This window comes from Rhinoraja longicauda, chromosome 6 (assembly GCF_053455715.1).
Source record: "Rhinoraja longicauda isolate Sanriku21f chromosome 6, sRhiLon1.1, whole genome shotgun sequence".
Classification (NCBI taxonomy): Eukaryota; Metazoa; Chordata; class Chondrichthyes; order Rajiformes; family Arhynchobatidae; genus Rhinoraja; species Rhinoraja longicauda.
This window is the reverse complement of record NC_135958.1, coordinates 35,192,228-35,264,316: the sequence shown is the minus strand read 5'-3', so window position 1 is coordinate 35,264,316 and position 72,089 is coordinate 35,192,228. Positions and strand designations below refer to the sequence as shown.

The 72,089-nt window shown below is 44.5% G+C and overlaps 1 long non-coding RNA gene across 3 annotated transcripts; it reads left to right on the top strand.

Moving 5' to 3' along the window:
• Positions 1-23,355: 23,355 nt before the first annotated feature.
• LOC144594372 (uncharacterized) lies at positions 23,356-57,653 on the top strand. 3 transcript variants are annotated; one of them, XR_013547383.1, is made up of 4 exons: positions 23,521-23,576; positions 26,341-26,492; positions 30,208-31,870; positions 57,299-57,653. It is a non-coding gene; the product is annotated as an uncharacterized LOC144594372 (long non-coding RNA). The 3 variants fall into 3 exon arrangements; XR_013547382.1 differs by lacking the exon at positions 57,299-57,653 and having other exon boundaries at positions 23,356-23,571; positions 30,208-35,633; XR_013547381.1 differs by lacking the exon at positions 57,299-57,653 and having other exon boundaries at positions 30,208-35,633.
• The last annotated feature ends 14,436 nt before the right edge of the window (positions 57,654-72,089 follow it).

Sequence of the window (72,089 nt, the reverse complement as noted above, 5' to 3'; positions counted from 1 at the left end):
TCCTGAGTCAGATTTAGTCCGAGCTGGTGCCCTGAAGCTGATGGTGAATTTCATTATGGGTGCCAGCCTTCACAGGGCGGTCAGTGGCTCCTGATCAATGGGAAGTGATTTGTATTTATCCAGAATCTCGCCACAGACGTTTACTGATTTGAACACTTCAGAATTATTCATGTGAAATAACCTACTCCAGTAGAGTCAGCTGAGGGGGAAGCAAAGACATTGTGTCTGGAGATCCAACTGCATAACACTGTTATGTTCGTTGTTAGGTCTCCCTGCCCACCCATCTCCCTGAATGCCACAACCAATGTGACTTTGAATTGAGAATCAAGCAACACATTGTTAATCCTGGTCACTGGGGCTGACTGATACCCCCATCCAACACACACCTTACACACTTATGCCCTTTAAAGCCAATGAAGCACTTTTGAAATGCCATCCTTCTTATAACATCTGACAAGATCTCCTTCTGTGCCATATATTTCATCCTTTATCGATGCCTAAACATGTGCTGCATAAAACGCCAGTGCCCAATTTACACCTCACGCTGCCTCGGCAAGGCCTCCAGCATAATCGAGGAACAGTCTCACCTCGGCCACTCCCTCTTCTCCCCTCTCCCATCAGCCAAGATACAGAAGTGTGAAAACGCACACCTCATGGACAGGCTCACGGATAGTTTCTTCCCAGCTGATATCAGGCACTGAATCATCCTGTCAACAGATAGAGAGCAGAACTACCTCACTGGAGACCCCCGGACTATCAAAAATCAATCTTTGCTGGCCTTTATCTTTCTTCAAATGTTATTCCCTTTTTCATGTACCTAACCTGCACACTGCGGATGGCTTGGTTGTAATCATGTGCAGTCTTCATATCATATCATATCATATATATACAGCGCGGAAACAGGCCTTTTCGGCCCACCAAGTCCGCGCCGCCCAGCGATCCCCGCACATTAACACTATCCTACACACTAGGGACAATTTTTTACATTTACCCAGTCAAATTAACCTACATACCTGTACGTCTTTGGAGAGTGGGAGGAAACCGAAGATCTCGGAGAAAACCCACGCAGGTCACGGGGAGAACGTACAAACTCCTTACAGTACAGCACCCGTAGTCAGGATCGAACCTGAGTCTTTCCACTGACTGGTTAGCACTTTGGTACACGTGACAATAAACCTAAACTAAAGTAAACTAAACTAAACTAAACTAAACTAAACTAAACTAAACTAAACTAAACTAAACTAAACTAAACTAAACTAAACTAAACTAAACTAAACTAAACTAAACTAAACTAAACTAAACTAAACTAAACAATTAAAAAGTTGTAATTTAAAAGTTATAAACTGGCCCAAAATATTGTAAAAGCAGCTGCAAGGTGGTTTATGCCCAGGATAATGTGCTAACATGGGAGCTGTGTGGGTCCGAATTCGATCTTCACATGGAGCTTCTTGCTGCTAAGTCCTGCTGCTCCGATCACAGGGCAGGACAACGGATCTGAAAGGACCTCTCTCCATAGCAGCCACAGAAAAACCGGATCCAACGATGTCTTGGAGGCACAAAGCTGCTGGGAAACGTGAGAGAGGGGGGAAATCAGCGATCCATGGACGCGGATGTGGACACCCCCCGCTTGCCTCCTCTGCCTTGAACGAGCCCCACGCAGCGAGAGACCCCGCACACATGACCAAGTGCAGGGAGCGCAGTGAGAGGGAGCGCTCAGCAGCATGTTGGGTTGTGGTATGCACAGCATTTAAAGACTGCCGTCAGTGATGGAGCAATCAGCGGTGAAGGTTCAGATATCCTGAGCATTGATTGCCGAGGCTGGCAGATGCTGTGGGCAAGAATCAATGTCAGGATGGAAACCTTTTAATTGATGTCTCACTGGTGATCTCAGTGCAATGTGCTCCTAGGTTTTTCTTTCCCTGAGTGTTTAGTGAAGGTTGGAGGTTGAAAGCAAAAGCTTCATTATATAGTGTAGTGGCAAGGGAGGAAACATGTGGGATATATGACTTGTAATGCCCCTCAGCGCACACTTGACAACTGGAAAACAAACTCATTTCTCGACAGGCATGAGTTCATCCAAAGCCAATAGTTAGTATGACCTAACTGGGGTTAAATTTATTTTACATGCAATTTGTGCATTAATGGATTGGTTTCTTGCTGAAGATTTCAAATAGCATCATAATTATCGGATTGTGGATGTGGGCTTATTGCATGTCATTGTTGTCTTTGGTTGACAAACACTCAGCAGAGACACTATTGAGACAATCCATTTTGTCTTGATTCATAAGACTTGAAAAGGGCAGGTTGGTGCCTGCATATGGAGTACCTGCTACAATCGTTTGTCAGACACAAAATGCTGGAGTAACTCAGTGGGACAGGCAGCATCTCTAGAGAGAAGGAATGGGGGACGTTTCGGGTCGAGACCCTTCTTCAGATCCGAAATGTCACCCATTCCTTTTCTCCAGAGATGCTGCCTGCCCCGCTGAGTTACTCCAGCATTTTGTGTCTGCCAAATGATTATAGCAGGCGCTCCATATGCAGAAACCATCCCGCTCTTTTCAAGAGTCCGCACCCGGAAAACAACCAGAAAGCTGCAAGTATAATTGATGCATCTCTCATGAATGCTTCTGCTTGAGTTGCTAAGGGCCTTCTAATGATCGACATCAATACGTTTGAACTTAATGTGAGTTTAATTCCCGAGTATCCATAATGGAAGTCCTAGACCTCACACGGCAGTGCAATGATCTGTTCTTGCAGAGGAACGTGAACTAGATAAGAACAAAACCTCCAGTAGAAGAATGCAATTAGTCCTTCAAGTCACAGTGGCGGCACAGTGGCACAACGGTAGAGTGTCAGAGACCCGGGTTCAATCCTAACTATGGGTGCTGTGTGTGTACAGAGTTGGTACGTTCTCCCTGTGGTTTTTTTCCGGGTACTCCGGTTTCCTCCCACACTCCAAAGATGTACAGGTTTGGAGGTTAATTGGCTTTGGTAAGTTGTAAAATTGTTCCCAGTGTGTTGTAGCTTAGTGTACAGGGTGAATGATCACAGGTCGACTTTGACTGTGTGGGCCGAAGGTCGAAAGTCTAAAATCTAAAGTCACAGCGAGTCAAGTGCCTACAAAACTGAGGATAGCTAGAAGTTATCCCAAGTCTAACGGTCCACTGCATATATAGGCAAGCGCTTGGCTAAATCACAAGCCAACCCTGCAGAAAAGACTCACATAATCCCCACAGCTGTACATTGTTCAGGGTGGCATGGTGGCGCAGCGGTAGAGTTGCTGCCTTACAGCGCTGGTAGCGTCGGAGACCCGGGTTAGATCCCGACTACGGGTGCTGTCTGTACAGAGTTTGTACGTTCTCCCTGTGACCTGCTTGGGTTTTTTCCAAGATCTTCAGTTTCCTCCCACACTACAGACGTACAGGTTTGTGGGTTAATTGCCTTGGTAAATGTAAAAATTGTCACTAGTGTGTGTAGGATAGCGTTAGTGTACGGGGATTGCTGGTCGGTGCGGTCCCGGTGGGTCGAAGGGCCTGTTTCCGCGCTGTGTCTCTAAACTAAACTAAACTAAACTATATAGTGTGGTAGAAATTGCAGAGTGCAGTGATTCGTGCAGCTCAAGTCAGCAAAGTGCTGCTTGATGTTAAAAAGGCCTCGCGTAGATTGTTTATTTTTCGAGATTAATGGTTTTCATAAACATCATGGTGGAGAAATGGTTATTTGCAGAAAGGAACGGCCGATAAAACAAAAGGAAGGTCTCAAAAAATGGTGATCATCTTCCATAAATAAACATATATTTTTGAAGGCTAGATTGAGCAGCGTACAACCCATTACAGCTATTGTGCCAACTCAGCTAAAGTCAAACATAGGAAACTAAATGCCCGTGTGACAACTGAAGCCTCACATTTGAAATTTTCCATTGCCTGTTTGGTTTTTTATGGGACTCGAAGGACTTTGAGACAGTCAACTTCCTTTTATATGTACCTACCTGCATATCAGGATGCACCTAAATAAATAAGAGCAGAAAACAAAAAATGTTCCTTAAAGGAAAATCAACCACTGACTGGATGGCAAAGCAGAAACCACGTGGTAATATAAATTCCTGTCACAAAGATGTTTGTTAAAAAATATCAAAGATGCAAATCGTTTTCTTCAGAAAAGTTTATTACTGGCCTAAGGAACAGATTTACTCAAATTTCCTCAGTGGTGAATAGAAGTTATTCTTAAATAATACTCAATAGACCTTTGGGTTTAGTTGAGTGAGATAATGATCACGTTTATTTAAGGGGAGCAACTGAAGACACTAGGAACTGCAGAAGCTGAGACTGATTCAACGATGGAGATTCTTTCATGGAGAATCGGCTGCAGGCTGCAATAAAAGTGTCTGAGAGAAATGCTGCCAACACAAGGAACTGCAGATGCTGGAGTTTTGAGCAAAAACACAAAGTGCTGGATTAACTCAGCAGGTCAGGCAGCATCTGTGGAGGGCATGGACAGATGCCATTTCTGGTCAGGACCCTTCTGTAGACTGATTGAAATAGAGTGCATTTGGAGTAGTGTAGACTAGTATCCATGTGCTTATTCCCACACACATCTTTCTCCACACATTTGAACTAGTCTGCTTGACTAGTACATGCTCTACGCTAAGGAACTCATGAATGACCATGAGTGTGACTTTCAGCAGTATTCACATCTCTAGGGTGTTATTCACACAAATATGACCTTGCAAATGGTGGATGAATCCTTAAATACTGCAGGAGATAGAAATTTGTGTTCATTCCTCAATGTTTAGTTTAGTTAAGTTTAGAGACACAGCATAGAAATAGGCCCTTCGGCCCACCCAGTCCGCACCGACCAACCATCCCTGCACACTAACACTATCCTACACACACCAGGGACAATTTACATTCCTTCCAAGCCAATTAACCTACAAACCTGTACGTCTTTGGAGTGTGGGAGGAAACCAAAGATCTCGGAGAAAACCCACGCGGTCACGGGGAGAACGTGCAAACTACCTACAGACAGCACCCGAAGTCGGGATCAAACCTGGGTCTCTGGCGCTGTAAGCGCTGTAAGGCAACAACTCTACCGCTGAGCCACCGTGCTGCCCAAATGTGTTCTGCACTGATCTGAGTTTGTCTTTCATTTCCAAAGGAGCCATGAATGAACGTGTACATCAGTGTGTTGGCAACTCTGCTGCACCTTTGTCTGTAACTCTTGCTGAAGAACAACCTTCACCATGCTTTGTTTATTGTGTTGCATTTGCAAACGTGTCATGGCACAAATTTACCCTGGTGAAACTATTCATTTATTCATTAACCTTTCTTAAAATAATTGAAATGTGAAGGTTCGCTTTGTCCTGTGCCAAAAATCTGCAAGTTGTCCAAAAGGGTGCCAGCCTGTCTGGACCACTGATAATATTCTTTTTTTTGGCAATTTCAGATTGTCTCGTTGTGGGAATTGAGACCATGTGTCCAAAGTATAATCAACACCTAGTTAGTGAAAATCACATTCGGTTCACTCTCGAGCAAGCACCGTCAAATGACCTCCTTGTACAAAAAATGGATCCAAATTTATTTGTCCATAAAAAATTCACTACATTCTCTGCACAAGCAGAAGAGAAAAAAGGAGAGGGAAGAGGGAGGGGGAGAGGGAGAGGGAGAGGGAGAGGGAGAGGGAGAGGGAGAGGGAGAGGGAGAGGGAGAGGGAGAGGGAGAGGGAGAGGGAGAGGGAGAGGGAGAGGGAGAGGGAGAGGGAGAGGGAGAGGGAGAGGGAGAGGGAGAGGGAGAGGGAGAGGGAGAGGGAGAGGGAGAGGGAGAGGGAGAGGGAGAGGGAGAGGGAGAGGGAGAGGGAGAGGGAGAGGGAGAGGGAGAGGGAGAGGGAGAGGGAGAGGGAGAGGGACAAACACACCAAAAGAGGGATGCAGCAAAATCTCTGGAGGCGGATGTGGCATTGACATAAAAATAAAAGCCAGTTTCTGAAGAGATGTTAGCAACTTTGAGCAAGTTGGGCCGAAGGGCCTGTTTGCATGCTGCATCACTCTGTGACTGGGTTGCTGCATTACAACTTCCCTTGAAGAATCACCAGCATGTCAGCTCAGCTTTTCTTGCAGCTCCTGCAACCTTCTGCGCATGTTTAGGTGCATTGTGTCCAGAACCACTCGTTAACCTTGCAGTGTATTCAAGTCGCAGGTACCACAGAGAATCGGCATCTAACTCCTGTGCACACATAAACAGTGTCCAGGGAGATCAGTGTCTGGACTCTGTGAGGCTCCTGAGAGAGCTGCCAGCTAACCGAAGTGCACATTTCCTAGACAATTGGCAGCTTGCAGCAACGTTAAAGTAAATGGGTTCTGTACAGAATCGCTGGCAAACGTCCACTTCAGTGGGATCTGTAGACAATTGTGGGCACGCCACAGTGTGCCCATTAGCGCATTCCATAGAGAATTGCAGCTAATGCAGGATACATGTAAGTGGGCTTCATTGAGAATCGCTTATCTGTGGTTGAACATTAGTGGGCTCAATAAAGAGGTGTGGCGAGCTAAAATGCACATGTTATTGGGTCTTGTACAGAACTGTTGGCTGGCTCCAGCCCACATAGGCGAGGTTTCGCATAGAATTGGAGGCAAAGTGTAGATTGAACATAAGCAGATCCCATATAGAACCAAGGATTAGCAACACTGAAGAAGGGTCCCGACCTGAAACGTCACCCATTCCTTCTCTCCGGAGATGCTGCCTGTCCCGTTGAGTTACTCCAGCTTTTTGTGTGTATCTTCCATGTGTTACAACGTTCCGTAGAGAATCACCAGCCAGCACTTTCCCCATCCCTCTGCTAGTTAGGTGTAGTTGGCACGTTAATGTGTTCTAAAGAGAATACCATCTAACTAGAGTGTGCCCCTTAGTGCATTTCATGGAGAAACACCTTCTAGCTGCAATAAAGTGCCCCTGAGAGGTATACCGGTGACACAAGGATGTGCAGATGCTGAAATCTAAAGCAAATGCGAAGTGCTGGAGGAATTAGAGGGTCAGGAAGCATCTGTGGAGGTGATGTTTCAGGTCGGGTCCCCTCTCCAGACTGATTGTAGGATGGGGGAGAAAGCTGGAAAAGAAAGGTAAGGGGGGGAGGGGGGTGGTGGGTCAAAGTCTGGAGCAGAAATCACAGAGAGGTAGAGTAAGAGTAGGGGTTATTGATTAGTACGGGTGTCAGAGGTTATATGAAGAAAGCAGGAGAATGGGGTTAAGAGGGGAAGATAGATCAGCCGTCGTTGAATGGTGGAGTAGACTTGATGGGCCAAATGGCCTAATTCTGCTCCTATCACATGAACTTGGGTGGCACATGGGCGACACGGTGGCGCAGCGGTAGAGTTGCTGCCTTACAGAGAATCCCGACTACAGGTGCTGTCTGTACGGAGTTTGTACGTTCTCCCCGTGACATGCATGGGTTTTCTCCGAGAAATCTTTGGTTTCCTCCCACACTCCAAAAACGTACAGGTATGTAGGTTAATTGGCTTGGTAAATGTAAAAATTGTCCCTAGTGGGTGTAGGATAGTGTTAATGTGCGGGGATCGCTGGTCAGTGCGGACCCAGTGGGCCGAAAGGGCCTGTTTCCGCGCTGTATCTCTAAACTTATAAAGAGAGGGTCTCATGGAACTCCCTTAGGAGAGAGGAGGAGAACAAAGGGGGAATACCTTGAGGTGATTTCGCAGTGGAGCAGTAAAATGGACACACAAGGTAAGGCAGATGCTAGTTTCTTGAGTAAAACACAAAGTGCTGCAGGAACTCAGCGGGTCAGGCAGCATCTGTGGAGGCAATAGACAGGCGAGGCTTCAGTTTGGGATCCTTCTTCAGACTGGTTGTGGTAAGGGGGAGTCGCAGCGTGCCCACTAGAATTTTCTTTTGTGAACTGCCATGCATCCATTGGTGCATTCGATACGAGACGATACGATAGGACTTTATTTATCCCAGGAGGGAAATTGATCTGCCAACAGTCATAAAACACAAGATACATGAAACATGAAGTGAGGAGGGGAAAGGATTGGGGATGTGCAAAGATTGGGGGGGGGGTGGGGGGGAGTTATTCTGCCCCACGACAGAAGGGGGAGGAGTTGTACAGTTTGATAGCTACAGGGAAGAAGGATCTCCTGTGGCGTTGTGTGCTGCACCTTCATGGAGCCCGTCTGCTGCTGAAGGTACTCGTCAGATTGACCAGTGGGTCATGGAGGGGGTGAGCTGTATTCAATAGATAGCTACTGGCTAGTCACAGCGTATATTAACACATTGTGAGGGGGACTGTCACTAACTGCAGTGCATGTGTTAATAAGCTCCAGAGGCAACCATTATGTCATCAACAGTGTGCATGTCATTGCATGCTGCCGAGAACTGCAGCTGAGATGCATGTTCGCAACTTATTCAGGTATTGCAAGTGTTATAGTTGGCTGCAATATATACGTCAGCGGATTCCGGACTTCCAGGGGCTGCACAGTGGCTCAGCTGGTAGAGCCGATGTGCCACGGCTCCAGCGACCCAGGTTCAATCCTGACCTCGGGTGCTGTCTGCTCTCGCTGTGACTATCCCTGTGGGATTCTTCCGAGTTCTCTGGTATTACCCCACATACCGAAGGCACGAAGGCATGTGAGTTAGAAGGTGGTGTGGGAAGGAACTGCAGATGGTGGTTTATCCTGAAGATGGATACAAAATGCTGGAGTAACTTACCGGGACAGGCAGCATTTCTGGAGAGAAGGGATGCGTGATGTTTGGGGTCGAGACCCCTGACCCGAAACATCACCAATTCCTTCTCTCCAGAGGTGCTACCTGTCCAGCTGAATTACTGCAGCGTTTTGTGTCTATGTTCTGAGTTAGTGGATTGTTTGGATGGTGACTGGTAGATTCTGGGGGAGGATTATTGAGAATGTGGGGAGAATACAGAGAGGGTTTAGTGTCGGATTAGTGTGAAAGAATGCTTGATGGTTGACCTGGGTCTTGGTGGACAGAACGGCTTCTATCCATGTTATTTATCTCTATGACTTACATGTTGATGCCTTATGTAAGGACCATCTCCACTTAATAACGGTTCCTTCAGCCTTATGTTAAACATCAGATGCAACTCCATTCAATTGGGATTTAAGTTTGCCTATCCTCATTGAAAAGTTCGGTTTACCTGAGACTTTGTTGAAGTTTCTTTACTTAATTCCATATTTATATCTTGAACTAATCTACGGACGTTTCGTGAGTGCTGGTGGCTGTGTCACAGGACACGAGGTCTGGAAGTCAGAGGAATACGTGCAGCCAGCTTTATTCATGGGCTAGCTGCGATTGTTGGCACCCGAACTGCCGTGAAGCTTGGTGCAGCCACATAAAGGACAGGCCAGACTGATAGGCCACTTCATGTGCAGTCTGACCCATTATCTCAAGCCATTGGGATAGTTACATCGCACAATGGTGCAGAAGTTAATCGCAGCTCCAGATAACCAGGTTTGGCCTTGAACTTGGGTGCAGACTCTTTGAAGTTTGAACGCTCCACCCATTAATACGTTGCTTTCCTCCCACATCCCAAGGACATACCAGTTGATTAATTGCTATTTAGCATAGGCAAATGGTCAAGGGATCTGTGGGATCTGTGGATCTGTGGCCAAGGAAGAGCCACATCTGTGCCCTCCTCCCTTGCAATATGGACCCGCTGCAGTTCGCATACCGTCCGAACAGATCCACGGATGATGCGGTCTCCCAGGTTCTCCACACCGCTCTCTCTCATCTGGACAGCCAGAAGGGGGGCTATGTGAGGATGCTGTTCATTGACTTTAGTTCAGCTTTCAACTCAATAGTCCCCACCAGACTGGCTGAGAAGCTGCTGAAACTGGGGCTTAGCACCCCTCTGTGTGCCTGGGTCCTGGACTTTCTCACCGCCAGGCCCCAAGTGGTCCAGATGGGGAGACATACATCTAACCCCCTCACCCTGAACACAGGATCCCCCCAGGGCTGCGTCCTTAGCCCCCTACTGTACTCCCTGTACACACATGACTGTGTGGCCAGGTTCAGCTCAAACTCCATCATCAAGTTTGCTGATGACACTGTGGTGGTGGGCCTGATCTCCGACAACGATGAGAAGGCCTACCGGGAGGAGGTGGTTGATCTGGCACTCTGGTGTCAGGACAACAGCCTCCTTTTGAATGTCACAAAAACTAAGGAGCTGATTGTAGACTTTAGAAGGGCTCAACCTCCGAGGACGTACACGCCACTGGCGATAAATGGGTCTATTGTGGATAGGGTGAGCAGCTTTAAATACCTGGGAGTCCACATCACAGAGGATCTGACATGGACAACACACATTGCCGCACTGGTGAGTAAGGCAAGGCAGCACCTTTGCCACCTCAGACAGTTGAGGAAATTCAGAGTCTCTCTGAGGATCCTTCAGTGCTTCTACTCTGGGGCTGTAGAAAGCATCTTGTCCGGAAACATCACAATCTGGTTTAGGAATAGCTCTGCCCAGGACAGGAAGGCTCTGCGAAGAGTAGTGCGTTCAGCTGAACGCACCATGGGAACTACACTCGCCCCCCTGCAGGACCTATACATCAGGAGGTGCAGATCCAGAGCCAGCAACATTATGGGGGACCCCTACCACCCCAGCACGGACTGTTCCAGCTGCTACGGTCAGGCAAACGCCTCCGCTGTCACGCTGTGAAAACAGAGAGGATGAGACGGAGTTTCTTCCCACAGGCCATCAGGACTGTTAACTCTCATACCATCAGGGACTAATTTAATTTACTGTATTAATTTATTTTTTGTGTTAATTTTTTTTTTTCTATTCTGTTTTGTAGTTTTAGCACAATCCGCAGGCGATGCCACTTTCATTTCACTGCACATCTTGTATATGTGTGTGACAAATAAAGTTGACTTGACTTGACTTGAAGGGAGTCGATGGCATGCGTGGGAGAATAGACTGTGGGGCTACAGAAGGATGTGGAATGGCACTGGTGAGATCACTAGGATGGAAGCCAGCATGAACCCTGTGGGCTGGATGGCCCCTTTCTGTGCTCATAATTAGCAAGCAAACTTGAAAAGGCCTTTGGTGCAGCGTCTGAAGAAGGGTCTCGACCCCTCCGAAACGTCACCCATTCCTTCTCTCCAGAGATGCTGCCTGCCCGCTGAGTTACTCCAGCATTTCGTGTCTACCTTGAACCCAATTTGTCACGAGGAGCTGGAAATGATCCACGCACTACAGGGACATCGGTGGGGGGCAAACTGGAGGCAAGAACTGAGCAGGAAAAGTTCTGATGGGTTTGCTCACACTGAAGATAAAGGGCATTTGGGCATATTTTGATGGGGCAATGCTGCTTTGATTGGTTTCAATTTCTGCAAAGGCAGATGTTGTGCTCCAGATGTTGCTGTATCGCACGTGCAGAATTTACTCGATATTTCAACGTGGTGTCCTCACTGACTGACCTTACTGATGAGAATTTGTTTCATGTTTCTTGGAAATTTTTTTTATGGATAATGGATATCGCTGTAAACACTATGAACTGACTTGAACTGAAGAAGAAAAAACTGACAAAAATTTAATACGAAGGAAGGAACTGGTTTAAACCGAAGATAGACACAATAAACCGCAGTAACTCAGTGGGGTCAGACAGCGTCTCTGTAGAGAAGGAGCAAGTGACGTTTCGGGTCGTCTGAGGACGGGTCTCGACCCGAAATGCCACCGACTCCTTTTCTCCGGAGATGCTGTCTAACCTGCTGAGTTATTCCAGCTTTATGTGTCTATCTTCAGAAGAAATCATTAGATCTCTCTTGATGACGATATGAAAATTAAGTGTAAAGTTAGCAAATCAGATTTGTTGCATATTACACATCCGGAAAATACAAAAATGTTCCCTGTTTTATGCATCCAGTCTTATTATTATTGTCATTGCCATGGGGGTCTCGGTGGGAAACAATTATTAAAGAATGGCTAAATCCTTGCTGCAAATACATCCTTAAAAATTTCAAACCTCATTTTATGTAAAACATTTGTCAATTTAACTCAAGTTCACAATAGAAGTTCTCATTCATTGGCCTTTTATAAGATTGTGAATCTGTCGCAACTAGGTGATTTCAGTGGATACTAGACCAAGTGCACCCATTGGGTCCAAACCTCCTGCATTAGTGCAGTACCCTCTCATCCCCCCCTACCCCCTCCCCCCATCCCCCCCTCCCCCTTAACCCATCCTCCCCATTCCCTCCCTCCCCCCCTTCCCCTCCCCTTCCCCTCCCCCTTTCCCTCAACCCCCCCTTTATCCTCCCTCCCTTCCCCCTCCCTCTCTTCCCCCCCACCCTTCACCCCCTCCCTCCCTCCCTCCCCCCTCCCTCCCTAGGAGATAGATTTAAACTTTTAAATAGACAATAGAAGGTGAATAACTTTTAAAATATAACACCGATTTCAATGAAACTTCTACCATTAGCACCAAAGGGACGGCGGTGAGTAAGGTGGGCCTACAATTGTCATGCTATCGTGTACTGTTTTGGTTGTAGTTCAGGAACAAACAAACAAACAAACAAACAAGAGTTTTACTATATAGATAACGTATGGTCAATTATAATCATTAAAAAAACGCAAATGCAAACTTAAGCTAAAACCTACCAAGATTTTCATTTTAACCTTGTTGCAATTTCATACATATATTGAAGCATATTTCCATGTATAGGTTGAATTGTATCAGTGCAGTAGACAAGGAGTAATTTTATCTTGCTTACATTAGCATTTTCTTCTCTATCTTGGAGCTTTTGGGACTCCATTTATGGAGTCCTTGTGAGATTTATAAATAGTCAGAATAAATCATGAAGAAACACATTGTGGCTAATCTAACTATGTCCTATGTTGTCAAAACAACATAGTATTTAAAGTTGGAATCTTTCATTCCCAATACCATCTGATGGAGGAATAATGTTTTCACTGAGATATTGTGTAGGAACACATCAATTAATTTAATTTAAGAAATGATAAGAGCATAGAACAGTACAGCACAGAAACAGGTCCTTCAGCCTACAATGTCCGTGCCGCCCATTGGGTCCGCGCCGACCAGCAATCCCCGCACATTGACACTATCCTACACACACTGGGGACAATTTTTACATTTCCAAGCCAATTTACCGACATACCTGTACGTCTTTGGAGTGTGGGAGGAAACCCAAGAACTCTGAGATTTTTAGATTTAGAGATACAGCGCGGAAACAGGCCCTTCGGCCCACCGAGTCCGCGCCGCCTAGCGATCCCCACACATTAACACTATCCTACACCAACTAGGGGCAATTTTTACATTTACCCAGTAAATTAACCTACATACCTGTACGTCTTTGGAGTGTGGGAGGAAACCGAAAATCTCGAAGAAAACCCACGCAGGTCATGGGGAGAACGTACAAACTCCGTACAGACAGCGCCCGTAGTCAGGATCGAACCCGGGTCTCCGGCGCTGCAAGCGCTGTATGGCAGCAACTCTACCGCTGTGCCACCATGCCGCATGTGATCAATAACCCTCCAATCCCTGTATAACTGTGAGATTTAAAAGCCTTTTAATTGCCACCATCGAATCTGCCCCCATCACCATCCCTGGCAGCTCGTTCTAGAACCCACCATTCTCCGTTAAAAATACTCACCCCACACATCCCTTTTAAACGTTTCCCCTCTCACCTTAAAGCTATGCCTTCTAATCTTTCCATCCCCGGGGAAAAGGTTTCTATCCTATCTGTGTCTTTCATAATTTCATAACAAGAGGAGTTGAGTATAGGAGCAAAGAGGTCCTTCTGCAGTTGTACAGGGCCCTAGTGAGACCGCACCTGGAGTACTGTGTGCAGTTTTGGCCTCCAAATTTGAGGAAGGATACTCTTGCTATTGAGGGCGTGCAGCGTAGGTTTACTAGGTTAATTCCCGGAATGGCGGGACTATCATATGTTGAAAGACTGGAGCGACTAAGCTTGTATACACTGGAATTTAGAAGGAGGAGAGGGGATCTTATAGAAACGTATAAGATTATTAAGGGGTTGGACACGTTAGAGGCAGGAAACATGTTCCCAATGTTGGGGGAGTCCAGAACAAGGGGCCACAGTTTAAGAATAAGGGGTAGGCCATTTAGAACTGAGATGAGGAAAAACTTTTTCAGTCAGAGAGTTGTGAATCTGTGGAATTCTCTGCCTCAGAAGACAGTGGAGGCCAATTCTCTGAATGCATTCAAGAGAGAGCTGGATAGAGCTCTTAAGGATATCGGAGTCAGGGTGTATGGGGAGAAGGCAGGAACGGGGTACTGATTGAGAATGATCAGCCATGATCACATTGAATGGCGGTGCTGGCTCGAAGGGCCAAAGGGCCGAATGGCCTCCTCCTGCACCTATTGTCTATTGTCTATACCTCTATCAGTTCTCCTCTCAAGCCTATGATGCTCCAGAGTGAACATGATGTGCAGATATACTGAATCCAAAGATTCTCAGGGATTAATCTATGTGTAATCCTAAACAATGGTACCAGTTTCATATGCACATTGTTTAGCATTTTTGATTAGTGATGGAAGGAGAGAGATGCTGAGGAATGGTACACGTTTACCAATTTGGCAGTCATTGCAGTCAGATGTTTCCAAATCAGATAAAAGATAGGGTTGATGCAGAATAAATTTCTATCTCAAGTTTAAAGTCTAAAGTGCACTCCTACCACATGACTCAGATATAACATTTCTCACAATTCCACTGCAGTTTCTTATTTCAATTTCTTCTAGCGAGGCAGTTCCAGCATCAGTATAGGCGATGCATGAGGGATAAGTTCATGTTCATAAGTGATAAGCGCAGAATTAGGACATTCAGCCCATCACGATGGTGCAGTGGTAGAGTTGCTGCCAGACCGGGTTCCATCCCAACTACGGGCGCTGTCTGTACGGAGTTTGTACGTTCTCCCGTGACCACGTGGGTTTTCTCCGAGATCTTCGGTTTCCTCCCACTCTCCAAAGACGTACAGGTATGTTGGTTAATTGGCTTGGTGTATGTGTAAATTGTCCCTAGTGTGTGTAGTATAGTGTAAATATGCGGGGATCACTGGTCGGTGCAGACTCGGTGGCCAAAGGGCCTGTTTCCGTGCTGTATCACAAAACTAAACTAAAGTCTACTCCACCATTCAATCATGGCTGATCTATCTGTCCCTCTCAACCCCATTCTCCTGCCTTCTCCCCATAACCCCTGACGCCCGTATTTAAGATCACGAAGAGGCACATTTTATCTTTGCAAAGAATGCTGAATCTGTGGAATTCTCGTCCACAGAAAGCTATCGAAGACAGATATTTCATATATTCAAGTTAAATATTGTTCTTCGGACCACAGATTGCAGGAGATATGAGAAGGAACTTGAAACAGGCATTGAATTTAATGATAAGCCAAGATCATATTTGGCATAATATTGAATGGCAAAACTGGCATGAAGGGTTGGACAACCTATTTTTGCTCCTATTTTTCTATATTTTATTATTTGTTCAATGGCTCAATGGTATTTTATTGTCACCTAGGCACTGTGAAATTCCAATTTTGCAGACAGTACAGCAAAAATCTCACTGTGCAATAACACCATCTTAATTAAGCACAAGAGTGTAAAAATAGTAGATAGCACTGAGGTAGTACACAGGTACACAGTGCAACAGCCAGGCAAGAAAGACTATCACTTTCGCCGTCCAGATCTGATTCAAGTTCTTGGTTCAATGCACAATTCCTGTACGTCTAAGCAAGTGCTGGTGTAACTCATCCTTAATAACTCTCCTTCACAGTACAATGAAAATCATAGTCAATATTCTCCAAGGCTGTTGGTGGGGGGCACCACAGGGGCTGAAGTACACCCTAGATACAGAGGACAATGTCTTCATGTGCTGCTTTTGTAGTTGATGTCAACAACAAAAGTGTGAGTCAATTGGACTGCATAAACCATCATTGTATAACAAACTAGAACTACTAGAAAATTGCCTCACTCAATGCAAGGACAGCACGAGGTATCCAACTGTTTCGCTGATCCTGAACATGTTCATGAACATGTGTAGGAAGGAAATGTAGATGCCGGTTTAAACCGAAGATAGACACAAAAGGCTGCAGTAACTCAACGGGACAGGCAGCATCTCTGGGGAGAAGGAATGGGTCTGAAGAAGGGTCGTGACCCGAAACATCACCTATTCCTTCTCTCCACAGATGCTGCCTGTCCGCTGAGTTACTCCAGCATTTTGTGTCTATATTCATGAACATAGTTTATTGGAGCAATCTGTGATATTTCCTCATGCTTCTCCATACGGTGAGATTAAACTCTACCCAAAGATGGAGTCCTGGTATTTCTCTCAAACAGCTTTGGATAATGATTTCTTGGAAATTTATTCTCAATTTCCCGTTTTTTTGAAGCATAAACTGGAGCTTTTTTTTGTTTCTTATCAACTATCAATAATAATAACAGTGCATTCAGCAGATTGCCTCCTGGAATGCCACAATTGTATTTTCATAACCCTTTCCTTTATTAACTCATCGCACGCTTCCTATATTCCTACCACGGTAGCGCAGCGGTAGAGTTGCTGCTTTACAGCGAATGCAGCGCCGGAGAATCAGGTTCGATCCTGACTACGGGTGCTGCACTGTAAGGGAGTTTGTACATTCTCCCCGTGACCTGCGTGGGTTTTCTCCGAGATCTTCGGTTTCCTCCCACACTCAAAGACGTACAGGTATGTAGGTTAATTGGCTGGGTAAATGTAAAAATTGTCCCTAGTGGGTGTAGGATAGTGTTAATGTGTGGGGATCGCTGGGCGGCACGGACTTGGAGGGCCGAAAAGGCCTGTTTCCGGCTGTATATATATGATATGATATAGATATATGTTCGTGTACATCACATGAAGAATGCACTAAACTAATCAGAATGAAACAAAGGGTGGAATGGTGGTGTAAGCGGGAGAGTTGCTGCCTTACAGGGCTTACACGGCCTTACAGGGCTTACAGTGCCAGAGACCCAGGTTTGATCCTGGCTACGGGTGCTTGCCTGTACGGAATTTGTAGCCTCTCCCCGTGATTTTGCGCGTGTTTTCTCTGAGAACTTCAGATTCCTCCCACACGCCAAAGACATGTAAGTTTGCAGGTTAATTGGCTTGGTATAAATGTAAAAAGTGTCCCTGGTGCAGGATAGTGTTAGTGTTCAGGGATCGCTGGTCGGTACGGACTGCAGAGAGGATCAGGAGTTTTGTTTCCGCGCTGTATCTCTAAATTAAACTAAACTAAACTAAATAAATACATTCCAATCTTCAGTTCCAGCTAATAACAATATTCTTACTATGCATTTGGCAAAGGTTCTGTAATTTAAGCATTCTAGCACAATTACTCAACTAAGTATTTAAGAAAATAACTGCAGATGCTGGTACAAACGATTTATTCACAAAATGCTGGAGTAACTCAGCAGGTCAGGCAGCATCTCTGGAGAAAAGGAATGGGTGACGTTTCGTGTCGAGACCTTCTTCAGACTGAGAGTTAGGGGAAAGGGAAACGAAAGATACAGACAGTGATACAGGGAGATGTAGAACAAATGAATGAAAGATAAGCAAAAAAGTAATGATGATGAAGGAACCGGTCCATTGTTGGCTGTGGGGCTGGGTGATAATGAGCCATACGGACAATGAAAACTCACCAGGACGACAGTGAGACTAGTACAATGGCTAGGGTGGGGGGCGGGAGGGAGAAAGATGTTAGGTTACTAACTTCAAGTAACGCTTGCATCCCCTCTCTTTCCTCCCCCATCTTAGTCATTAGTTCCAAATCTTTCAACATCACCGTCCATATCTCTTGACTCGTTATCGCCAATGCAGACCAGCATGTCTTCTGTGGGGACTCAGCATCCCAGTTCACTCCCACATCCTCCTGGAACCCAATTCAATGAAAGGGCACGGAAATCTCTGGGAACTGTTTCAGCTCCTCCCATATACCAATCTTCGAGGTGAAGGCGGAGGAAGAATGTTCCACTTTGCTTACCAAAAGAGGATGCAACAAACACATTTTCAAACCTCCATTATCAATTTATGTTTAATGGAACGTTATTGGCACTCTGCATAATATGTGCAAAAAGCTTTCCTACATGTTCGTTGTCATTATGGTCCACTGACTCAAAGAAATTCCCAAATATCTCCTGCTTGTGGACTCTATTTTTCTCTCATTTTCCCGGTGTTTTTTGACATGAGAAAGAGCTCTCTCCTCCTTGACTTTTCCTTGAACTCTTGAAGAACAGGGTCATCACACTCTCTGTAAATAACCTTCTGCCAACCCTTCACCCCGTCCAACTAACAATCGAACCTTTTGTTCCTCAAAGCTTTGCACCATTTTAGAGATGAGGAAGGATTTCTTCTCTGAAAGGTTCGTGCATCTGGAATTATCTGCCCACGAGGGAAGCAGAAGCTGGGTCATTGAATCTGATGAAGGTTGAATTGGACAGACTGATGATCTCAAGCTGAAGACAAGGTACACAGAAAGAGGAAGCAAGGCGGAGTTGTGGCCAAGAACAAATCAACTTTGATCGTTTACTAAGTGCCAGAGCACGTTTGTCAGCCTTGTGGCTTTTCCCACACCGATCTTTGTATTATTATCTCGTAAATATATCATCATCACTCAATATTGGGCTTCTTCCATGTTTCCCCTTTGACAATTCTTTCAACCTAACTCTCACCTTGTCCACAGAACTGAAACCCACCCTTTATAATAATATTCCTCGGGCAGGTAAACTGTCTGGTCTGAACACCTTTGCTCAGTCTGCCTGGCCCTACCTGTTCTCCTGGCGCCAAACACTTTAATTCCCCTTCCCATTTCCCACACTGACCTTTCTGTCCTGGGTCTCCTCCATTGTCAGAGTGAGGCCAAAAGCATACTGGAGGAAAAGCACCTCATATATTGCTTGGGCAGCTTACAACCCAGTGGTATGAATATCTATTTCTCTAACTTCAAGCAACCCCCTACATCCCCTCTCTCTCCATCCATCCCCCACACAAGTCATTGTACCAGCTTCAGTCGTCTTGTTGAGTCTCATTGTCTGTAACTTGTTTTCATCTAGACCACAGCTAACAATGGCCTGTTTCCTTTATCATCATTACTTTTTTGCATATCTTTCATTCATTTATATTTCTATATTTCTTGTTTCCCTTTCCTTGACTCTCAGTCTGAACAAGGGTCTTGACCCGAAATGTCTCCTATTCTTTTTCTCCAGAGATGCTGTCTGACCCGCTGAGTTACTCTAGCTTTTTGTGTCTATCTTTAGTCTTCTTTAAGTTTGCAATCTGTTGGATCCAACTGTCTATTGGTCCACATCTGATGGGTGCCATCCAAGAAAGTTTGTATTTTTACCTCTCTCCAATATTGGCTACGCAGACTCTATATTTACCTTTGGAGTATCACAGGGTACTTCCCTTGAAGTCTGCTTGTTCGCTTGCTTCCTTATTTCAGCCTCACAACACAACCCCAATCCTAGTCTTTGATAATGGCCCCACAGATTTGGGTGCAATCTGTGGGAATGAGGTAAGGATGAGGATCCTTTTCTTTGTGTGAATTTGACTAGAACTACCTGGACCATGTCTCCACTCGTGGTGTGTATTCTGATTTATACCAAAGATACTAGAAGAACAAGATAGACCACTCGACCCAAACAACCATAATATGTCATGGCGCCATTTTAGTAGGCAGAAACTTGCAGAAACATTTGAAAAGAAATATAACAAAAATCTGTGAATTGATAGGAGATATATTCTGCATTTTAATGGTATGAATCACACATACTGTTCCCCCAAAAACACTGATTATACTGCGAGAGGCAGCGCGAACGGCAGGATTTGCCTACTAAAATGGCGGATGTTACGCTCCTTTGTGTACTACACTTCAGTATAGGCGATTTAGATGGAGTAGTTCATCTTGTTCCTCTAGTATCTTTTGATTTATACCAATACACATCACTGATACCATTGCGTTTTTTTCCTTTTTGGTGCCATTTCATATTTCCCTGAGCTAAATAACAAAGCCCTATGTAATTCAAACAAAAATGATCCACATCCATCTCTGTTGCACAACTCTTGATTTCATTCATATCACATTTACCTTCATTTCCTATTTAACTTTGTCAATATCCTGCACTAATCCCCTTCGTCTCGTCTCGCATAAACTCCAGCTGATTGAAACTTTGGCATCACAACCTGTCCATAATAACTTCACCTGTGCCATCACAGAGGTCCAGTCGCCAATCCACCAAATTCCAAGTTATTGTCCTTCACAATGGATCACTCATAGGTTCTTTCTGCCATACCTCCAAACAACTATTCAAAACTGTACTAACCAGTGCCCTACCTTATTTCATGCATGTCTTGTTTTCTTACTGCTTTGCAGTTCAATAAGCTGCCTCAATCTTATTATCTGGAATGCTTTTGCTTTCAAAATCTGTCCTGTCTGTGTCTGTGTTTCTCTCTCTCTCTCTCTCTCTCTTTTTTTAAAAATTTTTTCTTTTTTTTTCTTTTTTCATTTTCAAAGACTTTATTCAGCACATTCACATGATACATCACATCAAAACCACATTCAGAGGTTACAAGTCATCAAATAATCATTATAATACAATGTTGCCTTCATTATTTACAATGCTCTCAACCCCCCGCGGTGACCAGCGCCCACGGAAGGCCTCCCGAGACCCCGTGATCACCGCGTGTTCCCTCTCTAGGGACACGCGCGCACGGACATAGGCCCGGAAGAGGGGAAGGCAGCCGACTCTGGCAGGGCCATCGACCGCCCGCTGCCTGGACCCGCAATTGGCCAACTTGGCCAGGCCCAAGAGCAAACCGACAGGGAAGTCCCACCCCCCCGAAAGACCCTCCCCACCCCCTGCCTTGTGTCCAAACACTAGAATCGTAGGACTAAAGTGTAACCAAAACTTGAGGAACAACCCCTTCAGATATTGGTACAGGGGCAGTAACCTCTCACATTCCATATAGACGTGGAACACGGTCTCTTCGTCACCGCAGAAAATACAGGCGGTCGGCGAGCCCGTGAACTGGCTCAACAGTTTATTACACACCACCGCTCTGTGCAGCACTCTCCACCCCAGATGTAAAGGGGAACGACTCCCTTATAGAGAGCCCACCCCACTGAGGACCGTCCCCGTCTTCAGGTGGTAACACAGACCGCCAAGATGTGTCAGGGCGGTGTACGAAGACAAGGAGGTGTAGAATGTGCAGGAGCATTCTGTACAGTGTGCATCTCTTCGCATCACGAACAGCACGCTGGGCATCTCGGAAAGGCGGCTGAAGTTGTGTGGAAGGCCGGGCCCGGGAGAAATCCCGGAGCCTAGGCCCGATGAGCAAATCTGACGGAGCGGGGGTAAGCTCAGTCAGAACTACTCTAGGCACACTCTCTCTCTCTCTCTCTCTCTCTCTCTCTCTCTCTCTCTCTCTCTCTCTCTCTCTCTCTCTCTCTCTCTCTCTCTCTCTCTCTCTCTCTCTCTCTCTCTCTCTCTCTCTCTCTCTCTCTCTCTCTCTCTCCTCCTCTCTCTCTCTCTCTCTCTCTCTCTCTCTCTCTCTCTCTCTCTCCTCTCTCTCTCTCCTCTCTCTCTCTCTCTCTCTCTCTCTCTCTCTCTCTCTCCTCTCTCTCTCTCTCTCTCTCTCTCTCTCTCTCTCTCTCTCTCTCTCTCCTCTCTCTCTCTCTCTCTCTCTCTCTCTCTCTCTCTCTCTCTCTCTCTCTCTCTCTCTCTCTCTCTCTCTCTCTCTCTCTCTCTCTCTCTCTCTCTCTCTCTCTCTCTCTCTCTCTCTCCTCTCTCCCTCCCTCTCCCTCTCCCTCTCCCTCTGCCTCTCCCTCTCCCTCTCTCTCCCTCTCTCTCTCTCTCTCTCTCTCCCTCCCCTCCCCACCCCCCTCCCTCTATCATCCTTTTAAAGCAAGCTCCTTCTGATGATATATTTACCAATTTATTTTAATATTTCTGCTCCTATCATCTGCCATAATCACCTGCATGAAATGCTCGGGGATCATTTATTGTGGCAGCTCTGCTACATAAATTAAACAGTTTGTTGTACAAAGGAAACAATGGAATGAGCCACAAACATCAGTATGCCACTGACATCACTGTAACAGCAGCAACAAAACCTAATGGAAGAACCCAACAAAACAAGGAAAATGCTACAAACATGGCATAAATACGCATAATACTTGAAATTGATGTCGAAGTAGCTTAGCACAAATCATGCATTTTTAAAATGCACTATTTCTAAGACATTCCAGGTCATTGATTTCAACATTTCATTTTAAATACAAAAATACCTAATTTATACCACAGCTGCCAATGGCAAATAAACATAAATATTCCATGTCATATATTAAACCACAAAGTTAAAAATTCTGTCAAAGGCATCTGGTAAACCAAAATACAGACTAATTTTACTATTTCCGGCTGTGAGTTTTCATGATAGTTATGCATAATAATCGCTTCTGAATTAAAAAAAAAAACTGCTGGAAATTGCTAGCATTTTATACATATTGGAATTTTCATCTTTCTGTATTAAGCTGGATCTCGGACATTTTTATATACAGTCTCGCAGCAGCAATTAATCTTCCGCAGTGGAAAGATTCACTGTCTTCAGGATTTATGACTGGAAACTGGACATTGAAACAATATTGTGGAGCTGGGTCTCTGATAGAAGTGTGCTGTTAATTGGATCACGGCAGCTAATCAGTGCTCTGTGAAAAAAAATCATCCCACTGGTTCTGTCTGATAAAATAGATGGCTCTCCTTCCACGCCGAATCAGAGAATTGAATCCTGAAATCAAATCCAGCTCCCGATTAATATCATAAAGGTTACTAATGCTCCTGTCACAGACCCAATCTAGGTGCTGTGTGTTGAGTTGATCTTGTATTCAGGCATGATTGCTCAACTGCAAAAAGGTGATAGCCTGGTTTGAGAGTGCCAGGTCTGGTTGAGAGTGTACGATAAATGCAGCCTAGTCAGCTGCTTTCATTGTAGGCCAGGAGCTGGATCACGATTGTAAAGGGAAGTTAATTCTGTCTGCTTAATGCAGAGCATATCAAATAATTTCTTTGTTTCCCCTCACACACCGCTTCTGTAGAGTCAAATACTGTGGAGGCACACACGAGTCTCGCTGAACGCATGGACAAAGCGGACCAATGAGCTCTCCCCCCCTTGAGTTCCCGCGAGTATCTGTGCTTTCCTTTCCTTCCTTCAGGAATTTACAAACATTCACAACAAATCAATAAGGCTATTGATTATTCATTGTACAGTGCGTTGTTGGTGTGAAAGCTGGCACAGAGAGCAAAGGCAGCGGCTGCAAGCCACCCAGCCAGCCAGCCGCATCCCATCTGGAGGCTGGTGGCACGGAGAGAGGAGAGAAAAAGGCAGGGAGACAGAACGTGAGAGAAAGCCAGATGAGTGAGAGAGAGGTGGCAAGGCATCTCCGCAGGCATGGGAAGTACGCATTTGTGCTACGTAAGGGGCATGGCGACGTGCGAGAAAGGACTGACTCACAGGGAACAGGAGATAGCTACTACGTAACGGAGGTTTCCTTGGCTCTGTGACAAGAAAGAGCGGTAAGGTAATACATGATTGCTGCTCTAATGCTGTGACTATGCAAACGTCTGTGATGCATCCACTCATTTTGCAGTCGTGTAGCGACTGGAACGTGAAGGAGGGGGGAAAAAAACACATTGTGTCGCCTTACTTGTAAGTAAACGTAACTGCATGCAGAGAGGGATCGGGAGCTTGAAACCTGCTAAGAGGTTTTATGTAAAGGAAGGGGAGCAGGAAGCACTGAGCAGTGAGGAGCGACGCATGCCAAATGTTTTATGAAAATAAAATCGGAAGAGGGAGCGAGGGGAAGGGAAGAGAAAGCACTACTTGGCCCAGTGCCAACGCCAGTGAAATGAATTATAGTGTTGAATAATGGTACGCCATTGATCCAGCCACTTGTTTGAGAGCAGTGATTGTCCCCGAGCCTTGACAGGAATTTCTGTGCGTGTGTACTTTGGGGCTGCATGAGAAAACCAATAAGTCACAACTGCTGACGACACAGGGAGGGAGGAGTGGGTTGCCAAGAGAGCTTGCCCATGTTCAAGTGGCATTCTACTGTATAAATACATGTCTTCAGTTCTTTCTCAATGGGAACTTCTCATGCACCACTTCCTAGTTTATTAACAAAAGGTTTACATTCTCCCTAGTCTATCAAAGATTACATGAAAGGCTGGGGGTGGTGGTAGGGGGGGGGCGCTGGGGGAAAATGTGCAGGCTTTCTTCTTAGGAAAACAAGTTCCCATAATTGCGCGCATAAGCAACTGCTGCAAAGATCAAAGTATAAAAATTAGCATTTTGCTTACAGGAAATTACTTAATAGAGGCTGGCACTGTGGAAGGACATCCACCAATCACTGTACCAGCAGCAACCACCGTTACATTTGCTCTCAGGGCTGTGCATGGAGCACTGTACTGCTCTGTCTTATCGAGGGATGGCAAAGACTCTGTGTGCATGCGTGTGTATACGTGGGAGTGTATGAGCGTGTGGGTTGTGGGTGCGTGTGTGCGTGTGTGCGGGCGTGTGTGTCTTTCTATGTACGCTTGTGCCGGGCTATATAATGCACGCAAGAAATTTGCAATTAAACACAGCAGTCGCTGCTGTATTACAGGGCTCTGGGAGCGAAGAGCTGATCTGAATTTATAATGCAGGTAGTGAATTAGCATACTAACGGGGTTGTGTCACCGAAAGCATTCAACAGACACTTCACTCGCCTGCCACCAGCCTTTGTTTTACTGGGTACAGGGGAAGTGAGAGATAACTGGCTGCCACAGTAGCATCTGTCGAGCCTCTGTGTACAAACCAGGATTCATTAGACTTCCACTGTGATTGGAAGGGCACACTTCACAAGTAAGCCGGCAAATGCAAAGGGATTGCGGGGACTGCCTTCTTCCACCACAATTAAAATATTTCATGTGATAATAGTCTCTTGCAATGCTTCAATGTGGCTCGAACGTTTCCCTTTGAATTTAAATAGCGCGATGGAGCTCTTTTGATGTTTGCAAACCCCGAAGTAGAGCAGCCGCGATTGAATTTTGCCCGTATTTTTTCTGAAATTATCCTCCTACTCATCAAATCTCCACATTTTAATTTATTTAAGCAAAACATCAAAGAAAAAGATTTGTGGGGCGAGTATTTTTGTCAGCAATTTTTAATCAGTAAATCGCTATGACTGGAGAATACCAAACACATAATAGCAGTCTCGTGTTAGATTTAAAAGGACCTAGAGGCAAATGGAATTTATTGCACTCAGTGACCTGACCTGATTACCCATAGACTCGTGAGTTATTTCGACGCAGTAAATCCCTGCAAATCTGGAAGATGGAAATTTCCTGCCTGTCCCAGAGTTCATTCTCTGATAACTGTCCATGCATGACCGGCCTTCTCCTGGTTAGAAGATCTCATACTGCATTTGGGAAATAGCATTTCAGGAAATCTTGCAGACAGGAATCAGCACACATTTTTTCCCCTGTGTTTTTCAATATGAAATCGGTGTGCATTACGGAGTGCTGAGTGGCGCTGGGCAGCAAGTAGTTCCATCCTTACGACTTAGCACGAGCTTTTATGATTAAAACTTGATTTTCATCTTGCGCTCCGTGGCTATTTAAGCCTCCACTTTCCGGGTCATGGAGTAAATTATCTTTTTTTCTTGGTGTTAATAGAGATTGGTGCCCATCCGTGGGCCAGAATCAATTGTCTCCCACCCTGTCTTCATGTTTTCTACATGAGGAACTGTGTTGTGGGTGTAAGGCAGCATCCACCATTGCTGGGTGACTTACCCCAGGCCTCTCCCTCCATGGGGGGCAACTAGGCCAGAAATTAATCCAAAACATTTTGGATATTTTCAAATGATTTGCCATTTCCATTCCGCACAGCTAAAGACGTGGGCTGATTTACTGCCATTTTGGAGTAAGGGTTACTGAATCTGCTTCTCGCAGTACAATGATAAACCTTCTGGCTACTTACAGGTAAAAAGATATCAATCTTTTTATTGCACTGAACCTGACATTCGTAATTTAGGATTTAAACACATCGAGCTTCCCAGCTGGTACCTCATTCCAGAATTATTTCCCATTGGGAAAAAAAAACCTTTATTAATGTGGTAGGAAATGTTTTTGCCTTCTAATTCCCACCATTTACCAGCATGGTTTTGTACATTGGGCACCAATTGTTTTCATTTTCCCGAAAACAAGAAAATGCAACTAGCAGGGTAGAAATCCGTATGACAGGACACAAACTACAATCTATGCAAAAATAACAATATTTAAAATATATATATATATAATTAACAGGGACGCCATAGTGCCACAGTGGTGGAGTTGCTGCCTCGCCGTGCCAGAGACTAAGGTTTGATCCTGACCTCGGACGGAGTTTGCATGTTCTCCCTGTGACTGCATGCGCTTTCTCCAGATACTCAAGGTTGCCTCCTACAGTCCAAAGACATGTAAGTATGTAGGTTAATTCGCTTGTATAGATTTTGAATTGTCCCTCGTGTGCGTGATAGTGCTCCTGTACACGCTGATCGCTGATCGACGCGGACTGAAGAGCCTGTCGCTGCTCATCATCTCTCAAGTCTCACGTCTAACTATCCAGTGCAGCACATGTGAAGTTCACCAGAGCATGGGCTTGTGTGACTGGCATCAACACTTGCACTCTGCAAATGCATGTCTGAAATTTGGAATCCGAGCTCAACAGCATCGCAGAGGTTTAGAAATATAGAAACATAGAAAATAGGTGCAGGAGTGGCCCTTCAAGCCAGCACCATTATTCAATATGTTCCTGCTTTCTCCCCATATCCCTTGATTTTGTAGGCCCAAGAGCTAAATCTAACTCTCTTGAAAACATCCAATGAATTGGCCTCCACTGCCTTCTGTGGCAGAGAATTCCACAGATTCACAACTCTCTGGGTGAAATTTTCTTTCCTCATCTCAGTCCTAAATGTCCTACCCCTTATTCTTAAACTGTGACTCCATGGTTCTGGACTCCCGCAACATCAGGAACTTTTTTTCCTGCATCTAGCCTGTCCGATCCTTTAAGAATTTTATATGTTTCTATAAGATCCCCTCTCACCCTTCTAAATTCCAGTGAATACAAGTCCTATCGATCCATCATATGTCAGTCCCACCATCCTGGGAATTAACCTGGTGAACCCATGTTGCCCTCCCTCAATAGCAAGAATGTCCTTCCTCAAATTAGGAGACCAAAGTTATGTCCATTTGGTCAATGGACAATAAACCCTGAGGAGCACAATCACCTCCAGCCCAAAGATGTGATGTACACACTTGGCAGATGAAAGAATAGTGGCACTTTGAATATGTAAACTCTCGTTCATATTCTTGAAGGTACAGTGCATCCAAGTACAACTTATGCAACAAAATCATCAATCATTCATGTTATCAACTACAAATTAATGGCTGGCAAATAGTTAGAGTTTAAAATGGGGAGACTTAGTTCCATTTGAAAGTTTTAAAGCTCTCATTGAATTATCCAACCTCCTATTTTGGCAACGTAAGTTGAAGCCCTGGTTGCAAGGTGTAGCGTGAGCTGTGTGGGTACAGGACATGTCAGGTAAACATGGTGGTGTATTACCCATATCCCACAGAATTGTACAGCTGTTACAACGTGCAAGGGAGGCTATTCAGCCCATTAATTCCATGCTGGCTTTGTACAAGAGAAAATCTCTTTCTCAAAGTCATGCGATTTTCTTCTCACTCAAGTGCACATGCAATGGTCTGAAGAAGCATCTCGACCTAGGGGATTGGACACATTAGAGGCAGATAACATGTTCCCAATGTTGGGGGAGTCCAGAACAAGGGGCCACAGTTTAAGAATAAGGGGTAGGCCATTTAGAACGGAGATGAGGAAGAACTTTTTCAGTCAGAGGGTGGTGAAGGTGTGGAATTCTCTGCCTCAGAAGGCAGTGGAGGCCAGTTCGTTGGATGCTTTCAAGAGAGAGCTGGATAGAGCTCTTAAGGATAGCAGAGTTAGGGGGTATGGGGAGAAGGCAGGAACGGGGTACTGATTGAGAGTGATCAGCCATGATCGCATTGAATGGCGGTGCTGGCTCGAAGGGCTGAATGGCCTACTCCTGCACCTATTGTCTATTGTCTATTGTCTATTGACCTGAAACGTCACCCATTCCTTCCCTCCAGAGATGCTGCCTGTCCTGCTGAGTTACACCAGCTTTTTTTGTCTATCTTCGGTTTAAACCAGCATCTGCAGTTCCATCCTATGCAATTCTGAAGACCAGGTGTGAATCAAGTTTCATCATCTGTTCAGGCAAATCATGGCATCTCATTGTGTGAAAGTTACTTTCCTCATGCAATCATGGGCTTATTTATGGGCAGGGTTTTAGTCACAGAAAAAATAAAGCCTAATTCAGAAAATATCAGAATATTTAGTCATCAATTCTGATGCACAGAACAGCAAGACTGAAAATAATAGTGACATTTTGAGTGGAGAGCTGAGATTATATAATTTCCGAGCAATGTACTACATCAGTTGGCCATTTGATTGACTGTGTTAAGGAGTCTGTCTGATAGTAAGATAGATAAATCAAAAGTAGAATAGCTATCAGAAAACGATGAAAATGGCCCTGAAACAGATACTGTAGTAGACTTCTAAAACATTTGTTTTCAATGCTTCCTCTCAGGATAGACAAGCTCAGGTCTGCCAGCTGATGACTAGTGAACTATGTTGGTAATAAGAATCATAGTGTGGAGCGATCCACCTTGTTAGGATAGATGATTAAGCTTCTTGAGATAGATGTCTCTCTCTCTCAAGAGATTCCTTATTGCTTTTGCAGTCAATGCCTCCCTCCTCCATCTATTTAGTTCAGTTTAGTTCAGTTTAGTTCAGTTTATTATTATCATGTGCAATGAGGTACAGTGAAAAGATTTTTGTTGCGTGCTATCCAGTCAGTGGAAAGACTGTACATAATTATAATCAAACCTTCCACAGAGTAGAGATATGGGACAAAGTGAATAATTTTTAGTGTAAGATAAATTCTAGTAAAGTCTGATTATAGATAGTCTGAGAGTCTCCAATGAGGTAAATGGTAGGTCAGAACCGCCCTCTGGCTGGTGATAGGATGGTGTCCATGCCGACTATCGATGACCCATTCGCACTAGTCCTATGCTATCCCACTTCCTCATCCACTCTCTACACACAAGGAGCAATTTTACAGAGGCCAATTCACACTAGTCCTATGCTAACCCGCTTCCTCATCCACTCTCTACACACAAGGAGCAATTTTACAGAGGCCAATTGACCCACAAACATGTGCCTCATTGGGATGGCAGAGGAAATTGGAGCATCCAGTGGAAACCCACATAGTCTCAGGGACAATGTGCAATATGCCACCAATTTAAGTGTAATCCGTAAACTTACTAACCAATATTTAAAACAATTCTCACATTTCTTAATTGCATTTTAGATGTTTGGAGCTTACCACTGATATCAGGACCATACTTCATGGTGGTTAAGCACAAAAGATCATAATGACCATAAGGTCATAAGTGATAGGAGTAGAATTAGGCCATTCAGCCCATCAAATTTACTCTACCATTCAATCATGGCTGATCTATCTCTCCCTCCTAACCTCATTCTCCTGCCTTCTTCCTACAACCTCTGACACCTGTACTAATCAAGAATTTATCTATCCCTGTCTTAAAAATATCCAATGACTTGGACTCCACAGCACTTCTGTGGCAAATAATTCCATAGATACATCACGCTCTGACTGAAGAAATGTCTCTTCATCCCCTTTCTAAAAGAATGTCCTTTAATTCTGAGGCCATGACCTCCAGTCCTAGACTTTCCCACTTGTGGAAACATCCTCTCCACACCCACTCTATCCAAGCATTTCACGATTCTGTATGTTTCAATGAGGTCCCCCCTCATTCGTCTAAACTCCAGCGAATACAGGCCCAGTGCCGACAAACGTACATCATATGTTAACTTACTCATTCTTGGTATCATTCTTGTAAACCTCCTCTGGACCCTCTCCAGAACCAGCACATACAAGTATTGTGACAAGTATACAATATCAAAGCTATTTTTTTCAGAGGGTGTATGTTTTAGATTGCTTAGTAGTTTCTGTGTTACTTAGAGGATGGTTTTTAAAGAAGAGTCAAACATTTTTTTATTGTATTCTTCAGGAACATCTCATTAAAACCATGATTCAAAATGGCTGACCTGACAACCGCCATGGCTAATGGATGCTGCAAGAGGACACAGAGTGCTGGAGTAACTCAGCAGATCAGACAGCATCTCTGGAGGACATGGATAGCTGATGCTTTGGGTTGAGACCCTTCTTCAAGCAAAAGGATACTGCGTTAATATGGGCAAAGAAAGAAATTACACAAGTCTAAAGTAGAGATGGACATGGTTACTGATAATTGTGTTTCCCTTGATGTCGTTCCTGGAGTCATGAAGGTGAATGGAAGAAGGAGATAAGGCATCTAATGATGATTATCCTGGTGTCAGGAATGTGGTGGAAGCTTTGTATGCTCTCTGGGTTTTTACTTTTGGGTGAATATTATAGAAAAATGAACAGACTTCAAGATGGGAACTAAAGTTCATGATTGGCATTAACTTGAAATATATCATCATCAAGCCCAAGTGAGGACCATATGAATGGAATAGTGCCTCTATTGTGAACTAAAGACCAGAATCCCACCACATCTATGGTGATGGAAAATCAAACCACTTAGAGGTGGAGGTGGTGCCAAGAAAATCACCATCCTGATTGTTGGCTGGAGCCAGCAGAGGAGTGCTATATCTTGACTGATGCATTCACGACATGTTCAGCCAGAATACCACGTGAAAGATTCACTTTGGCTTCTGCTGAGAACCCATCATGGGGAAAGTCAGCCTCCAACCAACTCAATACATTCTCTGTGATATCAAGAAGCATCAGGAATGACTGGATACAGCAAATGCAATGGAACTAGGCAATTTTCCAGCTGTGGTACTGAAGAACTTGTGCTTTGGAACGAGCTTCACGCCTTGCCTTGCTGTTCCAGGGCAGTGGCAACACTGGCACCTGGCAATAGTTAAAATTTATTTTTAACAAACAGAAGGATAAATCCTATCAGATTACTCACTGTCCAATCAATCTACCTTCAATCACCAGGAAAAGGATGGATGGTGCTGTCCACAGTGCTCTCAAGTGGTACCTACTCTGCAACAACCACCCCCATTGGAGTTGACAGGGATCACTTGGTTCCTGGCCTCATCACTGCCTTTGTCCAATTATGGACGAGAGATAAAGAGAAGCTGACTGCCCTTGCCCATCAAAAACACATTTGGCTAAGAATGGTATCAAGGAGCTCGAGTAAGATTGAAGTAGATGGGCATCAAACGGGAAGACACTCTAGCACTGGAGACATAAGTAAGATGGTTGGAGTTATTGGATGTGAGTCATTTCCATTTCAGGACTACAATGCAGGAGTTCCTCTGGGCAATATCCTTGGGCAGCCTCTTTAGCCGCCTCATCAATTACCTTCCTTCCTTCCACCATATTTGTTGACGATTGTACAATATTCAATTCCATTCTTAAAGCTGCTTTGCAAGTGAAGCTGTACACGTCTTTATGCGGCAAGATCCTGGCAGCATTCAGGCATGCGCTGACAAATGGCAAGTAATAATCATGCCACAAAAGTGACAACTTCCACGAGAGAGCCCAAACACTTACTTCTGATATTTGATGGCACCGCGATTGCTGAAACACTTGCCATCAACAATCCTGAAGGTCAGCAGTTTGTAGAAACTCGGCTGGATCAGCCACATGAGTACCATGGGTCAAAAACCATGTCAGAGGTGAGTCAATTACTTCCTGACTCCTGAAAGTCATTCCACTACCTACAAGGATCAAGCCAGCTGAGTGGAGGACCACTCCCTGCAGCAAACAGTGCAGATCCAACAACACGGAAAAGGCTCCAAACCATTTAAGACAAAGCAGTCTGCTTGATTTGTACCCACCCCTCACCCAAACAGTCACACCCCCGACCATTGACAGACAGTGGCTTCAGTGTATGTTGTCTATAAAATGCACTGTAAGTCCTCTCATGTCTCTGCCATTAGCATCTCCCAAACCCATGATAGGCACACAATGCTGGAGTAACTTGGCGGGACAGGCAGCATCTCCGGATAGAAGGAATGGGTAACATTTCAGGTCGAAACCCTTCTTCAGACTGAGGGTCAGGGGAGAGGGACTATACTCTGTCCCTCTCTTCCCCTCCCCCTTCCCAGATCTCCCACTGTCTTCCTGTCTCCACCTACATCCTTCCTTTGTCCCGCCCCCCCTGACATCAGTCTGAAGAAGGGTCTCGACCCGAAACGTCACCCATTCCTTCTCTCCTGAGATGCTGCCTGACCTGCTGAGTTACTCCAGCATTTTGTGAATAAATACCTTCGATTTGTACCAGCATCTGCAGATATTTTCTTACACTGCAAGTGTAAGGAGGGAAAACACAGATCAAAGGAAACGATAATCTAGGAAATGTAAAATGGTTCATTGTTAGCTGAGGGGACTACAGTCAGTAATATTTAATCAGGAGGACAGAGAATCTAGTCGGGGAACTAGGATGAGGGAAGGACGGAGAGCGAGGGAAAGCAAGGGTTACTTGAAGTTAGAGAAATCAATATTCATACCTCTGGGTTGCAAGCTGCCCAAGCAAAATATGAGGTGTCCTTCCTTCAACTTGCATAGGGCCTCACTCTGACAGTGGATGAGGCCCAGGACAGGAAGGTCAGTGTGGGAATGGGAGGGGGAGTTAAAGTGTTTAATAACCAGGAGATCACATAGGCCTGGGTGGACTGAGCGGAGGTGTTCAGCGAAACCCATGACCCCTTCAACCAAAAGACAGTAAGCACATGGAACCTCCGCTTTACGATTCTTTATCTCCTGACTTGGAATTATTTCAGCCTTTCCCACCTTTCAGTGATGCTGAATTTAAATCCGCAAACTCCCTATCCAACAGCTCCACGAGTGGATCTTCACCTAAAGGACAGCGGCTGGTCAAGAAAATGCATCACTGTTGCCTTCTCTCTCAACTAGTGACGGGCAATATATCTAGCCTAGCCAACCAGAACCACAATCTGAAAAGAAGAGTACGTTAAAAAAAATTCAAGATCAAAAGGCTATCCTCATTTACCCAGTAATTTCTAATTGGGAAGGGAAAATGCACCTACCAAAAACAAGTTATTATCTCCACAGGGATAGTACACTTACCTAAAGGATGATAGAAATTGGGCGGCACGTTGGCTGAGTGGTACAGTTGCTGCCTTGCAGCCCTTACAGTTGGGTTCGATCCTGACCACGGGTACTGTCTGTACGGTGTGTGTACCTTCTCCCTGTGACCACATGAGCTTTCCCCGAGATCTTCGGTTTCCCACACTTCAAAGACGTAGGCTAATCTGCTTGGTGTATGTGTAAATTGTCCCTAGTGTGAGTGGGATAGTGTTAATGTGTGCAGGGATCGCTGGTCGGTGCTGACTCGGTGGGCCAAAGGGCCTGATTCCGCACTGTATCTCGAAACTAAACTAGACTCTAAATACAGAAACTGAGTTGGATATGCCTGTCTACTGCAGACTATTCTCTTTTCTATCGTGTAGCTATTACGTTTCACCCTTAATCTCCAGCTTGAAAACCATACCAAATGTGAATTAGTAATGATCTCAGTAATGGGAGATAAATAGTCATAATTGGGTAGTTTAGATCAGTGGATTTCCATGAGCATTCAATTTGGGGCACAGTAAACATAGGAACTAGGAAGAAAAGAATTAAAAAACCTGATAGGAAAGGTTTAGAGGGATGTGAGCCAAATGCATGCAGGTGGGACTCGCGTAGCAGGGGCATCTTGGTTGGCTTGGGCAAGTTGGGCTGAAGGGTATGTCTCCATGCTGTATGACTCTATGAGGAACAAGTGTGGGCCATTTGGATCATTGAATCAGCCTTACCATTCAGTAGAATCAACGCTGACCTTTTATCTGCACACCGTGTTTTATTCACCGATCCCTTGATTTCTCTTCTGTACAGAAATCTATCAATCTTAGTTTTGAAAAGAGGTCAAGGAAAAAGAGTTCACGTCGCGGCCCAGTTTCCACCAATCTTTCCACCACCACCACGCACAAGAAGCACAAGACGCCATTGTATGCATAATACCGAGAAGTGTGTTCAGCTCTGGCGGAACAATTTCTAATCTTGTGATGTGGACTCGATAAGAAGAAGAAGTTCTGAAAGCAATCAATGTCTGTGTCTCCACAGCCATTTGGCAGAGAGAGTAAAAAAGAATCAATGCCCTCCAAGTGAGGGAATATCTTCTAATTTCAGGTCTAGATGTCCAATCTTTTCTTTAGACTATGATCTCTCAGTCTAGACTTTTCAGCCTGAGGGTATCTACTTCATGAAGTCCTCTAAGACACTGCCCGGTCAATCACAAGTACTGACCTCCCTACAACCTCAAAAAGGCAGCCATTTGACTCCTACCATTGTGAAGAAAGTGTAGGAGTTTTAAAAACATGACCACCAGATTCAAGAATAACTTCTTCCCAACAACCATCAGGCTCTTATACACGACACAATGCTAACCTCAACTATTAACTTCTAAGACTTGTCTTTGATTGCATTAAGGACATCGGGTTTCTTTTGCATCAGCATTGTGTTGATGGTCTGTTTATTTTACAGTATACTAGACTAAGTGGACCCGCTGGGCCCAAACCTCTCCTGCATTGCTGCAGTACCCTCTCCTCCCCCCCTCCCCCCCTCCCCCCTCCCCTCTCCCTCCCCCATCCACTGCCCCACCCCCCTCCCCTCCCTCTCTCCCCCTCCCCTCCTCCCCTCCCCCTCCCTCCTTCCCCTCCCCCTCCCCTTCCCCTTCCCCTCCCCCATCCCCCTCTCCTTCCCCCTCCCCCTCCTCCCTCCCTCCCTAGGAGATAGATTTCTTTAAATTGTGAATAACTTAAAAAATATATCACCGATTTGAATGAAACTTCTTCCATTAGCACCAAAGGGACGACGGTGAGTAAGATGGGCCTACAATTGTCACGCTATCCTGTGCTGTTTTGGCTGTAGTTCAGGAACAAACAAACAAACAAACAAATGAGAGTTTTAGTATATAGATATTATCTCTGTGTATGGTGCATATGGTCCTGTTATCTTGCTGAGCTAGATAGAGTTCTTAAGGATAGCGGGAGCTAGATAGAATTCATTAGGATTGTGGAGTCAGGGGGTATGGGGAGAGGGCAGGAACGGGGTACTGATTGAGAATGATCAGCCATGATCACATTGAATGGCGGTGCTGGCTTGAAGGGCCGAATGGCCTACTCCTGCACTTATTGTCTATTGCATGGAAGAATTTCATTGTTCTGTTGTAGGTACATAAGGCAATTAAACACTTTTGAATTGGCTTGACTTTTGAAGTATTTTGTGGGTAAAAGAGATCACTCATTCTTCTAAACTCCAGGCACAAATGTCTACGCTGATCATTCTCTCTTCATATACCACATACCATCATCTCTTGAACCAGTCTGGTGAATCTTCATGCCCCTGCATCTCTAACAAATGGACCCTTCCGTAGATAGGGAAATCAAAACTGTACACAATGCTCACATTGTGGTTTCATCAAGGGCAATGTACCTCGATCTTTTAAGACTAGAAATCAACGATCTTAATGAATTTGTTGTTAGCAAGATATTCCGATTTGCTAATAATATCCTGTTTGCAGGAAAGGGAGATATTTAGATAAGGGTGTTCAGCAAAGAGGATTGTGGATATTAAGCAACTGACAAGTGAATAACAAGTAGCATTTAATAATGAAACGAGCAATATAGGCTGTAGAGAAAATGGCAAACAACCTGATGCTGTGAGGAGTCTGCTATGAAATGAAATAGACCACAGAAGGGATTTATGTTTCCTTATTGAGATGACAACAATGGGCAAGGAATTGGTATTTGGTATGGGTATTGATTTACTCTTGTCCCATGTACTGAGATACAGTGAACACATTTGTCTTGCACGCATTAGAGGGAAATCAGAATATATATGAATGAAATCACACATAGATGAGTACAACAGATTGTTTCCTTTCTCTTTTTGCACAAATTTCAGAAAGTAATATTACAGCTACAGGGAAAGTGCAGATAAAAAAAAGTGCAAGGGTTTCAATGAGGTAGATTGGAAGATTGGAAAATACATCTTTGGTATACAAGAAGTATAAGACGGCACGGTGACGCAGCAGTAGAGTTGCTGCCTTTCAACGCTTTCAGTGCCAGAGAAATGGGTTTGATCCCGAATACGGGTGCCGTCTGTAGGTGTTTGTACGTTGTCCCCGTGATCGCGTGGGTTTTCTCCGAGATCTTCAGTTTCCTCCCACACTCCAAAGATGTGCAGGTTTGTAGGTTAATTGGCTTTGTATAAATGTAAATTGTCCCTAGTGTGTGTAGGATAATGTTAATATGCGGGGATTGCTGGTAGGCACGGACTCGGTGGGCCGAAGGGCCTGTTTCCACGCTGTATCTCTCAAACTAAAAACTAACGTCCAAGTAAGAGTTTGAAGACAGCAGGGGATAAGCTATTCTTGAATCTGGTGGTGCATGTTTTCAAGCATTTGTATCTTCTGCCTGAAGGGAAAGTGAAAGGAAAGAATGGCTGGGTCTGAGTGGCCCTTGATTTTGTTGGCTGCTTTCTCTAGAAAGATCAAATCAATGATGGGAGCCTGGCTTGCTTGCTGGACTGGGCTTCATCAACAACCCTGCAATTTCTTGCGGCTGTGGACAGCGAAGGTGCCATTCCAAGCTGCGATGTATCCTGAGATAGAATGCATCTGTAGAAACTGGTAAGAGTTGCAGAAGACATCTCAAATTGTACATCTCAAGCAAGCCAGGCTCATTCTTCCAGAGAGATTGATGTGCTTTCATGGACATGTCATCAATGTGGTTAGATCACGTCAAATTGTTGATGACATTTCCACCATGAAACTTGAAGCTCCTGGCCATCTCCACTTCAGCATCATTCATGCAGGTCGGGATGTGTACAACAATGTACAAAGACTACAGTGATATTTTGGAAGGTTCTGGCGACATGACATTTGAAGATCTTGATCAGATTTGGGAATCACATTTGCAGAGATAAAGAAGACAGGCAAAGAAAGGGGGATCAGAGAGCAGCTACAAGCATGGTATAATGTCTTTAATCGGTGAACTGCAAGAAGAGGCAGTTAACGCTGTTCTCAACGGAGAAGATGGAATCAGTGGGGTGGATGTGGGTGGACGTTGAACCGGGATATGAGAGCGAGAGGATATTATTATTAACTAAGGAAACCGCATGCTAAATGGGACTGCAACCTGGAGTAGTTAAAAATGATTCAACCAAATGTTTCAAAAGAAAACAATTCCTCGTTCAATGGAGATCCAAGATTGAGGGCTGTTGCTGAGGCAGAAGCAAGATTAAAATGATGGTTAGGAGAAACAAAACGGAGCATTTTTTGATAGGTTAAATTGCAATTCGCAACCTTCCATTTTAGATGATGTATTCTGCACGATAATCCATTTTTCGCCCAATATTGTATTTGATAGCATTGTCAACTTTTTGTTACCCCTCTTGTTTTATTTTCAATTTAATAGGAATACTGTTCACCATAAAGTCATTTTTAATTAATTCATTAAAAAGAGAGCTGGAAATAATATTAATAATGATGAATGAGGCAATTTAGCTACCTATAATTCTTATAACAAGAGCTATATCTTTACCCAAATTAAAATGAAAAAAAAAGCCTAAACTGTACTGGGAGTGGAAGAAACCTGATCGTTGATTTCCTCTATTTCCAGTTAAATGTGATTTTAGAATTCTGTCTGCATTTGGTATTTTAAAATGCTCAGGTTTGGTTTTCAAACTTGACTGCATTTCAAATTAGATCAGGAAGTGGGATGGAGCTTAAATGGCTGAATCATTTTACAGTTTCTATGGGGATAATGGCAATGTGTGAAAAGAAAAGCAGAAAGGTCTTTGTCCAAACTAATTCTTTATGTAACTGCTAAAGCTTTGCGGATTTAATTTGACTATTAATACCCTGGCAGCTTCCTCCTTCGTTAATAATGCTCCACAAAAGCCATTTTGTTGATCAGTATTTTTCAGTAATATTCTCTGCTGTGAAAATAGGCTGCTGTTTCCCCCATTGTTTGGTTATTTAAAAATATATATTTGCGGGCATTTATTAACGCGATATCCTTCCGTTGTGTGGATTGTTTATCAGTACAGCTAATTCGTTTTGGTACCTTATTGCAGCATTTCCATGGTTATTTAGTTCAGAGCATTAGAAGTAAAGAGGGAATCCAATTTACACCTACAAAGAGCTGGCAGCCTGAAATGACAAAGAGCTGAAGCACTAAATTGACACAAAAGCCCCATTCATGTGAAGCAAAATGGAGTCACTCCACACGCTTCAGTTTACTTCAGTTAACATAAGGTCTACATTTTTCCACATTCGCACAGCAATAGAAAAGGATTGGGCCACACAGGTACATTGGACAGATGCCAGTGTGGTGACCACATCACCAAGCCAGCATTCCTCTCTTGCTTGGCTCTGGTTTACACGCAAGCAGGGACTTCAGAGGGAATTGGGGCCAATTTTATGCCTCATTTCCAGTGAATTCGTCTTAGAAATCTTCATTCTGGAGTGAAAGCAAAGTCGGTTGTTTGCTTTTTTTTGCTATTTACCAGACCTGAAATCACCCCAGGTGGCTTCTTGGTGGTTTCCAAAACTGGAATGCTGAAGGAAAAGTATTTTGAAGGAGGACAAGCATGCAAATTGGGATTCATGAAACTGAAAATAAATTCTCAACCTCTCAAAATAAATTCAGATTCAACGCCGGCACCTCAGTCAAACGTTCAATTGCATTATGTAATCAGACAACTACAGTTATTCTTTCGCCTAAACTTGCTGCCCAAATGCAAGTTTTGGTCGATGTATGATTTACAGTAGTCACCTCCAATACTCCCACAGAATCGTACAAGAGGGTGGGCTGAAAGCTCAACATCTGTAAGGCAAACATCCTCTACAAATCCGACCTGCATTGCATTCATGGGAAGTGGTCTTGGAGGTGAGGATGCTCCTCAAACTGTGGAGCATCCTGGACAATACAGCTCACCCCCTCCATGACACACTGGTCAACCTGAGGAGCACCTTCAGCAACAGACTGGTTCCACCAAGATGCAGCACAGAGCGCCACAGGAGATCCTTTTTCCCCGTGGCTATCAAACTGTACAACTCCTCCCCCTCCTGTCATAGGGTAGACTGACTCCCCCCCCCCCATTCCCCCTCCCCAAATCTTTACACATCCCCAATCCTTTCCACTCGTCACTATAATTTCATGTCTCATGTATCTTGTGTTTTACGACTGTTGGCAGACCAATTTCCCTCCTGGGATAAATAAAATTCCATGGTATCGTATCATATCGTATCGTGTAACACTATCCTCTGACAACAACGGTACATGGCGAAACCCTCAAAAGCACAGGTCACTTTTCTCATCTCTGGACCACTCCACACATCTCAAAGCAGTCACAATAGACAATAGGTGCAGGAGGAGGCCATTCGGCCCTTCGAGCCAGCACCGCCATTCAATGTGATCATGGCTGATCATTCTCAATCAGTACCCCGTTCCTGCCTTCTCCCCATACCCCCTGACTCCGCTATCCTTAAGAGCTCTATCCAGCTCTCTCTTGAATGCATTCAGAGAATTGGCCTCCACTGCCTTCTGAGGCAGAGAATTCCACAGATTCACAACTCTCTGACTGAAAAAGTTTTTCCTCATCTCAGTTCTAAATGGCCTACCCCTTATTCTTAAACTGTGGCCCCTTGTTCTGGACTCCCCCAACATTGGGAACATGTTTCCTGCCTCTAACGTGTCCAACCCCTTAATAATCATACGTTTCGATAAGGTCTCCTCTCATCCTTCTAAATTCCAATCACCCTGAAGATGGAATCCTTGTCTAGATCCACCAGAAGGATATGAATCAATATCTGCATCTTCTGCAAGGGCCGTTCGCCCGTGACCTGCGTGGGTTTTCTCCGAGATCTTCGGTTTCCTCCCACACTCCAAAGGCGTACAGGTATGTATGTTAATTGGCTGGGCAAAATGTAAAAATTGTCCCTAGTGGGTGCAGGATAGTGTTAGTGTGCGGGGATTGCTGGGTGGCACGGACCCGACGGGCTGAAGGGCCTGTTTCTGCGCTGTATCTCTAAATCTAAAAAATCTAAAAATCTGCAGCACTCACTCTCCTCTAGTCAACTCCAATGGGCAGGCCAAGTCATTTCTGACACCAGATTTCGAAAACAGTCACTCTGCAATAAGTTCCTTCATGGGAACAGATAACCATGTGGAGAGAAAATAAATATTCATGGATGCTGTCAAAGCCTGTGTAAAATAAATGTAACATTCCCACAGATATCAGGGAATTGCTGGGACCAAGACTGCTCAAATTGAAGGAATATTCGGGATGATCTATTCAAATATAAGGAGCAAACAGAAGTCCAGCACTAATGACTGAATGAGCATTCCACCTCCAAGTGCTTATCCCACCAGGAACCTCCTGTCCCATCTTTCGAAGAATTAGCCATTGTCACATTGTATTTACCAGTCATCTCAGAACACAGGGCAGCACGGTGACGCGGTGGTAGAGCTGCTGCCTTACAGCGCCCGAGTTCGATCCCGACTATGGCTGCTGTCTGTACGGAGTTTGTACGTACTCCCTGTGACCACATGGGTTTTCTCCGGGCGCTCCAGTTTCCTCCCGCATTGCAAAGGCACGCCGGTTTGTCGGTTATTTAGTTTCTATAAATTGTTCTCTAGTGTGTAGAATTGAACTAGTGCATGGGTGATTGCTGATCAGAGCAGACTTGGTGGGCTGACGGGCCTGTATCCAGGCTGTGTCTCTAAACTAAAACTGAAAGCATAGAATTGGGCAGGAAGCAAGTCATCCGTGATCCTGAGGTACGTCCTCAGAAGAAGCAAAGGGTGTTCCACCAGTAAAGTGCCTCTCGTCAGTAGACTTCGTCTACCTGCATTACGGTGTTCAAGTGATCGAGAGTATGGAAGTTAACACAATATATCTGGTTACTTCTTGGGAGTTATGACAACAAAACTAGCATCCTGCTAGCATGAATCTAGACAGCTAGAACGTGCAGAGATCACAGTCGCAAGATCAACAATTAACTCACATCACTTCCTAAATGGGTAAGATAAATTATTTAAGACAGAAATTGAAAGCATTTACAAACAGATAGATTAATCAAGGGCATTCTATTTGGATTTGTTAAAAATCAGTCATCTTTGACATATTTAAGGGAGTATTTTGTTTTGAAGAAATGACTGATTGAAATAATCAAGGGAATGTGGTAGATGTAGTTTACATTTTCCGAAGGCAATCAAATTGCCTGGTGGAAGAATTCAGCTGCTTGGCACGAAAGGAAAGTTGGATTTGCAGGGCCAAATATTAGATTGACAAATGAGAAATTAAATAAGTGCTGCATGAAATTTTGTAGCTTACTTTTCTTTTCAGTATAAATAAATCTTTTGGACTTGATTATAGTGATCTCGATTGCAATGTATGCTGGCAACAAAAACACCGATATTTTGGAAAGGAGAAAGGGAGATAGGAAACCTTCAGGAAGATACTGATTACTGATTAGGCACAGGGTAAAAGTTAATGTGGATGAGCATAAGTTAACGTAACTTTTCAGACAGAAACAAGGAAAGATTTTTTTTCTCCAAATTTACTGACAATACAAAGGCAAGGGGGACGCAAATAGTGCAGATGACACACGATGTGTGGAAAGAGATAAATTCAGGTTAATTTAGATGGGAAAGGGATGGCTGAAAGAACAGTGTGAAACTATTAAATGTTAAAAATAACTGCAATTGCTGGGTATCAGAATTTGTTAAAAATATCAAAAAGTCCTGTAAAGCCTCAGAAGGTCTGATAACATCTGTGGAAAGAGAAACAGTTGTTAATGTTTCTGGACACATGAGGGACTGCAGGTGCTGGAATCTGAAGCAGGAACCAACGAGAGTCATAGAGTCATAAAGTCATACTGTGAGGAAACAGGCCCCTTGGCCCAACTTGCCCACACCGGACAGCATGTCCCATCTACACTAGTCCCACCTGCCTGCGTTTGGCCCATATCCCTCTTAACCTGTCCTATCCATGTACCTGTCTAAATGTTTTTAAAACATTGCGATAGTACCTGTCTCAACTATCTCCTCCGGCAGCTCGTTCCATACACCCACCACCCTTTGCGTGAAAAAGTTACTGTGTGAAATAGAACGGTGGAAGAACTTAGAGTCTAGATATTGGACTGGTCCTGGTGTGGGGTCTCAACCTGAAACATCGACAATTCCTTTCCACCCACAGATGCAGCTTGACTCAATGAGTTCCTCCAACAGGCTGTTGTTTAATGTTTCAGGCTTCAGCCATATATTAAACATTTGTCTTTGAAGACATTTGGGTACCTTTATACAGGGCAAACAGCAAGTTATTATGCAGGTAGAATGAGTAATAGATACATAGATACATAGGTATATAGACAATAGGTGCAGGAGTAGGCCATTCGGCCCTTCGAGCCAGCACCACCATTCAATGTGATCATGGCTGATCATCCACAATCAGTGCTCCATTCCTGCCTTCTCCCCATGACCCTTGATTCAGCTAGCCCTAAGAGCTCTATCTAACTATCTTTTGAATGCATTCGGTGAATCGGCCTCCACTGCCTTCTGAGGCAGAGAATTCCACAAATTCACAACTCTGTGCAAAAAAGTTTTTCCTCATCTCAGTTCTAAATGGCCTCTAACGTGTCTAACCCCTTAATAATCTTAATAATCTTATACGTTTCGATAAGATCCCCTCTCATCCTTCTAAATTCCAGTGTATACAAGCCCAGTCGCTCCATTCTTTCATCATATGACAGTCCCGCCATCCCGGGAATTAACCCCTGAACCTTCGCTGCACTCCCTCAATAGCAAGAATGTCCTTCCTCAAATTAGGGGATCAAAACTCCACACAATACTCCAGGTGTGGTCTCACCAGGGCCCTGTACAACTGCAGAAGGACCTCTTTGCTCCTATACTCAACTCCTCTCGTTATGAAGGCCAACATGCCATTAGCTTTCTTCACTGCCTGCTGTACCTGTATGGTACCTGTTTCAGTGACTGATGCACGAGGGAAGATAAATGAATGTTAGCTTTCATTACAAGGGGAAAGTTACCTTGCCATAGCCATACAGGACTTTGTGAGTTCATGACCACAGTAAGTTACATGTATACGAAGAAGGATAAACTTGCTTTTGAGGCAATCCAACAAAGGTTTTACTATATTGATTGCTGGGTATTGACTGTCAAGGCTCCTGCCATTGACTGTATACTTTCCCCTTCTGCTTGACCTCCCAAAGTACAAGGCTGCACACTTGCCCAGGTTAAACTCCATCTGCCATTTCTCCACCCATATCTGGAACTGATCTAGATTTCCCATTTCACTTCCCCAGATTGCTGTGGAAGTTGAGGCTTTATTCCACGCAATGCTGAGATGGATTATTGGACTCCCGTCCTCACGATGGGAGTCAAGAGAAGCTAGGAAAGTAGAGTTGAGGCCAAAGATTCGATCAGCTGTCACTTTATTGAGTTGTAAAGAGGGCCAGAGGAGCAATGTAGGCCACCCATCATCCTTTATGCTCTTTTGTACGTGTCGTTCACCTCTAAATGGCAATGGTGAAAGTATCGGTGAAGTAAAATGTATTGTTCATTTGCTGTATCAGTTTGGTTAGGTAAAACGTTAGAAAAGGTTACAACTTTAACACCTTAAAATGAAGACATCAGAAATGAAGAAATAACAATATATTGGTGAAATTTGTACAGTACATTGGGGTAAACCTGAGAGTTTGGTGTCCAATTCTGAACCACTTTGATTTGAACAGTTCTGCTACGAGCATTTGCTCTCGCTGGAGTCAAAGATGAATTTTCATTCATTTGAAATTATCGCACTGGAAGTGAGGAGAGAATGTACCCTTTAGAGAGAGGGAGAGAGAGAGGGGGGGAAGAGAGAGGGGGGGAGGAGAGAGGGGAGGAGATAGGGGGAGGAGAGAGGGGGGAGGAGAGAGGGAGGAGAGAGGGGGAGGAGAGAGAGGGGAGGAGAGAGGGGGAGGAGAGAGGGGGGAGAGAGAGGGGGAGAGAGGGGGAGATTGAGGAGGAGAGGGGGAAGAGAGGGGGAGAGAGAGGGGGAGAGAGGGGGGAGAGAGAGGGAAGAGAGGGGGGAGAGAGAGGGGGAGAGAGAGGGAAGAGAGAGGGCGAGAGAGGGGGAGAGGGGGAGAGGGGGGAGAGAAGGGGCGGGGGAGAGAGAGGGGGGGGAGAGGGAGAGAGAGGGGGGAGAGGGGGGAGAGAGAGGGAAGAGAGGAGGAGAGGGTGGGAGAGAGGGTGGGAGAGTGAGAGAGAGAGAAGAGAGGGGGAGGAAGGGGGAAGAGAGAGGGGGAGAGAGGGGGGAGAGGGGGGAGAGAGAGGGAAGAGAGGGAAGAGAGGGAAGAGAGGGGGAGAGAGGGTGGGAGAGTGAGAGAGAGGGACGAGAGGGGAAGAGAGGGGGGGCAGAGGGGGGAGGGGGGAGAAGAAAGGGAGAGAGAGGGGGAGAGAGAGGGGGAGAGAGGGGGAGAGAGGGGGGAGAGAGGGGGGAGAGAGGGGGAGAGAGGGGGGAGAGAGAGGGTGGATTCGTTATAGAAGCACTGAATGTTTTGCCACAAGGAGAATGTTTTGCCACACATTGTTATTTCAATAGGATATGAATATATCTGAAGAAATGAAAAGTAAAGGTCATTGGTGAAAATGGGCAATGGAATTATACTTGGATTGCTTGTGTGTAGAATGGGCATTGGCACAAAGCTCCAAGCAGCCTTTGTGTAGAATGCTTGTGTGTAGAATGGGCATTGGCACAAAGCTCCAAGCAGCCTTTTCCGATGCTGCACACTTTGATAGGTTTTATCAGTTAAATTATAAACAAAAGCAACACTGAAGATATCTTTGCACCTCAAAATGCACCAGCACAAACCATTAAGAGAATATGACTTCCGAGCTGAAAACATTAACTGCCTCTTTAACGATAATTAAAACAGGGATTTTAAAATTAATTTAATGAAACAGGCACATAAATAAGATTTATATGGACCGTAGTCTTTTGGATAATGCATCGTGTAGAGTGGATCTTAGTTCAATAATTCTAACTCCACCTAGCAGAACAAAATGATGTCTCCTGAACTCACCTTCATGCTACCTTCCACCACATCACCATAACTAGTTTATAGCTCATTTACAATTCTGCCCACTCGTATTCCTGCTTAACTTGAGAAGTTTTATAGGTTCACAAGGGTCCTTTGGCTCATTTTACAACAACTCCAAAGACATACTTACTATGGATGAACTAATTATTACATTGGATAAGCAATAATATTATTTGTTACACCCTTGGGCCAGAACACTGTTACGTGACTGGCTACAATAACAACAGTTAAATGGCATAAAACAGCTTCACCTGCTAATTTGCTCCAAGCAAGCAATATCTTGTGTAGCATTAAACAGCAACACAGCAGAGTGTTGGTGCTATCTGACATCACACATCCCAGCTTCTGTTAATATGGTATGTTATATTTGGAAATGAATCTGGAGTGGCTTTAGCCCTGTCAAAAAAAAAACTTTGTGAAAATAATACTGAAGTCTGCAGCCAGTTACAAATTTTAACCTTGGTTAACAGTCCTTTGCAAACCCAGGCCTTCTAAAGTCAGGCAACTCTTTTAAAAAAAGCTCAGCATGGTTTTTGATGTAAATCTACGTAACCTGGCTAAATAACGAATAAACAACGCAGATAACCATCAGCTAATCGAGTATTTAGATAAATCAAGACCAAGAAAACAGTCCAGGATTGAATTCAAAATCTCTACTTGACAAGCTATGCAAAGTAGAACTCTTAAAAGGATTATGCAGAGGCGTAATTTCACAGATAAGTTTTTACAATAATAAAGATTCTTCGCTCAAAGGGTGGCAAACATTTAGAGTCTTTAAAGTGTTTTTGCTGACAGCTGTGATTGCTCAGTGGTTGAGTGTATTCAGTTTTTTTTGTTGATGCAAAGGGAATCATGGAAGATAGCGAGAGATGTTGAGGCTTCGCCATGATCTCAATGACTCCAAGGATGGAATGGGCCACTTGTGCATCCATTTCTAATACTTCGAAGAAAAACTGAGTCGTGCGTGAAGTTCAGAACAATTATTAAAATGCACCCTCCACGAGCAATGATATCAATGACAAAATAGCTTACCTTTGTGATTTATTTTGCTGGTTAGCTATTTGCTCTCAGACTGTCCAGTTGGATTGCCGAAGTCTTTGCACACTTCAATATCTTTTGGTGCCGAGGGAAGTATTTATTATCGGCCCTGGTAACTTTGTGCACAGGTTTATCTCCCGCTGATCACTCTGCCCTCAGTTTATCAGTTTTTGTTTTCTTCATTCGTTCGGTCCTACTTTGCTGAATCACAAAAGCCAAGGACTGCAAAACAGGTCCTTTCTGACTCGGTAATCCTTGATCCACCTTGTCACATGCAGATCTCTAGGGCCATTGAACTTTGACGCAAGTCCTTGGCAACTCAGAGGTTTCAGACATACGAGTCAAACATAAAAAGTGACTGCCGCATGATTCAATGGCTGAACCTTGGACAAAACTGTGCAAATGAAGCCAATGCTCCAAAGTAAAGCCCAAATGTACCGTCCTTGATGTCTGTCAGAACGCTGCCATGATCAATTCCGATCAATCTGACTATCAGGATAAAGCGAATATTGTTCCGGCTTAAAAGAACAGAAAAACTTTTTTTTTCCACATCCGTCTTGTAGTCAAGACCGATTTCAAACACATCATCATAAATTAATCGGCTCACACCAGATTACCCCTGGTTTTCCAAATGAATGTTAATACAACCAAGATTTCCTATTATAACATGGGGACATCCTTGTAATTGAGGCAGTGCAGCGTAAGGTCACGAGATTGATCCCTGGGACGACGGGACTGTCATATGAGGAAAGATTGAAAAGACTAGGCTTGTATTCACTGGAGTTTAGAAGGATGAAAGGGGATCTTATAGAGACGTATAAAATTATAAAAGGAATGGACAAGTTAGATGCGGGAAAAATGTTCCCAATGTTGGGGGAGTCCAGAACCAGGGGCCACAGTCTTAGAATAAAGGGGAGGCCATTTAAAACTGAAGTGAGAAGGAACATTTTCACCCAGAGAGTTGTGAATTTGTGTAATTCTCTGCCACAGAGGGCAGTGGAGGCCAAATCACTGGATGAATTTAAGAGAGAGTTAGATAGAGCTCTGGGGGCTAGTGGAATCAAGGGATATGGGGAGAAGTAGGGCACAGGTTATTAATTGTGGATGATCAGCCATGATCACAATGTGTGGCGGTGCTGGCTCGAAGGGCCGAATGGCCTCCTCCTGCAACTATTTTCTATGTTTCTATGTTTCTATCCCACAGCACCTCACTGCCAACGATGCAATGTTGAAGTGAAGATAGCAATGGAGAGAAATGCAGTGGTCTGTTTGCGCACAGCAGAGTCCCGCACAGAGCCAGTGAAGAATCACCAGAATATAAATTGAGGATCTTGCTCTACAAGATATTGGAGTGGCTTCAGCCTTGGTCACATTCAAAAAATTCGTCAATGGCCAAAAATTTCAGTCAGAATTGGGCAACTTTTTCAATCAGTGTGGTGGGTATATAAAATGAGCTGCCAGAGGAGGTAATTGAGGCAGGTACTATAAGAGCATTTAAAATACACTCGGACAAGTACATGGGCAGGAGAAATTTAGAGGGATTTATGGGCTAAAAGACAAATGGGACTAGCTTATATGGGGCATCCTGTCCAGTATGGATAAGTTGGGCCGAAGGACCTGATTCCATGCTGAATAACTCTATATAAGAAAATAACTGCAGATGCTGGTACAAATCGAAGGTATTTATTCGCAAAATGCTGGAGTAACTCAGCAGGTCAGGCAGCATCTCAGGAGAAAAGGAATGGGCGACGTTTCGGGTCGAGACCCTTCTTCAGACTGATGTCAAGGGCACTTTGCCTCAAATTGCATTGGTTTTCCAAAATATGCGAAGGAATAATTTTTGAATTTACTTACTCGGCACCAAATGGAAAAGTTACCACGATTAGACACAAAATTTTCATAATTGTGTCATTAATGTGCATTAAAAAATTGAATTTTACATATTTAAACATGCTATCCTGTTGCAGTTTAGTTAATGCAGATGAAAGCAGATTTTCATGAAAAAATGTGCATTGTAGATAAATACCTTGGGTGGATGGATTGCCCAGGTTGCACAAATGAGAATTTAGCAAATTGAAAGGTGGTATGATTGAAATCTGTAAGATCCTTACTTGGAGAGGATGTTTCCACGTGGCAGGATTTAACATGGGGACATTACAATATAAGGGTTTAACCAGTTAACAGAGAGAATAGACTCATTTCTTTCTCGTAATGAAAAGATATGCGTCTTGGGGCAATCTTCTGCGCTGGTCAATGGAAGCAATGTCCTTTGAATACTTTGAACATAGCGTTACTTGATAAGGTAGGCTGGGTTTGTTTTCCCTGGAGCACTGGATGTAAAGAGGTGACCTGATGGAAGGTTTAGTTGTAGGTTTATTATTGTCATGAGTACCGAGGTGCAGTGAAAAGCTTTGTTTTCATAAGATCATAAGATCATAAGTAATAGGAGTAGAATTAGTCCATTCAGCCCATCAAGTCTACTCTGCCATTCAATCGTGGCTGATCTATCTCCTAACCCCATTCTCCTGCATTCTCCCCATAACATCTGACACCTCGCACGCTATTCAATCAAATCAGATAATATTGTATATAGATACAGTCAAGTACAAACTTGAGTACAATCGATAGAAAAAAGAGGAAGATACAAAGTGCAGAATATAGTTAAATATGTAAAATTACAGGAAACATAGACACAGTAGATCATCAAAATCATTTGCTCGTGGCAGCGTTTTTAAAAACGGCTTAAGATGAGAGAAGAAAGTTTTAAAGGTAATCTGAGAGTTAAGTATTTTACCCAGAGTGGTTGCTATTTGGAACTCACTGTCAGATGGAATCAGATACAATCACTACATTTCAAAACAATTTGGACTGACACCTATATGGTCAAGGCATAAAAAGATTCAGAGCAAAGGGGGCAAATGGGTGCAGTGTATTTGGTAAAAGGGTTGGCATGGAATGGAGGGGATGGGCAGAGTGACTAGTTTCCATTGTGTATTCTATGTGTATCGGGGCACATGGTTACAGGGATAGTCGGGATTGACATCTATTAGGTTACTACTAGACCAAGTGGACCCGTTGGGCCCAAACCTCTCTTGCATTGGTGCAGCACTCTCTCCTCCCCCCTCCCCTCTCCTCCCCTCCCCCTCCCCCTCCTTCCCCTCCCCCCTCCTCCTCCCCTCTCCTCTCCTCCCTCCCTCCCTCCCTCCCTCCCTCCCTCCCTCCCTCCCTCCCTCCCTCCCTCCCTCCCTCCCTCCCTCCCTCCCTCCCTCCCTCCCTCCCTCCCTCCCTCCCTCCCTCCCTCCCTCCCTCCCTCCCTCCCTCCCTCCCTCCCTCCCTCCCTCCCTCCCTCCCTCCCTCCCTCCCTCCCTCCCTCCCTCCCTCCCTCCCTCCCTCCCTCCCTCCCTCCCTCCCTCCCCCTTCCACTCCCCCCTCCCCATTCCCCTCCCTCCCCGTCCCCTCTCCCCTCCCTCTCCCTCTCCACCCTCTCCCTCCACCCCCTCCCTGCACCCCCTCCCTCCACCTCCCCTCCACCTCCCCTCCCCCTCCCCCCTTCTCCTCCGATTTCAATGAAACTTCTTCCATTAGCACCAAAGGGACAACGGTGTGTAAGGTGGGCCTAAAATTGGCGCGCTATCGTGTACCGTTTCGGTTGTAGTTCAGGAACACACAAACAAACAAACAAACGAGAGTTTTAGTATATAGATTAGAACAGCCTTGATCTTTTCAAATGGTGGAACAGGATTTCAGGGCTGAGTGGACAATGTTTGTATCCACAGGTCAGAATTTTAACAGATTATTTTTGCTTTAACAGTTTAAAAACTTCAAAGTTGAACTTCCTTGTGTCCTTGGTTAAATTTCAGACCCTCGCTGAAGGTCTCCAGATAGACACTATCAGTGCCAACCGGCCATGGTGATTAATTCAAGATGTGGCCAGATTGATGGGCAAGGCAATCTTCTGCCAAAATGCTTTTGAAATCATCTCACAAGATCACAGAAATTTAATTTGGTCGAGATGAAATTTGCGCTTGAAAATCCACAATCTTTCATACAGGTACTGATATGGCGGTTTTGTGGCTAATCCTCCCAAAACAGTTAATAAGCACAACCTTATAGAAACTAAAGGCTTTAAATGTGTCTCCACGCATTCTGTAGCAACTTTGAAGAGTATAATTCGGCAGTTCGACTACATTTGGTATAAAGCAGATGGATGCAGCTTGGATGGACAGGAGGTATTTTAGTAAATGGAGTGTAAAAATTTGGCATTACCTTGTTTTTTTAGATATGCAAGGAAATACACTGCAATTTTCCATTCTTATGCACTCAAAACCACTTTGCATTATTGCTGAAATGACAGTATAATTGTAGCCTAAGTGATAGCAGAGAAGTGTATGTTCTACAGATGTCATTCTAATTCAGTATTAAAAGAGTTAACTTTCACTAGCATAGACACATGTTTAGCTTTGGACAAAGTGCCTCCAGGATGGCATTAACCTCTATTTAGGTATTGCACGGCACTATTTTCATTTTATTGCAATCAATAAAGCATTACAGCTGTGTGACATTCTCTGAGCAGAGAACACACGAAGCAAATGCTGTTCAACGAAAGGCTGATGTAGAATTTTAAAAAAAAAATCTTGTCAGGCACCACGTTAAAAAGCGAGCCCCTGGAATAACTTCGAGTCAGCTGGAACCCGTGCCGTTGCCGAAAGATTTTTCAATGAACGCAAGTCCCTGAAGAAGCAACTGCTGTTGGTTGGGGATCTTGCAGTGCTGAAGCTAATATATTAGACAGGGCTGTGGCTTCTGTAGACAGCAGACTGTATCCCAGTGATACAGGCTCTACAGAGTTAATCAAAGCTTTGCAGAAGTTTCTTTTCAAGTTTGTTTTAGCAACCTTGAAAAGTGGTTCACACCTACATAGTAATTTATTAGAGTCATTCACCATGACAAAGTGTATTTTTATTATCAAGGTAAACAGTCCCAAACAGCGGTAAGAAAGGCTCTGGCTAATACGCACGCAAATATATTTCATTCTTGTAAAAACATTTTTGTGTGGATTTCCTATCTCCGATGAAAAGGTTTGATTTGGTATTATTATTTCATCTGGCATTGGTCCAAGGACGAGAGGGCTGATTTAAAACTGTAGTCTCCAGAAAGCATGTAGCCAAAACTAACACACACAGTGTTGGTGGACTGATGACCTGGCAGGGTTGCCTGCTGTCTTGTGCCTCGGAGGTGTTATGATTCAATAATTTTATTCATTTAAAGGACTTAGGGAGGGCCATTAAGAACAAAGCTGGAATCTCATGTAAAATGAGTTTGTGGTAGCTCAGGGGAAAGAAATTCCTCTCACCACAGGACTAGGCGCTACTGCTAGGCTCGTGAGCTACACTGAGTCCATTATGAAGAGTGGAAAAGCAAATATTGCTCATTGTAATGGAGCTGCTTCCTTCCTTCTTAGCCCGAGAAAGTGAAAACGTGGAAGCCTAGTCGCTGATGTCCACGTCGAAGTTTAAACGTTTGTTTAAAGATACTTACAAATTGTCAAGCGAAATAAAAAAACATTAGCGATAATATATCTCAACCTTTACTGACTTCTGGAACATCTTCAGTTGGCGTCCAAAGGACCCGGTGGCCTGAGATTTTTGCTGCGCTCCGTTTTATGTCTCATTGCCGACCGCAGTCTTCTACCATCCGTGGTGTGATGTCAGCTTCGTTGAGCCAGGGACTCCTGCAGGGCGCTGCACAGTGGTGCGACCAGTAGAGTCACTACCTCCACAGTGCCAGCGACTTGGATTCATCCTGATTTCAGCCACTGCCTATATCGAGTTTGTTGGTTCTCCCTGTGAGGGCATAGATTTTTCTCTGGTTGCCTCCGTTTACCCCGCATTCCAAAGGCGGGCAGGTTAGTAGAATAATTGGCCTCTGTAAATTGTCCCTGACATGTAGGTGAGTGATAGAGACTGGGTGGGGGTGAAGAGAATGTGGGGAGAATAAACAATGTCGGCTGAATGTTGGATTAGTGTGGATGGATAGTTAATGGTTATCATGGATGTGGTGGGCTGAAGGATTCATTTCCATGCGCGGCACGGTAGCGCAGCGGTAGAGTTGCTGCTTTACACCGAATGCAGCGCCGGAGACTCAGGTTCGATCCTGACTACGGGTGCTGCACTGTAAGGAGTTTGTACGTTCTCCCCGTGACCTGCGTGGGTTTTCTCCGAGATCTTCGGTTTCCTCCCACACTCCAAAGACGTACAGGTATGTAGGTTAATTGGCTGGGTAAATGTAAAAATTGTCCCTAGTGGGTGTAGGATAGTGTTAATGTAAGGGGATCGCTGGGCGGCACGGACTTGAAGGGCCAAAAAGGCCTGTTTCCGGCTGTATATATATGATATGATATGATATGCCGAATGTTCTTATGACTACACGAGAATATTCTAGCGGGATTATTTTCTTGATTAGTTATGTCTACCTTTGTGGTAACGAGATGATACAAACAATTCTCCTTGATCACTGTACTACTGAATTATTGTCGACTCCACAAAGTTCATCCTTCAAACTCTATAGCTAGAACTTTATAAATTCGTACCAAGTCTTTAGGACTTTATGAATTGACTCTGAATAATGTAATGAATAGCAAAACGTAATGCATTTGCTGCTGAACAAAAAGGACCAAAAAAGTTATCACGGAAAGTTAACAGCGCACATATTTGGATAGAAATATTGTAAAGTATATTTCATATTTTTTATATATTTCCATGGTTCCGGATTTCATTTAAGGAGGCCACTTCAGCCCATAGAGCACCCACATTCCACCACTAGAAGGTAGACACAAAATGCTGGAGTAACTCAGCAGGTCAGGCAGCATCTCAGGAGAGATGGAATGGGTGACGTTTCGGGTCGAGACCCTTCTTCAGACTGATGTCAGGGGAGGGGGCGGGACAAAGATAGGATGTAGTGGGAGACAGGAAGACAGTGGGAGAACTGGGAAGGGAGAAGGGGAAAGAGAGGGACCGAGGAGCTATGTGAAGTTAGAGAAGTCAATGTTCATACCGCTGGGGTGTAAGCTGCCCAAGCTAAGTATGAGGTGCTGTTCCTCCAATTTGCGCAGGGCCTCACTATTTTCCCACACATTCCAGCAATAAGTAACCCTACAACCTCTGCTCGCCATTTCCCCATCAACTCCCCCAGATTTACGTGAAGCACGACTTTGCATTAAATGTTTTTCTTTTGATATTTATTCCAATTATGTCATATCAAATGGGCATGTGATCTATGTGTCATCCAAAAAAACATTTTATTTTCATTACTCAGTTGTAGTAGTCGATGTTTACTCAAAAAAGCCCGGGTTGTCCTAAACCTGGCCGACTGCCCAGATATTCTGCTGGTCGTTCCGGCCTGATTGTGCTCATTTGTTCCACCTGCCGAGCGGTGCAAGTGATGACACATTGCACAGGGCAATGACATGACACAGCTCTGAGCAACACCATTCAGTTGCTGACCTCAGCATCCTCCTGACGTTCTTTGTTACCTTCACAGCTACATCATACTTATGGATCGACTGGGCTGATATTCACTGTAATTTAGAAGGATGCGAGGGGATCTTATAGAAACATATACAATTCTTAAGGGATTGGACAGGCTAGATGCAGGAAAAATGTTCCCGATGTTGGGGGAGTCCATAACCAGGGGTCACAGTTTAAGAATAAAGGCATAGGGCATTTTGGACTGAAATGAGGAAAAAAGAAATTTCACCCAGAGAGTTGTGAATCTGTGGAATTCTCTGCCACAGAAGGCAGTGGAGGCCAATTCACTGGATGGTTTTAAGAGAGAGTTAGATATAGCTCTGAGGGCTAACGGAATCAAGGGAAATGGGGAGAAAGCAGGAACGGGGTACAGATTTTGGATGATCAGCCATGATCATATTGAATGGCGGTGCTGGTTTGTAGGGCCGAATGGCCTACTCCTGCACCTATTTTCAATGTTTCTGTTTCTATTTTACTTTTATATCTCTCTGTCCTTTATGTCTTTGATTATCAGAGATACTTTAAAGTCTTTTGATTAGATTTAAATTATTAAAGAATAAGAATAATTAAAACATTTGAAAATAAATAAATGTAAAATAGGTCCACTTCCTAACCTTTACTCATAGGGAGGTCAGCATCTTTCAAATGGATGGTTTTGTTGCTCATAATCTCGCTGTCTCAGGTGATAAGTCAGTTGCTCAGACCTCTCAGCACAGCAGTGCTCCACTCTGAACTCAAGCACAAGTCCTGTGGCAGAGCAGACCATCGAATGTGGTCGCATTGCTCCTCCACTTCTTGTCAAATGTCTACCTCCCCACGCACAGGGTAAGAGGCAGGTCCTGCCAGTGCGAGCAAAATGTAGCTAAACCTGACGTCACAGAGGGCAAGGAGGGCAAGAGGGCAATGAAGCACTGGACCATGGCCATGCATACTTGAGCTTCCTGCAGTTTAGTTTAGTTTAGTTTAGTTTAGAGCTACAATGCGGAAACAGGCCCTTCGGCCCACCGAGTCCGCACTGACCGGCAATCCCCGCACATCAACACCATCCTGCACACACTAGGGACAATTTACACATACACCAAGCCAATTGACCAACAAACCTGTCCGTCTTTGGCGTGTGGGAGGAAACCGAAGATCTCGGAGAAAACCCACGCGGTCACGGGGAGAACGTACAAACTCAGTGCGGTCAAGCACCCAGAGTCAGGATCGAACCCGGGTCTCCGGCGCTGCAAGTACTATAAGGCAGCAACTCTCCTGCTGCGCCACTGTGGCCGCCCACAATGGTGAAAGCTTTATGACACACCGCTGCCCACAAATGTGCAGCAATTGAGGATGAATCCATCTGACGTTAATATTTTTTTAAACTCTTGAAGACTATCTAATTATGAGTAATGATGCTGAACAATGCAGTTCGTGTTGGTTATATTGAAATGTGTGCATTGTCTGCGATCACAGACATACACTTCAATAGTTTTCTTAGTTTACCTTAGAGATACAGCATGGAAACAGGCCCTTCGGCCCCCAAGTCCATGCTGACCATTAATCACCCAGTCACACTAATTCTACGTGATCGCACTCCCCAGCCACTTCCCTTACAAAGACCACTTATCTTACAAACTCTCAAAACTTTGGGATGTGGGAAGAAATTGGAGCACCTGGTAGAAACCCTTGTGGTCACAGGGAGGGAGAACATGCAAACACCACACAGACAGCACCCAAGGTCTGGATCGAACCCGGGTCTCCGGCGCTGTGAGGCAGCAGCCCTACCAGTTGTGCCATGCTGCCCCTCCGATTCTTGATGCAGTGATTGTTACAGGAATGAAAAGTGAGATCCCTCCATTGTAGTTGTGGATTTTTTTCAAAAGACATGAAAATATAAATCCAGCTGGCTTATTTATGTGCTTCAGAGTAAAAACCACTCGTCTTCACTTGTCTGGCCTATTTGTGATTCCAGTTCCTCAACAACCTGATTGATTCTCAACAATGATAGCAATCCCTACTGAAAGTTAATACAGATAAAGGCTCTGTTGTTTGAGGTGCAGTAGGTCAGGAATAACACCGTTTCAATTCTGGAGTTTGGATAGAGTAATGGGAATAAAACCATTTGTGTCACAAAGTGCGATTGGCCAAACCTAAGTCAGTTGGAAATGGGTGAAAACTTTTCCAGCCAAGTTCTCAGTCACTTACAACGACAGTAAAAACACATGGGGTAGGAGTTACAAATTTCATGCTGGCAAATGTTCCTCAAAGTCATGCATTGCCTTTTGCTTCATGTCGACAAAGATAGAAATCATTCCAAAGGTTAACAAAGGAAAACAATGAGCTATTTCCTTTATCATCGTTACTTTTTTGCATATCTTTCATTCATTGTTCTATATCTCTCTACATCATTGTCTATATCTCTCGTTTCCCTTTCCGGTGACTTTCAGTCTGAAGAAGGGTCTCGACCCGAAACATCCGTACTGGATGTATTCAAAGGAGTTGCATGTGGCTCTTAGGGCTAACGGAATCAAAGGATATGGGGAGAAAGCAGGAACGGGATACTGATTCCGGATGATTAACCATGATCATATTGAATGGCGATGCTGGCTCGAAGGGCCGAATGGCCTTGTCTTGCACCTATTTTCTCTGTTTCTATGTTTGTATGTCACCCATTCCTTCTCTCCAGAGATGCTGCCTGTCCCTGAGTTACTCCTGCTTTTTGTGTCTATCTTCAGTTTAAACCAGCATCTGCAGTTCCTTCCGACACATTCCAAAGGTTAGTCCGTGACTCTTTTTAACAAGGCTTTCGTTTTCCTCACATTGTAAATGATTTGCCTGTCCCGATGTCCTCAAATGATGCGAAGAAGTCTTGGATGTCTACTTCTGCCAATATTTTGATTTTTTTTCTCTGTAGCTGGTCATGTTTTACAGCCTCACAAGAGTCACTGAGACTTCATCATGTGACTTATGGATACAATCTGATGGAGCACTATCCTCGGGAACACTTGGCATAGATTCTATCGATTCGACGTAATGGATAGAGTGTCACATTCAGCAGCGGAAGAGAAAGGCAGAGAGGTGTAATGAGAATGGAGCTCATCTCCCAACAATTGCCTCCCACGTTCTATTCTGCAAGAATGTGAATGTTTAAAGACAGGGGAACTATTGATTGAAAAGCAAATTAGAAATGCAAAACCCATTAAGCTTATTTAATGGAATATTATTAATTTTTTTACGCACAAAATTAATTTTGGTGGAAAAGGTTTGGGGCAAACAAAATGGAAATTTAAACATGCAAAATGCATTCGATATTATTTCTTATCGGCATTGTCGGTATATTTTCCAAGAAAAATAAAGCTTTATTTTACAAATATTTCTATCCACAGATATCCTCTATGAAGTCTGCATGGGTGAAAAGACATCCAGAGCGATCAACGAGAAGTTTCCACAAAGTCCAGTCCTACAAAGAAACGCATAACATTGGGCAGATGGTCTCCAGGCAAACCTTACTGGGCCACCTCATTCCTGTGCAGCGCCCAGCTACTGAGATGAAATGGAAGAAGGTTATCGGACCTCATCATGTTCCCGAAAGCTTCAGAAACCAACGATTACTTGGCAAAACAATTGTTCTTGCTCTGAGGTGGCACAGCAGGGCAGCACATTGGTGCAGTGGTGGAGTTGCTGCATTACAGCCCCAGAGTCCTGGGTACGATCTTGACTATGGGTGCAGTCTGTGCGGAGTGTGGATATTCCTCTTGTGACCTAAAAATCTGGAACTTGAGGTCCATATCCTCATTTGGGACTGAAATGAGGGAAAGGTTTCTCACTCAAAAGGTGGTAAACGAGGGAAAGGTGATGAGCAACAGAGATTTTTGTAAGGATGGAGATATGGTCATTGTAAACCCCAAAGTTCTCAACAACCACCATGTAATTTTTGAAATGCAGTCAGTATGTTCACATCAACATCCCTGCCATGGCATTTGTAACCACATAATCTGAGTGACGATGGTTAATGGATGAATATTAGCAATGAGCAATGAGACAATCCTTTCTCAGATGGCAGATTGATAAATGCTTCATTGTAAAGAAGGTAAGGCATTAGACTCTCTTGGTGCTGCAGTGAGTAATTGCCCTCGATCATCTGCCTGGAGTGAAGCCTGAAATTTTCACCTCATCAACTCCAAAAGTTTATCTCGAAGATAGGCACAAAATGCTGGAGTAACTCCGGCAGCACCTCTGGAGAGAAGGAATGGGTGATGTTTCAGGTCGAGATCCTTCTTCCTAAGTTTATCTATTACACTGTGTCAGGGTTGACTCATTCCTGAAGGAGTGGAACTGAAAAACAGAGCTGTGTTAAATTTGGCCAGAGTACACTTCTTTATATAATGGTCTTTACATAATAAAATGATTATTGAGATGGTGAGAAGTATCAAAAAAGGAAGGTAGGATGATAATGGAGCTAATATATTATAAACAGCAGGAAAGACTGATTCAGCTGGACTACTGCGCTCTGGAAAAGAAGGTGAATGAATGTTAACCCAATAGAAATCCCAATAGATTACAAAAGGGTTTGATAGGGCAGACATTGGGATGGTATTTATATCTTCTGGGGAAGACCAGAACTGAAGAGCATAATTATCGAACATATATTGTTAATTGCATTGAAATATTCAGAATAAAGTGCTTTATCCGGGTTTCTGGAAGTTTGAACATATTACCACAAGGAGTTATTCACAAAATGCTGGAGTAACTCAGCAGGTCAGGCAGCATCTCGGGAGAGAAGGAATGGGTGACGTTTCGGGTCGAGACCCTTCTTCAGACTAATGTCAGGGGGGCGGGACAAAGGAAGGATATAGATGGAGACAGGAAGATAGAGGGAGGTCTGGGAAGGAGGAGGGGAAGGGAGGGACAGGGGAACTATCTAAAGTTGGAGAAGTCGATGTTCATACCACTGGGCTGCAAACTGCCCAGGCGAAATATGAGGTGCTGTTCCTCCAATTTCCAGTGGGCCTCACTATGGCACTGGAGGAAGCCCATGACAGAAAGGTCAGACTGGGAATGGGAGGGGGAGTTGAATTACTACAAGGAGTACTTGAGTTGAGGAGTGTCGATGCAATGAAAGAGAGGCTGGAGCAAGGACGATGAGAACAGGGCTGTTGAAGAAGAATGGGAAGCAGCTTAATATGGATTGGAATATGGATACGGTGGGCAGGAATATTAATGGGCGAAGCAGGTCAGCCAGCGCTCGCTAATGCTGGATGTGGGTGGCTGAGGAGAGGCAAGGAACTGCAGATGCTGAAATCATGAGCATAAAAGGCAGGTCAGGCAGTATCCCTGGAGGAAATGGACAGGTGCATTCACACCGGGACCTGTCTTCACACTGACAGCTGAGTTGAGCATGGAGCTTTATCTTCATTCAAAGCAATGAAGCAGCTCTCAAATATCTCTGACACTCAAAGAACTTAAACGTTCAAGCAAATAATTGAAGAAAATAAAAAATACTTAAAAATAATATACAGTAATGTGAATGCTTATTGAAACACATTAAAGGACAATCCATGTAAAATATTTAAACTTGCTACAATCCTACAGTGGAGTGGAAGTTGCCTATGTGTGTGCTTTCTTTTAATGAAAGGGAGCCGTTGCACAGTGTTGGCACAGTGGTGGCACAGTGTTGGCACAGTGGTGGCACAGTGTTGGCACAGCATGGCAGCACAGTGGTGGCACAGTGGTGGCACAGTGGTGGCACAGAGGTGGCACAGTGTTGGCACACTGTTGGCACAGCATGGCAGCACAGTGGTGGCACAGTGTTGGCACTGTTGGCACAGTGGTGGCACAATGTTGGCACAGTGTTGGCACAGTGTTGGCACAGTGGTGGCACACTGTTGGCACAGCATGGCAGCACAGTGGTGGCTCAGTATTGGCACTGTTGGCACAGTGGTGGCACAGTGTTGGCACAGTGTTGGCACAGTGTTGGCACAGTGATGGCACACTGTTGGCACACTGTTGGCACAGCATGGCAGCACAGTGGTGGCACAGTGGTGGCACAGTGTTGGCACACTGTTGGCACAGTGGTAGCACAGTGGTGGCACAGTGTTGGCACAGTGTTGGCACACTGTTGGCACAGCATGGCAGCACAGTGGTGGCACAGTGGTGGCATAGTGGCGCAGCGTTAGAGTTGCTGCATTACAGCGCCAGAGACCTGGGTACGATCTTGACTATGGGTGCTGTCTGTGCGGCACAGTGGCGCAGCAGTAGAGTTGCTGCCTTACAGCGAATGCAGCGCCGGAGACTCATGTTCGATCCTGACTACGGGCGCCGTCTGTACAGAGTTTGTACGTTCTCCCCGTGACCTACGTGGGTTTTCTCTGAGGTCTTCGGTTTCCTCCCACACTCCAAAGACGTACAGGTATGTAGGTTAATTGACTAGGTAATATGTAAAAATTGTCTCTAGTGTGTGTAGGATAGTGTTAATGTGCGGGGATCGCTGGGCGGCGTGGACTCGGTGGGCCGAAGGGCCTGTTTCCGCGCTGTATCTCTAAATCTAAAATCTAAATCTATATATATTCCTCTTGTGACCTAGAAATCTAGAACTTGGGGTCCATATCCTCATTTAGGACTGAAATGAGGAAAAGATTCTCACTCAGAAGGTGGTAAATCTTTGAAATTCTCTACCCCTGAGGATTATGGTGGCTCGAACATTGATTGCATTCGGAAATTGAACTGGTCTGCGCTGGCAATTCCCAGTGTAATACTAGGGACTGGCAGGAAGACCTTGGTCCTTAGCTTTGGTGGGTTGTATGGTAGAGGGGTGCAGTAAAAGATGGAGCAGCATCTACCACTCATTCATGCCTGGAATTAGAGTGAGTCTGGAATTAGATTGAGTGTGTTTCCGTCGATGGGGGTGAACACTGCCAGTTCTCTTTGGAATTGGTTGGCCACAACTCAGACAATTTGGCTCATTGGCTTGCTGATATGACAGGCACAAACAAATGGCGATGGCATGAACTGACGTTAACTCAGTCTGTGACTCAGCACCTCACACTCCGAACATTGCAATGCCAGTTAGAAGCATAATGCGCTGTTGAATTAAATAAGTCAGGATTTGGAATAAGAAATTTGAGCACCAATCTCACATACACTTCAGACTCCCAGGATTAAGCTTTGATTAACCAGAGATATTTGTCTAATGGTGCCCCCCCCCCCCCCCCCCACATTGCTTTGCTTATGTTTTCCTGTCCAGTACAGAAAATCAGTGTAAACCGCCTTCTACGTATACATGCAAGCAGCCACTCTACAGCGGGTAGTCCATAGAGCTCAGAGGGCCATCGGAACACAGCTACCAGACTTGGAGGGCATCTACAACACACGATGCCTCAGAAAAGCCACCAGCATCCACAAAGACTCTTCACACCCCTGCAACAGTCTGTTCGAACTCCTTCCATCGGGCAGACGATACAAGGCCTTCTACGCCCGCACCTCCAGACTCAGGAACAGCTTCATCCCCAGGGCCATAGCTGCTATGAACCGGTCCTGCTGAGCCGATGGCCACAACGCATAGATCAACTTGCACTTTACCCTGTCTAAAAACTGTTACAATTGTTTCGTTGGGTTGCTGTTAATTACTTAAATTATTGCATCGTATGGGAGGTGCATTCCCAATCTCGTTGTACCCCTGGGTACAATGACAATAAAGATATATTGTATTGTATTGTATTGTATTGTATTATACCATTATAACACAAGAGGTTATACCTTCCCTGTTCCTGCACTTGGCAAATACTGGTCACAGCATTACCACGGCCAGTGAAAGACTCCTGGAAAAGCAGAACCTTTTACCTGCTCACCAAAAGCTCTGAAACAGACACAATATCGAGCTCATAGCTCCAGGTCACTTGGGCACTTGTCTGGTCCAAGCAATAAATTAGTGTACAGGGCATCACATCCTCCGGGCGTGTCCATGGTGATTCCCAACATGCATTCTCAGCACCAGCTATGTGGGGGCCATCTTGTCAAAAATGTAATCAATATAAATGCTACATGATTTTCGCAGTGTTTGTTACTTATTTACAAGAGCTGTAGGCATTGTAAATCAATTTTCTGCAAGGAAAAGCAGTTATAAAGCAGTAAAGTTCAGTGAAGGGTACATCCATAATTATTTGCCAAAGAACGTCTTCACATTAAGACTGATATTTTGCACTGATTAAAATAAAACTCAAAGTCTATAAAAAAATTACAGTTCTATGGAACGGCATGAAATATGGGAACTCAGTTGTAGAGCTGTTTGCTGAAATCTGTAGTTTTGTAGTTTAGCGGCAGCTTTGAGAACAGTAAAATCAAAGAGAGGAAAGTGAGAGAACAGAACTTAGAAACATAGAAACATAGAAAATAGGTGCAGGAGTAGGCCATTCGGCCCTTCGAGCCTGCACCGCCATTCAATATGATCATGGCTGATCATCCAACTCAGTATCCTGTACCTGCCTTCTCTCCATATCCCCTGATCCCTTTAGCCACAGGGGCCACATCTAACTCCCTCTTAAATATAGCCAATGAACTGGCCTCAACTACCTTCTGCGGCAGAGAATTCCACAGATTCACCACACTCTGTGTGAAAAAAAACTTTCTCATCTCGGTCCTAAAAGACTTCCCCCTTATCCTTAAACTGTGACCCCTTGTTCTGGACTTCCCCAACATCGGGAACAATCTTCCTGCATCTAGCCTGTCCAACCCCTTAAGAATTTTGTAAGTTTCTATAAGATCCCCCCTCAATCTTCTAAATTCCAGCGAGTACAAGCCGAGTCTATCCAGTAACATAGTTACTCCATGAAGAAATTTTCTTCATCCAGTTCTACTTGGAACATAGAACAGTACAGCACAGGAACGGGCCCTTCGGCCCACAATGTTCGTGCCAAACATGGTCCCTACTTAAACTGATTCCACCTGCCTGTACATGATCCGACATTTCCCTCTACTCCCAGCATTTCCATGTGCCTATCTAAAAGCCTCTTAAACACCAATATCATATCAGCCCTCATCACCTTTTACCTGGCAATGCATACTGCGTGCTCCCACCACTCTCTGTGCAAAAATATCTCTATCCAGTTCTCCCCAAGAATTTTGAAACATCGCGGGTATACAGAGGCGAGTTATCAGTGGTGGGGAATGACCTTTCAGACCAATTGACTCCGCGAATGAACCTAAAGTTCCTTTCTGTCTTGGAACCCTCCCCACCATACAACAGAGACGCAACTGGAAGTGAAGGACAAGCCTAAATCTTTCAACTTCAAGCCACATTGTGTGCATTTTCTATCAGCAGAGTTGTTGAGCAGACTGTCTTTGTATTATTACAGACCCTTGTCCGAATTCAATGACTGACTGACTGCAGTTCCACACGGCCATCATGGGCATGCTTGGCCACAGTTGGAAGTACAGGGTGAGATGGAGGTCAGATGGCAACTTATCATGGCGCTAAGCAGCTTTATACGACTTTAGCTAGGCTGCGTTTGGAGTTCTGGTCGTCCCAGTGCAGGAATGACATGTCGGGTGCAGAAGAGGTTTACCAGGATGCTGCCTGGTTAGAAGGTGTTAGCTATAAGGAGACATTGGACGCACTTGGATTGTCTTCTCTGTAGTGTCGGAGGCCGAGGGGAAACCGAGGGGAGAAGTATGTAAAAAATCCACAGGGTAGACCGTCAGAACCCTTGGTCCTCGGGTAGAAATGCCAAAGACCAGGGGGCACATCTTTAAGGCGAAAGGGAAAAAGTTTAATGGAGATTTGTGGAGCAATATTATTAACACAGAGAGTGCAGGGTGCTTGGAATGTGCTGCCAGGGGTGATGGTGAGAGGGGCAATTGTGGCAGTAAAGAGGCTTTTGGATGGGCAAATGGATATGCAGGGGATGGAGGGAAAGGGATAACATGCAGGCGGAGGAGATTAGTTTAACTTAGCCCCATGTTTGGTGTAGATATTGTGGGCTGAAGGGCCTGCTCTTGTGTTGTATTGTTTTATGTACCAACACAGTCCAGATGAAATGAAAGGAAAGGTGGGATATTCACCTCCTAACCTTTCACCATGGAGGGGCAGCAACATGATCCAGGGGAATGGGTTTGCCAGCCTCATAGTGAAAAGGTAACATGGAAACATAGAAACATAGAAAATAGGTGCAGGAGTATGCCATTCGGCCCTTCAAGCCAGCAATATGATCATGGCTGATCATCCAAAATCAGTACCCTGTTCCTGATTTTTTCCCCATATCCCTTGATTCCCTTAGCCCTAAGAGCTAAATCTAACTCTCTCTTGAAAACATCCAGTGAATTGGCCTCCATTACCTTCTGTGGCAGAGAATTCCACAGATTCTCAACTCTCTGGGTGAAAAATAAATTCTTGATGGTAAAGTGTGGTGAAGTTTTTGAGTTAGTTTATCTTATTTGCTGCTTTAATACATTCATTCATATTTTAAGGGGTGAATAAAATTTATTTTTATTTCTCTTTTAAATATTTTTCTTAACTATTTGAATGGGTGTTAAGCGTCTCTGATGATCAAACCAATACAAAATCCTACGGGAGGTGGTGACTTGTCAAAGACTGTTTGAAGGTTCATGGGGCAAGGCTTCATGAATATACCATCAGAGGCTTATTGGGGTGGGAGCTGCTTTATGTCCTCGTTGTCCACCCTGACTAGTTCTACGGAACTGGCAAAATTTGCAGCAAAGTGTCAACTACGGTTCTCTGAAGCACCAATTGCCATTTTTGATTGTTGTAGTTGACATACGAAAGAAAAAGGAAGAGTCTTATTCACAGCTCTTATTCACAGTGGTCTGCTCCACCACTGGTAACGTCTCTCATGGAGTCAACTCATCATGCACTCTGCTCCAACAAAGTGTGGGCTGGTGGGCACTGTGGACAGTGAGCTAGGTCCAGCAGATTCCACTACAGGGTGGGGGGGGGGGATGGTGAAAGTGCACCCAGCCACGGACTATGTTTCTGAAAGAAAGAGTTACATCCATAATATAATGATAATCAGGGGAGAGTGTTTCAGTAGCCTCTTGCTCCACCACCCGTGCATCATGGCTGCAGTAATACTTTCAGCGGCATGCACTGCAGCGACTTGACAAGGATTTTTTCCAATTGTTTGTCACAGGCGAAGGTTGTCATTTCCAGGTTCAAACTCACCAGAAATGTGACTAGACTGGGCACTTTCAAGTGAGTGTCTCTCATGGCATCAGGTACACGCACAATTGTGTAATTATTTACATAACACGCTGTTCTGCTCTTGCCCACATATACATGAGCAACAAACTGAACAGCATATCAACATCGTGCAGCATTCTCAGTAGAACTAGAATCATGTCGGGCTTGATTGTTGCCTTACTTGGTATTTGCAGAGGTACTCTGCTGACATCAAGTGACTTGACTCCTTAGCACTGTACCTGTGCAAGTTTGCACGTTCTCCTTGTGATCGCATGAGGTTCCTCTGGGTGCTCTGGCTTTCTCTCGTGTTCTAGTGACGAGCAGAATGGTAGGTTAAGTGGCCCTGATGTGTAGAGGTGTGGTAGAATCTGGGAGAGTTGATGGCAAAGTGGGGAGAATAAAACTGAATCAATGCCGGATTAGTGTGCATGGGTGTGTGATGGCTGGCACTGAAAGGTCCGCAACTATGATATATTTATCCATGACTCTATGAAAAGAAAATAACTGCAGATGCTGGTACAAATCGAAGGTATTTATTCACAAAATGCTGGAGTAACTCAGCAGGTCAGGCAGCATCTCAGGAGAGAAGGAATGGGCGACATTTCGGGTCGAGACCCTTCTTCATACTGATGTCAGGGGGGGCGGGACAAAGGAAGGATATAGGTGGAGACATGACTCTATGAATCTGACAAGTGGCTGCTGAACTGTCTTCAGGCTGCTTAATATGTTCCAATATTTCAATGTGTGTCAGAAGTAACAGAATGTGAATTTTCTAGCATTCACTTCCAGAGTAATTCCCTCAACGGATGTTTCAATGGTGCCACCAATGGCAGCTCGGTGGGAGGTGTCATAATGGCCACGGCTGGTCACTCAGCATGGGTCAAGACACGAGGCAGAAACCTTCTCTGAGAAGGCAATCTGTCGCCTTACTAGTTACACTGTCGTCTTGGTGAGTTTCATTGTCTGGATAACTCGTTATCGCCGAGCCCACAGCTAACAATGGACCGTTCGCTTGATGATTGTTCCTTTTTTGCACATCTTTCACTCGTTTGCTTACCTCTCTACCTCTCCACGTCACCGTCTATACCTCTCGTTTCCCTTTCCCCTGACTCTCAGTCTGAAGAAGGGCCTCGACCTGAAACATCACCTACACCTTCTCTCCAGAGATGCTGCCTGTCCCGCTGAGTTACTCCAGCTTTTTGTGAATATCTCAGAAGGCAAATCTACTCCCACAGAGTCTGTGGAGGCACTGCATTTTCTGATGAGCAATATATTCATGGTCTCGATTGTTCTTAGGCTATCATCGCTGTGAAGTGATACACTCCGCAGAAAGACGTCTGATCACACTGTCATGGATCGCTCTCCCCCACAAAGCCGGGTTTTCTTTCAACTTCCTCACCAGAAGATCTTTCCAAGCAGCCCCAACAGATCTCTGCATGGCTCCCGGTCCCCCTGCTATATCAGAGAAATCATCTTGCCACTCACTGTGTGTGTGAAGCAACAATTTCATCTCCTTCCAGTTCAGATGGGGGATGAGTCAGTGTTGCTGGCACTCACCAAGTACAGCGACCATTGACTGCATTCGTGAGCTCGTAAGGTCTTCCCTTAAAAACGCTTAACAGGACAGGTTCCCATCCCTTCGATGCGCAGATCAGTTTGGGTCTTGCACACAATTATCTACTGGTGAAAGCCATATTTTGGAAAGCACAGAAAGTTTCTTCATCCTGAGGGAGCCTACACGGCTGCACATATTCAGACATCAGTACAGGTCATAAGGTCAGAAGGACTAGGAGTAAAGTTAGGTCATTCGGCCCATCAAGTCTACTCCACCATTCATTCATGGCTGATCTATCTCTCCCTCCTAACCCCATTCTCCTGCCTTCTCCCCATAACCTCTGACAACTGTATTAATCAAGAATCTATCTATCTCTGCCTTAAAAATATTCATTGACTTGGCCTCTACAACCTTCTGTGGCAAAGAATTCCACAGATTCACCACTCTCTGACTAAAGAAATTTCTCCTCATCTCCTTCCTAAGAGAACGTTCTTTAATTCAGAGGCTAAGACCTGTAGTTCTACACTCTCCCACTAGTGGAAACATCCTCTCCACATCCACTCTATCCGAGCACTATTCTGTGTGTTTCAATGAGGTCCACCCTCACAGCTGGAGGAATGGAAGGTGGGGCCAAGGAATGACCTTCACTTCCCCGGCTGCTCACCCCTGTGTGAACTGAACAACAGCTGGACACGGATTCACTAAGAATCAGGCAAAAAGCAAGACTGGAGCGGAAACCACCAAAGGAATCCTGAAGATGAGATTTGACTGCGTGTTGCAGCCTGGTGGTGTTCCGTAGTGCATGATGAGCCAACTGTGAGCAGTAAAACCCCGGCAAGTGAAGACAGCAGATGATGCTGGGGTGGGATAACAAGGAGACCTGGAGGCCAACTGCAATGAGGCAGATCCTGAAGGTCAATGGGAACAACAGGAGCAAAGGGGTGAGGATAGCTCTACTTAATTCAAAGGCTTATAACAACATTTCTGTGTTATCTGACGAGTGGATTAAATAATTCAGATCACCACCTGGAAATTTGGTTTCTGAGAGAATCTCCATTCCTTGTTATGACCAGAGGTTTGTTGATCATCCTGACATTGGGAAGGTTTGGGTGGACATGAAACTTCTCTGGAGATTGCTCCATCATGTGGCAATTATTATTTTGGATGAGTTGACACCTGCCGTCTCTTCGTATGGACTCCTGGTCGTGGGTGACTCCAACGCCCAAGCTGACTAGCTTGTCTTGTTTCTTGCTTTTAAATAGTTCTTGCAAGTTTCTTAACATCAAAGGCGTTTAAAACCACACCTGTGGGGCATGGCTAAGGTGATTTGTTAATCGTTTTTAACTCGGTTGTATTATGGGTGGGTTTTCTCAAGGGCTTCAATACAACATGCAAGGTGCCGACACCTTGTCACTTGGGACAATGGCAAGGCATCAGGTCCTTGCATAACAGGACACGGGCGAATCTAGAAGACATTATGACCATACACACCATGCGAGGCAACAGTAAGCAGACTGATCAGCACTCTGCAAAACTTTGGCTCAAAAATAATGATTTGTCTACATTAACTAGAGATGATTACCCAAGCATCTATTCTCATGATACTTCAACTCAGTATTTAGTGAAGCTCTGGATACACTGTAACATACATGTCGTAGAGGTGCTGCCTCACTGCACCCGAGGCTCACTTTCCATCCTGACTACAAGTGCTGTCTGTGTGGAGATTGTACGTTCTCCTAGTGACCACGTGGGTTTTCTCCGGGTGCTCTGGTTTCCTCCCACAATCCAAAGAGCAGCGGGTTTGTAGATTAATCGGCTTTTATAAACTGCCCTGAGTGTGCACGATAGAACTAGTGTACAGGTGATCGATGGTCAGGGTGGACTTGGTGGGCCGTGGGGCCTGTTTCCACGCTGTGTCTCTAAGCTCCAAACACTAAACATGGAAAAGTTATTTTGATGAGGTTTCCACTATATTTTTATCAAATATTCCTGATTCAATGCCATCGTGTTTCGTGCCTACGATTACAGTTTGACAAATATTATGCAGCCCATTTCTGTCAATTCCTCACTCCAGCCGAAGAAGGAAAAAAAAGAATTGGAACCACTTTACATGACAGTCCTTGTTGTATTAATTGTCAAGGAGAACACAATGGAAAATATTAAGGTGGCAGGCATTAAACATTTCCAAGGACAGTATTCTCGTTTTATTCTTTCAACAAAGGCAAACAGAGAGCCTTTGTCACTCATCCCCAGAATAAGTTCATAAAGAAGTTTGCAGCTGGTGATCGTACAACTTATTTCTCAGGTTCTCTTTCACCAAAATGCACGCATCAATATCTTAGTGAAGTTATTAAAGCAATGTTCTGCAACAATGTGGCGTCATGATCAATTGAACTATTAGCACTCAATAGCCATATTTCAGCTGGTACATATAATCTCTCAAACCAAGAAGTATTCACAGAGATCATAGAACATAGAACATGGTTCTATAGGACATATAGACCATAGAACATAGAACATAGAAGGTAGAACATCACAGGAACAGGTCCGTTGTCCTACGATGTCTCCAATGAACATAATGCTGTGATAAACTAATCTTATTTGCCTGTACATGATCCATATCCCTCCACTCATAGAGTCATAGAGTCATAGAGTGATACAGTGTGGAAACAGGTCCTTCGGCCCAACTCGCCCACACCTGCCAACAATGTCGCAGCTACCCTAGTCCCACTTGCCTGCACTTGGTTCATAACCCCCAAACCTGTCCTATCCATGTACCTGTCCAACTGTTTCTTAAATGATGGGATAGTCCCAGCCTCAACTACCTCCTCTGGCAGTTTGTTCCATACACCAACCACCCTCTGTGTGAAAAATTTACCCCTCGGATTCCTATTAAATCTTTTACCCTTCATCTTGAACCTATGTCCTCTGGTCCTCGATTCCCCTACTCTGGGTAAAAGATATATGGGTGCATCTACCCGATATATTCCTCTCATGATTTTGTACACCTCAATAAAATCTCCCCTCATCCTCCTACGCTCCATGGAATAGAGACCCAGCCTACTCAACCTCTCCCTACAGCTCACACCCTCTACATCCTCGTAAATCTTTTCTGAACCCTTTCAAGCTTGACAATACCTTTCCTAGAACATGGCGCCCAGAACTGAACACAATATTCTAAATGCGGTCTCACCAACGTCTTGCACAACTGCGACATGGAAACATGCATGTCCACGAGCCTATCTACCTTCACCACCGCCCCCGGCAGCACTTTCCAGGCACCTTTGGTGAAAAGCTTACTCCACCCATGTCCATTAAACCTTGCTCCTCTCTCCGTAAAGCTACGTTGTCTAGTATTTGGCATTTCCACACTGGGAAACATATAATAGACATGATGCAGCGTTTGTCAATGTTATATAATGGGATAACCTACCTTGAAGAAGAGGCACAGCAGTCGTAGGGTGAGGACCAGTGTGCAGGATGAAGTGCAGCCACAGTTCCCTCTCTAGTTTACGATGATCTCACACTCAATCGGACCTGTTAACAGAAAGACAATTTTTCTTCTTAACAACGGTTGGTTTTCTCACTCTGCTTCACATCAGCAGATTTGAACAGCACCATATGTCGATAGTTCTACAGGTCGATGTCGATGGAGGCCCTACAGCTGGATAGGGGGATCATGTGCGTTGGGCGCAGCAGGAGGCCCCACAGAGCCTGAGCGTGTGGATCGGATGCGGCCTGCAGCGGCACACAGCAGTGGTGGAGGCATTGACAGCATCATTAGGCCAGGCCGATCCCTGCAACTCTGATCCGGTGCCTCCAACAGGACACCTAGCCTTTAGGGCGTAGATAAGACTCTCTGCTTTTAAGAACCTTGAACCTTGAACAATACAAGATGGTGGCAGAAGTGTAGCGGTTCTATGTGAACTGTCTCAGTAGACTCTAATCTTACACTACATTTGTTGCACTCTTGTACTTGGGTATAATTGTTCCTATAAATAATATATTTTCTGAATTGTATACAACAGTAGACTTGAAGGGCCGATTGGCCTAATTCTGCTCCTCTCACATGACCTTATGACATTATAAAATAAAGAATTTCACTCTGTAGGTACATGTGACAATAAAGTACTATTGAACAATTGAAACAATAACTTCAGGCTTTTTTTTCTAACAAATACAACATTTATTGTTAAATGTTTCTTCAGCCATTTCTTTCTCCTCCTCAGGCCTTTTGGTTCCTTTTCATTGTCTGCGGTTCTGGCTTTGGAGGAGCTGATTGTCAATGTTGTCTTCATGTGCCTTGTAGAAAATATTCTGCCTTTTCCCAATGATAGTTTAGTTTGGTTTCGTTTATTGTCACGCATAACGACGTTCAGTGAAAAGCTTTTGTTGTGTGGTAACCAGTCAGCAGAAAGACAATACATGATTACAATCGAGTCATTTACAGTGTACAAGGGAATAACGTTTAGTGCAAGGCAAAGCCAGCAAAGTCCGATCAAGGATAATCCGAGGGTCACCAAAGAGGTAGATAGTAGTTCAGCACTGCTCTCTGGTTGTGGTAGGACGATTCAGTTGCCTGATAACAGCTGGGAAGAAACTGTCCCTGAATCTGGAGGTGTGCGTTCTCACACTTCTATACCTTTTGCCTGATGGGAGAGGGGAGAACAGGGAGCGGCTGGGGTGCGATTAGTTAGATGAACAATGTGGGCACTCAGATGCCAGAACATTCATCACAGTCTGACACCCTCATCACCTCACCTGCCATCAAGTCTTTAAAATGTATGACCATTATCTGAGAGGTTTAGGAGTAAGTGGGGAGAGGCAAACATTTTATTGTCCTTCTCCCATTGTCCGCAAATGCTGGTAATGAGTGGCCTGCTTGAACCATTTGATAAAACACTTAAGATTGCTCGGCCATTTCAAATGGCAGTATAGGCCTAATCAAATGGGTATATGACTGGAGTCCTATCTATGTCTAGACTGGAGTTGGATGCACTGGAGATCTTCTTGGAGGGGAGGATGCTCCTCAAACTGCAGAACATCTTGGACAATGCAGCTCACCCCCTCCATGACACACTGGTCAACCTGAGGAGCATCTTCAGCAACAGACTGGTTCCACAAAGATGCAGCACAGAACGCCACAGGAGATCCTTTTTCCTTGTGGCTATCAAACTGTACAACTCCTTCCCCCTTCTGTCGTGGGGTAGACTGACTCCCCCCTCCCCCCACCCAATCTTTGCACATTCCCAATCCTGGACTTTCCACGTCTCTTTAATTTAATATTTCATGTATCTTGTTGCGTTTTATGACTGTTGGCAGACCAATTTCCCTCCTGGGATAAATAAAGTTCTCTATCGTATCGTATCATAAGGATTATTTATTTCTTCGAAATAATTGGGTTTAATGACAAACTGCCAACTCCATGATC